Here is a 72,089-nt window from a genome sequence, read left to right on the forward strand (position 1 = left end):
GGCTGCTCAGGAGCTCATGGTTCCTACCCCAAGGACTTCACAAAGCAGGAAAACAAGGCTGGTATAATTCACAAAATGGAGGTTACAGGGGTGAGAATTTAAAAGGTGCACATGATCAAAGATAAGGATGTTTGCGGGTTAGGAAATGTAAGACCTTGAAAACACAGATCTAGCCCGACCGTCTTTAGCTTGTGATTGCTGAAAAGCGCAAGTGATACAGCTGCAGGCTAAATAAAAGTGAATAGAAAACAAGGTCAAATCTGGGCTGGGTTACCACGCTGTTGAAGCATATTTTCTAGATTCTGTGGCAATGCAGGGGTTAAATGAGTATAGTGTTCCCTTCTCCCCCCACTGTGATCAGCTGTTCTACAGCATGCAGGAGGCGCTGGAGGGGGGAGGGAGAGGAGCGATTCTGGAGGAGGTGGGGGATGGGCGGGAAGAGGCATGGTGGGGGTTGGGGGAAGGTGTGGAGAGGTGAGGGTAGGGGCAGGGGTGGGGGTGGAAAGAGATGGGGGAGGGTTGGGAAGAGGCAGGGTGGGGGTTGGGGGAAAGTGTGGAGAGGTGGGGGTAGGGGCAGGGGTGGAGGTGGAAAGAGGTGGGGGAGGGTTGGGAAGCGGCAGGGTGGGGTTAGGGAGAAGGTGTGGAGATGTGGGGGCAGGGGCAGGGGTGGAACGAGGTGGAAAGGGGCAGGAAGAGGCAGGGTAGGAGCTTGGGGGAAGGGGTGGAGTGGGGGCTGGGCCTGGGGCATAGTGTGGGTCGAGTACTCCCTGTGAACTGATGAAGTCGGCGCCTATGATTCCAACTGACTGGGGCCTCTAGGTGCCATCACAATAAATACCAACAAGAATAATAATGATCTCAGATCCTCTTCCATCGCTGTCCTTTTAGGTATCACCCCTAAGCATTTTGCTGGGTAGCACTTTCCATTTAGCAGAGGATGATGTTGTTTTCAAAGTTGGTTTCATTCCTGCACAGACTGGAAATCAAAAGCTTCAAAGTTCTGTGCAAGAAGAAATGGAGCTTCAACTCTGGGGCAGTCTGACTGGTGGGCCTGGGAGCCTGTATGGAGCCTGGAAGCCCACACTCCCATGAGTTCCCAGCTCTCTGTAGCTATCAAAGATCCAGAAAGTCCCAGCTCCCCGAGAGACCACCAGACAGACTGATGAGGATTAGCTGACAGGAAGCCAGGCAGGTTTTGAAAGCTGCCTGGGTTCCATCAGAACTTTACCAATCACGAGACATCTCTGCAGAACATTTGACCTTTGATGAATTGACAAATTCTGGCAAAATAGTTTCATGGACATTTTTCCCACTAGGTCCACTGTACACATTTTTGGACAGGGAACTTGTATTCGCATGTGTCTGGTACAACAATAATAATGAAAAAGAGCAAAGAGAGCTGACGGGAAAATATTGAGACGTTTCAATTAAATTCAGTTGAATTAACAATCTGATGCCTGTGTTCGCTCCAACTAAAACCTTAACCCTGGAGTGGTCTAACAAACCTCCCCATCTTCCACACCAAGTGCCAGGCACACTTTTTCAGCCTGCATGCATTGCACACACACAAGTTCTTCCCCCAGCGAGTCTGAGAGAAAGAACAAATCTCACTGGATGCGGGGTCAAGCTGCCCTTTCTGTGGCACCCAAAACCCCCTCCCCTCCTGCCTTGGTCAAGCTGAGGCTGCGACATGGCCAATTTACAGCCTGCTGACTTGGCTGCTTTTAGCAATATGCAATAGTGGTTTCAGGCACTTTACTGGTTTGCTGACATCTCCCCATACACATAAATTGTAAGGGGTGGGACCGTGGGCATGCATTTCAGATATAATTATGCCTGCTGAGGAATGGGGAACATCGGAAAACAAGGCTCTGTGATGTCAGAGTTATGGGAAATGTGTTGGATGGGAACTAAGCCCAATAAACTTCACATTGTCTGCACTTCAAACTTCTGATCTTCTGTTCTCTGTCTGTGTGACAAGAACTGGGGGAGAGGGTGTAGTGAAAGCCCTCTAACGATCATGTGAAGGATAATGTAAGCAAGTTATAACAAATTATTCTCTAAATGAAATGTGTGTGTTATGGAATTGTCTTTTGAGAGTAGTTGTTGACACACTCCATCATTAGGTGGGTTTGTTTCCTTAATAATAGCCGACTAAAGAACTAATGCTTAACATGATAAATGCGTCTTCATTTCAGCCACTATTTTAAGATTAAAGTCATTTTCTATTAATCCCAAAACAAATAAAGAAATTAAGTAGATATTCTTCAAAAGGAAAGAACTAGGAACAAAAGAACATTCCAACTGCTCTACTGCCTCAGACCTGAGGTCCATCTAGCCAATAGCCTGTCTTTGACAGCCACCAGCACTACAGGCTTCAGAGGGAGGTGTAAAAAACCCAGAAGAGTGAGCAATGAGCTAATCTGACAGTAGATCTCATCCTGATCTCTAGTAGTTCAAGACTGGCTTAAACCCTGATGCACAAGGTTTAATATCATTTCCAAAAACAAAAAAAAAATGTTTTCACTAATAATAATACCTCTGGACAGTCTTGGTATCAATATCCAATCCCTTTTTTGAATCTTGATAAGTTCTTGGCCTCATAAACCTCATGAAGCAATGAATTTCACAGTACAATCATACACTGTGCAAAAAAGTATTTATTTTTGTCAATTCTGAATTTTCCACCTTTTAATTTCATGGACTCTCCCCTTGCATATTGAATGGTGCCTATCTTACTTCAGATTTCTTTTTTCATTCCTGTGTCTGTGATGTCTCTAAAATCTCTTTAAGGCAAAATGGAGACTCCAGAGCCCCTTGTCAGCTACCAGTATCATAGATTCCCCTGCAGGCCCCAGCTGAGTCACTGAGGCAGTACCTGATATTCTCCTATATGGCCTCCTCCGGTCCATGCAGAAGAGAAGTCCATCCATGCTCAGTCCAATGGACTTCTTCATGGTGTTTGATGCCTCTAATCACTAAATATGCCTGTTCTGTCTCAAGAGACTTCAAGGTGACTGGAAAGCCTGTGAAAGGGCTCAGGTCCATCACTCAGACCAAACTCAGAGGGTCATCATGGGCAACTGTTTCTCTACCTCCAGCATAAATTGCAGAATATTGGAGTTCAAGCTGAACTCCTGGTGAGGCAAAATGAAGTCATTCATCCCTACTAAAACAGCTCTTATTCTCAAGGTGCCTACTGCCATTGCTAAATTAGCCACATTCTGCTTTCAGCCACCCAAGATATACCAACTGTTTAATACTTGGCTGCAGATTCTCTAGTGCTGCACATTAAACACATAAAGCAAATCGGGTGTGTGGGGAGAAAACAAGGTTCTGCTCAGTAATGTGGTACAGACAGCTTATAACTGGTTTAGCAGCCAGCAAATTGATATGTGAGCTATGCAAATTTATATGCACCGACAGCTGCTCTCACACTTGCAATCTCTTATTTCTCTTGCTGTTGTTGACTTGTACTCAATTTATACCTCATTGCAATTATCTATATCCCTCTTTGCCTGGATCTCATCTCATCAACCTGTAATGAACAAGAAGAGTGAAGCAGTGCTTTATGTAAGGGGGGCATAATTCCTACCATATTTTTGAATAATTTCCTTCAAGGGAAAGCCTTTTGATTTTGGGTGTGTCTATATAAACTGAAAATATTGAGGGGTAGACTACAGAAGAAAGAAATTTTGCACAGCCCCACTACCTATTATTGATCTACCTAAGACCTAGCATCCTTAATTTGGCTGAGGATAGGGACCCTGTAATCAACTGAAGAATAAATTACCTGTCATAATTGTTATTGATCTTTTTTTAAATGAGAGAGAAAGAACACAGAGAATACAATATCGGACAAACTTTGTTGCAGAGTTACTATCTTCAAGATGTAATGAGACTTACTGAGGAAAAGGAATAGTGACATTCATTCTATGTTCAAGATCAACCAAATTCTCCTTTCGTTTACACTCATGTAAATAGGGGGTAACTGCATTGATCTCACTGGAGTGATTCTGGCCTTACTGCAGTGTAAGTGGAACCAACATTTGACTCACTGTGCACATGCATCTGACGAAGTGGGTATTCACCCATGAAAGCTTATGCTCCGATCTTATGTATAAGATGCCACAGGACTCTTTGTTGCTTTTTACAGATCCAGACTAACACGGCTACCCCTCTGATACTGTGCACATAGGGTGACCAGAGTCCCGATTTTATAGGGACAGTCCTGATTTTTGGGTCTTTTTCTTATATAGGCTCCTATTACCCCCCATCCCCATCCCGATTTTTCACACTTGCTGTCTGGTCAATCTATGTGCACATGACAGCCCTGAATAGCTAAAAAATAGAGTACTAAAGTACTGCAAAAGAAAGGAAAGAAATGGGATAGCAGAATAAAAACTAGAGCTGAGATTTTCAAAGGAGGTTAGAGGCGTTTCGCACTGAACTCCTATTGAATTTCAACAGTATTTGGGTACATAATTCTTTTAAACCTCTTTCAAAATCCCATATACTTTAGTATATGGGCCACATTGGCTTTCATTTACTCTGCTGTAAATCCAGAATAATATGAGTGTTTTCAGTGAAGTAACCCGAGATTTACACTGAGCAACTGAGAGCAGAATCCTATGAAATACAGAAGGGTGCACACTAAAGGTATATAAAGTACTCTAACTGGGCAGTAGAGAGTAAATATTGCAGAATGGGTCAAACCCTGCCATCAGTTGCCCTTGTGTAAATCCAGAATCAATGGATTGAAGTCAGCAGAGATCTTCTGCACTTGCATTGGCATAATGGAGCTCAGAATGTTATGCAATAGAGGAGAGAGCATGTAAAAGGGAGAACTGGTTACTAGAGAATCTTAAGAAAACTATGCAAAAACTTTTAGATTGGAGCTAAATTGCATTCCATGTGTAAAACTTCTTTGGCCTAAAACATTTGGGCATTATGTAGCTCCCAGCCATGTCCACAGCTGCTAATTGCTAATGCCATGTAGAACATTCATTGTGATACACCTGATTTTGTGTTTCAGGGGAAATGTGCAATGCTCAGCTCAAGTGTGTCAAAAGGTTTGCTAAGGTGAGAGAGTCTTTCATGGGAACTAAGCTGATCAGAGAGCCCGCGGATAGAGTCCTTGTTACCTCCAAAGGCCATAGACTTGTCTGAGGGATCAGTCCTGTAGTGGAAAACTGGATGATGCATGACTCTCACTTCTGGTCAACAACGCCAAGCTAGTAAGTAGCTCTAGGGGACACAGTGTATCAGTGACACCACTGTGAGTCACAACTCCAGCTCTAATGTGTTCAAAATGTTCTTTTTCCACATTGCATGCAGTCCACAGAACCAGCTGCTGTTTCTCCTCCTAGTGCACAGCAGTTTTCTTCTGAATCAGTATGTTCAAGTTTAAACTGTGCAGAGCAGGAGAAGGGGATTTGGAATTAGATCTTCCAGGGTCCAATTCATCCCTGTTAAGAAGGGTCCAATTTCAGTGGAATTGCATCAATTTGCCCTAGGGATTATGTTGATTCCTAGGTTCTAATCCTTGTTCTGCCTCCGTCTTGATTAGAGAAAGCGGTTGAGTTTAGCTCAAGTTTAGCTAATATGAGCTAGCCAAACCCAGGGCCGGCTTCAGGCACCAGCATTCCAAGCAGGTGCTTGGGGCGGCAATCTACAAGGGGCGGCAGTCCATGTGTTTTTGTGGCCCCAAGCAGGGGCAGTGCAACCCATTAGGCGACCTAGGCAGTCGCCTAGGGCGCTAGCATTTGGGGAAGTGGCATTTCGGGTCCTTCGGTGGCGACTGCAGTGGCCAGCTCTTCAGCCGCCCCGGTCGTCGTCGGCATTTAGGCGGAGGGACCTGGGGCAGGGGGGCGCGGGGAGGGCCGCCTGCAGCAAGTAAGGGGGGGCGCGGCACGCAGGGGAATTCCCCGCCCCAGCTCACCTCTGCTCCACATGCTCCCCTAAGCACGCTGCCCCACTCTGCTTCTCTTCCTCCCAGGCTTGTGGCGCCAAACAGCTGATTGGTGCCGCAAGCCTGGGAGGTGGGAGAAGTGGAGCGGCGAGGAGCTGCTGCATGGCTCCCTGGGCCAGGGGAGCTGCCGCGGGGGGTGCCTCAGGGAGGAGGAGGGGACCTGCTGCAGCAGGGGGCTGCCTCAGGGCTTGATGCAGGAGTCACTGGGTGGGGTCCTATGACCCGTAATATTCATAGATTCTAAGGCCAAAAGGGACCATTGTGAACATCTAATTGACCTCCTGCATATTATAGGCCATGGAACTTCCATGAAATAAAATTCTGTTTGATCTAGAGCATATCATTTAGGTGAGGAGGAAAAGTCACATCTTGATTTAAAAGTTACCAGTGATGGAGAATCCACCTCAACCCTTGGTGAGTTGTTCCAATGGTTGATTATCCTCACTAATAAAAAATTCCATCTTATTTCCACTGTGAACATGACTAGCTTCAGCATGCAGGATTTCTGCTGGGCAAAGTTCACTAGACTATATCAAGTTTCAGAGTAGCAGCCGTGTTAGTCTGTATCAGCAAAAAGAACAGGAGTACTTTGTAGCACCTTAGAGACTAACAAATTTATTTGAGCATAAGCTTTCATGGGCTACAGTCCACTTCATCGGATGCATGGTTTCCATGAATAGTTCTTTAAGCATCCCAAGGTATTTAAGTAAAATCTCCATTCTCCTTAGAAAAAAAAGATATTTGGATTCTCAATAAATTCTCTTTGCCATGCTGCTGCCTTGACCAGCCATTGCTACAGAGGTCCAATGCACTGAGCCCCATGCCTCTCAACAATACAGTCATTGTTCAGACCCCCGTTACTCGAAAGCTTCTGCGTTATGCAACAACATGAATCTGAAGTAATTTGCTGAATGGCTATTGCAGTGGAGCAAGGAGAAAGACTGAGGGTAATTAACTATTGGAACAAAGTACCAAGATTTATGATGGATTCTCCATTAATGGCAATTTTTAAATCAAGATAGCATGGTTTTCTAGAAGATAGGCTCTAGTTCAAACAGAAATTAATTCAGGGAAATCTGCTGGACAGGGCTATGCAGAAGGACAGCCTAGATGATCACAGTGGTCTCTTCTGGTGTTGGAATTTATGAACAGAGTATCCCACAAATATTACTAAGGGGGGGGGAGGTGCTGGGAGGAAGAGGGAGGAGCTGATTGTCAGGGCTGCTGGCAGGCGGAAGGTACTGGGGAAGAGGGGAGATGCATTGATTCACGGGGCTGCTGGTGAGTGCTGAGCACCCACTATTTTTTTTTCTGTGGAGCAACCATGGAGTCGGTGTCAATTTTTGGGATCCTATTGTGCCAGGTGCTATGTATACGCGTCACATCCTATTGCCCCAAAGAGCTTACACTCTATGAAAAAGAGACAACAGCCTGACAGGGAAAGCACAAGGCTGTAGTGAGATTATGAGGATTAGTAAAATAAGCAGCAGTCACTTCACACCAGTTGTCTAGCCACTGTTGAGTTTTTTTGTAGGCATCACAACAGAGGTGAGTTTTAAGGAGGAATTTGAAGGAGAATAATGAGGTGGCTTTTCTTGTACATAAGGGGCAGGAAGGGAGAAAGCACTGGGGAAAATGTGATCAATGATGAATTGAAGGCTGGTATCATTGGTGGAGTAGCAATGGGAGTCGATGGCTCCCTAGTATTTGAGATGTCAGGCAAGGTCAGGCTAAGGCACAAATAACCTTATAAGTGAAGACAAGTAGTTTGTGTTTGATGCAGTAGAAAGGAGAGGCAGTGGAGGTTAATATGGTTGGAGCAACAAGCAACAGTGTTTTAGATGGATTTAAGAGGGGCATTACTCAAGACCAGAAGGAAGGATGTTGAAAAAGACATGATCTGATGAGGGCCTGGTGTTGAGTTTTAACTGTGTGGAAGGAGGGGAAAGACTAGCTCTTAGTGGCTTCAGGTAAACATAAGGAAGTACAAGTGGTAGCGTAGACACAGCCATGCAATCTGTGTCCAGACAGTGAACATACATTAATAAGAGCAGGAATAGGAGTGCCAACAACAGAGAGCTTTCAATACATGGAAAATCTATGCCTATGAAGAAGTCTGCATGATCGTCACCCTGGACCTCACAGTCCAGATGTATCGAGTCAGTGTCTGAGACCACATCCTGCTATTTCTCAGCGGATGTATTATCCCACTGCTGCAGCTCTAATAAGACAATCAGATTGATACTGTTATTTCCAGCTGCCTTATTAGAAGTGTTTTATTTCTGCCAAATAGGTCAAGCTTTAATGTCCTTCACTTTTTTTTTGTCAAGGCTCATCCGCTCCTACTAATCATTCATCTATTGTCACATGTCTTCTGTTTACTGAAGAAATGCCAAAGGCTCATAAGGTGACTGTACATTATGCTTTGCAGTGAACACTTCAGAGCTCTGAAGTTGCCACGAGCATTAGATGTAACTTCTGTTATTATCCCCAGTGGCTATTAGAATAGCTGTTGAGATGACATGGAAGACTGATGCTTATTTCTAGCACAAAATCCATCAAATCCTACAAGGTTGTCCACAGAGAAAGTCACTGCACTTGAACAGTTGCAGTTCTCATACTTCCCGGGAGTCTGATCTATCCAATTCTTCTGAGCAATGAAATCCCACAGGCTTCGTGGGGGTTCTGTGCATGTGGACAGCTTGCAAGATCCTGCCCTGGGTTATTTAAGACTCAGTCCTACAGACCGAGCATTTGGTCCCAATCTATCAAAGTTCTTAACCACCTGAATGTTCCCCTTGACATCAGTGTGGCTATTCGTTTTCTAAACGTTAAGCATAATGTTTGAGAGCTTTGGTGGATTAGGGTTTATTTCAGTAATAGTAATCATTGTGCCAGGTTCTGTCCTCACTTGTGTGCGGGCAGCTCTCACTGATCTTAGTGTAAGGCATAATTCCCATTTTAGTTACTACCAGGGCAGCCAATGGGAGAAGTTAAGCATGTGCTTAAGTGCCTTCCTGAATCAGGACCTAACACTAGTATTACAGGGATGAGAACAAGGTTCACGATAGAGACTAAATATTTTCCACTGTGAAGCATAAATATTTTGCTGTAGCGCACATTCTAAAGACCAGATATCAATACTGAAACGCAACACCTGGGCTTGATTCTGCCAGCCATTGAGAGGTATCTCACTGTAAAGTAGTCTAATTGAAATCATTGGTACCACTTGTGTAGCAGAGGACCACATACTGGGTGGCAGAATTTGACCCTGTGTTTTCCTTTTAGGGGCCAGATTTCAGTGCCCTTTCACCAGTTTAATAGTATTTTATTCCATGAGACATCCCCATGAGCACTTGTGGAGTAAGGTACAGTTCAAAGTGACTAAAGGCATCAGAATCTAGCCCTACCTGTGAGCATCTGACCTGGACTTTGCTAATTAAATATAAGCATCTGTCTATAATTTCTTACATCTACAGCTTCAGTACCAGAGTGAGCATAATACATTTTGGTCAGAAAAAAAAAAGGGAATCTACATATCAAACAGTTTGTTTAAGCATCTGATGAGCAGAAACAATGTAGGGAGAAATGTGTGAAAAGGTTTGTGGCTGATGAATGAAGAGAATAGAGGATGCATAAATAATTGTTTCTAGCAAACTGTAGGACAAGTACAGTACAGGAAATCAAAAGAAAAATTAACACACTGTGTACGATGGAAACAATTGTTCTCTGATAGAATCTTGTTGCTAGATGTACTGCAAGTCTGTTCACAAGCTGTCTGAGCTAGGCAGACACAATATTCTATACAGCTGTGAAGAATAAATGTTCTGTTGTGTTTCCAAATGAGAAACAGAGGAGTGAAGGATTATTACAAAGGGTGATATTGTGTATATTACAACTGAGTCTGGAGTCCATAGGACACTTTCAAGATCAGGGTCCCATTGTACAAACTCATAGTAAAAGACATCCCTTCACCCCCCACCCCCAAACTTATACACTAAATAGAACAGACAGAGAAAGGGTTGAAAAGAAGTCAAGTGGGTTACGTGAGGTCACACAGGTCAGTGGCACAAGGTCTTACAGGTCTTACACCCACTGGACCATGCTGCCTTTCACAAGTTAGCCAAATCCTACACACAAGGAAGACAAAAAATGGAGTTTAACCATTGATATAGATAGGAGTGGGACTGGGGCTTTTGGTTGTGTCTTTTACACCCTTTTAATTGTCACCACTTAATTTGCAACTTTTCATGTAGGTTTTGTTGAAAAACTGATGGTAATTATACACAACATTGCAATCTCAATGTAATCTTGCCACAGTGTACATGTTGTTATCTGAACAACACAGCCCAGGATTCAGTCATTTATCTCATAACCATCTGATCCATTAGCTTCAATATTTGAGTCCATATGAGGACATTTAGTACAATTTTTAACGTACCAACTAAAATGTAAAAAAAATTAAATACATAACACAAAATCTAAGAAATAATTTCAGTAATAAACATTTAATATGTATATAAGTCCCTTCCAAAGTTTAAAAAAAACCCAACAGCAGTAAAAATATTCTTTTAAAAGTATTTCTGTTGAAGTCTGGGTACAGAAAAATGTAAAACAATATAAATATTTAGGGAATGAGACAGGGAAGATTTAATCAGCATTACTCTTTGTACTGAGTGTAAGTAACTTGAATTCACATATACAATCATCTCTTTTTATTTATATATTACTTTTATTTTATTTTTTTTTGGTGGATTTAATCTAGGGTAACATGGTGTAACTCTTTGTCTCCTTCCAGCAGTGAGACCATGAAGAGCAGTTTGGACCTTTAGCTCAAGCAGTAAAGGCTTCTGTTTTAGGACCCAGAAGTATCAGGTTCAGCCTCCGCATATGCTCTGACCAATGGCATAATTTCATGTACACAGGGACATACAAATTACCTCTCTTGGTCAGATCACTGGTCCATCTAGTCCAGCATTTATCTCTGACACTCTTGAGGACCACTGTCTTCAGAGGAAGATGCAAGGCATCCAATTGTAGGCAATTGCAGAATAACCTGATTGATGGGGAAGCTTCTTCCAAACCCCAGGTAGTTAGTGGCTGGCTAAAAGGCTGGCTAGAAGGCCTAGTGAATAGAGCCCCAGATACAAGAGCATTTATATCCTCTCTAAATAATATATATATGTAATGCAATGTATTTCTTCGTATAATGGTCTAATGCTTATTCTAAATCCTCTCATTCTCTTGTCTCTCCATGATTATGGAGTATATATTTTATAAAACAGTATTTGCTCTTTATTTTTTTTTTTGAATTTATTTCCTTGTTGTTTTTTAAAATAAAATTAATAGTCAAGGTCAAAAAAAAAAAAAAAGAAAAATTATTTTTTTAAAAGAAAGAAAAAAAAGTTTTTTTTCCATTTCACAAACTTGAAAGATTTTTATTTTTTTTTATTTATTTGTTTTTTATTTTTTTTTGTTATTATTTTTATTTTTTTTATTTTTTTTTTTAATTTTATATTTTATTTTTTTTTTTTTTTTTATTTTTTTTTAATAAAAAAATTAAAAAAAAAAAAAAAATAAAAAAAAAATAAAAAAAGAAAAAAAAAATAAAAAAAAAAAAAAAAAAAAAAAAAACATATAATATAAAATTTTCAAAATGTTTGTTTTTTTTTACATTTTTTTGTTTGAAGATTTTTTTAATAATTTGTTTTGTAGATAATTTTTAGGAATGATGACAAATTAGGAAGTTTGATACTAGCTTTTTTATATTTTTAAAAACCTACAAAAATGGATAAAAACTTACACAACTGGTTGTATCCCCTTCCTCTCCCATCACCATTCATATGTTGCCCATCTTTTTAGGACCTGCTCCAAAGCCACTGAGGTTATTGGAAAGATCATAGGGCTTTAGAACCAGCCTTTAGACTGTAAGCTCTCTGGGGCAGGAACTCTCTACATGTTCATACAGTTCTTAACACAATGGGGTCCTGGCTGATGAAATATGGCCTAAGGCATTGGTAATTCAGTTGGGCTGAGAGCCACGCTTTTTTCCCCCCAACAGTGAATTCTGGACCTTCCCAGCACTGGTGATCAGCATATCTTCAATTCTTCCTCCTGGCTCTTCTGAAATTTGCCTTGATTTTGGCCCTTGGTGGATCTTGGTGGATCTCTACACCCCTTTGACAGGATTGGGTGATACACATGTGTACAGGAGAGAGAGATGGGGGGAGACAACACAATTGCACAGGACAGAGCACTGGAACTGTGCACTGGTGCATGATGTGCATTGAATGCACTTGGGGCAGTTGTGCGGTGGGAAATTTTGAGCGTGTGTGCAAGCATTAGTTTAGCATGATTATTAGTCAGTGATATCAATTCAGTTAGTGCATCAGGTTTTTCATGTAGTGCCTGAGTTAGGTGCAGAGCCAGTTGGGGAGGTTCTGTTAGAGGTCAAATATTGGTCATTAATGATCTGAATGATCTCTGCAGATGGTCAAAAGCTGTGGAGCAGATGACATGCAGATTTGACTAATGGAGGAGAACTGGGGGAGAGTGGTAGATACGCTGGTAGAGGACAGGGACAGACACAAATTAGACAATTGGGCCAACAAAATCAAAACAAGAATCATGAGAGTCAAGAGGAGCAAGGTGCACTGCCATGCTAAAGGATGGCAGACTCCCATGCACTACTACAGACTAGGGGCAGCAGTTCTCCAGGCAGTACAGTGAGGAAGGACAGTGGTTAGACAGTGAGAAGCTGGTCATGAGTGTGTCCAGTGTGCCATTTGGGCATTTTGAAGGCTGGCTGGGGGGGGGGCATTGCCAGCAGATTGAGGGACATGATCATTCCCTTTATTTGGCATTGTTTTATTTGGCATTGTACTGTGACCAGTTGTGGTTGGCCCAGCGCTATAAGAAGGGGGAGAAAAAGGAAAGGGGAAAGAAAAGAGGGCAAAAAAAATGATTAGGGGACAAAAGCACAACACATATGAGGAGAGGAGGAGATGAGAAGCTGAGGAGAGGCTGAGAGAGAGAAAGAAGAGAAAGGAAGAGAGGCTGGGACTGCTGCCACTGAAGAGGGGGGGAAAAAAAGAGGATTCATCTACTGTTCTTGACAACCCAGAGAGACAGACAAGAGTAATGGACAGAAGTTGCAGTGGGGAGGTTTAGGTTAGTTTTTAGGAAAAACTTTTTCACTAGGGTGTGGTGAAGGTGAAGATGTGTTACCTAAGGAGGTAATGGATCTCCATCCCATCATTCTTTAAAGTCAGGCTTGACAGGCTGGCTGCTGGGATGATGGGATTGGGGATTGGTCCTGCTTTTTGGGCTTTGGTGGGGGTGGGACCAGATGGACCTCCAACCCTTCCATCCCCTGATATTTTATGATTCTATGTCTGTTGATCTAACTCTGTGTAGAAAAAAAGGAAAAAAAGGTCTAATAAACACAAAACACAAAAAAAATTAACTCTAATTTTCAGCATACTATTAAGGAATTAGATGTAGAAGTTTTGTAGAGGAATCTCTTGTACTAAGAACAGAACAGAATATAGCTACACTATAAAAAAACCTGGAAGTTCATGGATTGTTTTGCTGAGGAGAAGAAGAGAATGAAAGGAGGGTCGCAGAATTTCTGACTGAGCAGTAAGATACTCAGTGGTTAGACCTCCCTTGTAGGTTTCTGTGTTCTCCACTGTACTATATTAATATATTATTATTTATTAGCATTATATTTAGAGCACAGAGGCAGAGCAGAAAAGTAAAGTAAGTAAATCAATCAATATAAAAAAAAAAATATAAAAGCTTCCAGGCAATGAATGGAATTAAAGGTGGTTCTAGTTCTTGACTGAACAGGAAACACACAAACTACAAAGAACACAATCCAACAATCCAGAAGAGAGAGCTGGAAGAGATTTTTATAAATTAAAGCCATTTTTTATATATTATGAATATTCTCCATTGCAAATTCCCCCTCTCCCCTTGGTTGGTTAGCAAATGTTCACAATCAATTTTAATTTTCTACCCATACAGTATATTCTTTATTCCTAGGTATTTGCCAAAAAAGCTGGATGAATAATTTCTAGACTATGGGTTGTTTACGAGCTGTTGGCTTAGACTACTATGGACGCAGTGCAGCATCCATTGAAGTCAATGGGAATCTTTTTTCCCAATGGGCAAAGGATCAAGCCCTATTTGCTATTCTTTCTTCATTGTGTGTGATTGGTCACCTACACTGCATAGCGCTGTTACTGTGGCTTGACTGGATGACGGAAATGTTTAACGCCGGTAACTAATGAATAGCAAACAGCAAACAATGAACAAGACATAAAAGCACTTTCTTTTAGAAAAAAATGAAGGCACTTTCATGCTGAAATAGGTGAAATTCTGTGGATTCATTAATATTTTTACACCTATCAAGCAGCTGTCTGGGTACTCAGAAATAATGAGTTGTATGACCGAATAAATCATGGTAAGCTACTCTTCTGTAACTGTTCCATCTCTACTTTCTTTCAGTAGAAAAATACTAGAAAAGAAGTTATGGATGTGGAGAAGCCAAGGAAAGCACACTGCTATTTGGGGCTATATGAGATGCTGGCAAATATGTAAAGATATGGAAAGAAACGTACAAAAGACGGCAGACTATGCTGTCTCTTTCATTAATTTAGTATGAATGTTGTGCTCACGCAAGGTATCAGACTGAATAAATTCCTTTTTTGACCCACTGAACAGGGTCATCCTATGCAGCTGCAGTTCAGCCTTCCTGCACTGTCCCATCAGCCTCAATCCTACTGTTACTCAGGGTTTTTAGAATCCACACATGGGCAATGTAACTGTTTCACTCCAGGCGGTGTTAGGTATAAATCAGTGGGAACGTAGCAATTCCGTCTGATAAAAGATTCATGCAAATCAGTGTGCACTTGTCTAACACTGCAGTTTATTAGTTTTAAGTACACACAGGCATAAGCAATAGGTTTAGAACATCCCAGATATTTACCTAACATCTGGAATGGCAATGAGTAATTAACAGCAGATTTACAGGAGCCAGTTGCTCACCCACTGGGGAGAAAAAGTGTCAGGAAAAATGACTCTTAAGACAGCTTCAGAGGACTGCTCCAAAGTACACTCTATTAGCTAATCTTTTATAACTAACCTCTATAAAACACATAGGTCATAGTGACCCTTACTAAATCATGACTTTTCCTAACTTTCAATACACTTCTAATATCAGAGGCATCTAGACTCAAGAGTTTCCAACCTCCAAGACTTTCAGTCTCACTCGTTTACTTGTCTGTCCTCTCCTCCCATTCTGATTAGCAGAAAGTGCCAGCTAGACTTTGACCTTGTATCTAAAAGCCTGTTTTCCAATTAATGCTTAACTATTTGGTGCTCTATTTTATTATGGTTATTCATGGTAGCTGAATACACATAATATGGTTGATCACATTCTTCATGTCCCAGGGCAACTTACCACACTAGCACCTCCTGCTGGGTGTTTCGGGAATTATCTCAGCCCCAGCAGGTGCACCCTTGGGTGGTGGTGGCTCTCCCATCCTCGCCTCCACCCGCAGATCTGTTATGGCTCCTTCCTTTTGGCGTCTGTTTTGTGGCACAACCCTACGGCTGTGTCACCATCTGGCTTCCCCCACTTCCGGGGGACTCCTCCAACTAGAGTTTAGCCATTCCTCACAGCAGCTGGCCAGTCCACAGCTGGGCTGCTCCTTCAGCAGCTAGTGTGGGGTGGGGGGAAGGGAGGGTGGCCCACCCACTACTCTGAGCCACAGCCCAGGGCCCCTGCAAACAGCAGCTTCTTGCTGCCTCTTCCTCCCAGCTCACTGTCCCTGGGCCACTTTCCCACAGCCTCAGTCCATCTGCTCCTGCCTCTGGTTCCAGCTCCTTTGCCCTCTTCCCAGGGCCTTGAGCCTGCAAGTCCTGTCAGCCTGTCAGGAGCTCTCCCTAGCCCCCCTGGTCCCTTCTAGCACCTGTCCGTCCCAGGTGCTGGCCTATCTGTTCCCCTCTAGGAAGCCAGTCTTCTCCCTAAGGCACCCTGCAGCAGACTAACTGCCTCTGGTCTGCAGCTTCCTTTTATATGGGCTGGCTGGGTCCTGATTGGCTGGTCCATCCACCGCCCTATTTGTCTGCAGCTGCCACTCTAATTGGCTGTTTCCCCTGCAGCCACTCCTTTGGCTGTGTGTTGTTAAGTCTCCCTAGGTTGGTTTTAACCCTCTCGGGGCCAGTGAAGGGCTGGCACCCCATCACACTGGGGTACACACACCCCTCAAATCCAGAGTAACACTATCCCAGAAACCCTTTCTGTTGGCAAAAAATGGGTGAACTCTCCATGCACATTCATTCCCTGACCTTTCTACAGCCAACAAAGACACCATGTAGCTCTGGCTATGTGTGATATGGCATATACATGGTAGCCTTTGTGATCTAGAACAGTTGTTCACTGAAAACTGGGATGATCCCACCAAAATAACTTCTTATAGGACACTAATTAATGGTCTTATAATAACTGTCTCTTTGTACTAGAGCATGTTTTCCTCTCTCTAATATTAGTCATGCATAACTGTATTTAGCTTAATGTTACTTTGTATTCGGCTGGCCTATTGACATGCCACCCCTTTACTATCTCCTCCTACATCTTTCTCTTTCATGTAACTTTTTCCTAACTCATCTACAAAGCATCTTTCAGAAATCTCAGTAGAGCAACCTCAACAAATCCATCTGCTAGGGGAGTATCTCTCCCAACCCAGCAGGCAGCTTAACTAACCACAAAGAGGTGGAGTTTAACTGACTCTAAACCATTTAAAATTTTAATAATCAAGAAACTAGAAAACTGAAAATGCAAATCAACTCAGGATCTGACCTGAAAATTCCTTTATTCAGATGGCGAGGACAGGGGGAATAAAACAACTGATGAAAATTCAGCTGATCATTATTTCTCAGATCAACTTGGCCCTTTTTGCTTGGCACACCCTAGAGCAGTGGTCTCCAAAGTGGGATCCTTCGGGGTACATGGCAGGAGGAGCGCCGCCAGAGCAGCGCCGCTTCAGTGACTTTTTTTTTTCCTTTGGCAGTGGGGGCAGGAGTTTTTTGCTTGGGGCGGAAAAAATGGTAGAGCCAGCCCTGCGGTGCGGCAGGGGGTGCATGCTCAAAATTTTTTTACTGATAGGGGTGCGTGATCAAAAACGTTTGGAGACCACTGCCCTAGAGCCATGTGCTTTTACACACACATGATAAGACATGTGCGGTTCACATGGCTTTACATGCCCTTCCAACACCAAAGCAGGAAACTAGAAAACGTTCATGAATCATATATAATGAAACAGAGAAGTCATGTTGCGGCAAACAATGTTTGGGTCTCTTTAAAAACACTAACGTTGAATACAGCAATGTGCCTGTTCATATTTTTAGCTCAATACATTCATAATCAAATCTTCCTTGTGTTTGCTTTGCATCAAATCAAGTTGCTTTGTTTTCTGGGCAGCTAATGGAACATCAAAGAATCCACAAAAGTAAAAGGATTAGCAGGGAAGGAAAATATAGTGAATTAGAAAAGCAATACTTTGACCTGGGTAATTTGAATTTTCTTTTGGAGCAAAGTTTTAAAGCTGTAAACTGCTACCACTAACATTTGGAGATATGATGCCAGGTAGTAATTCATTCTTCTATTGACGCCAAAAAAAACACAGATGCAGCATATGTCTGCTCACAGCAACTTCAAATGCTAAATTTGATCTGCTTTTTTAGAAAATTGTGCAGAAAATAATTGCATTTCCCTTTACATAGCATTTGATATTTTGTGATATATATAATACATATAATATACAGAACTGTATTCAATTGAAAGGTTCTTTGTTAGCATTCCACCTTGAAAGGCACTGTGCCCACTGTCGAATCCACTGAGTACCAATTTGCATACTTCTTTCAGAAGATATAATTCTCTCTAATAATCAAGTGTCTTTGATGTAAGGAAAACATTTTATGGAAGACGCAGTGTTTTTCTTATCCAAGCATAGTTATTCTCAGGAGTTTTCTTTTAAGTATTTACCTTAGGTTGAAAGAAGGCAATGTTTTGTAGCTGCTTTGATTCTTATCCTCTGAATTCAAGGGGAATGAAACTATTGGGACATCTGGTCTCAGCTGAAGAACGAGTCTCCAAAAAACAAAATTTGAAGGAAGGAAAGCCTGCTGGAAATGGAATCATGATCTTACAGTTCAGGCCCGGGCCTTGGTTTCAGAAGATCTGTGTTCATGTCCCACCATTTCTACAGACTTCTGGTGTCAGTTTTGGCAAGTCACTAAACCTTTCTGTGCCCTAGTTCTCTTTGTGTAAAGTAACACCTCCTTTCTCTCACCTTCTCTCCATACATGTTGTAGGCTCTTTGAGGCAAGGACTGTCTTTTGCTAAGTTTGTACAACACCCAAGACAATGGAACTTGTATCTCATTAGGATCCTACAGGAGCTATTGCAAAATAAATAATAAGAATAATTAAACATTAACAGAGGCTGGATGCATGCACCTTTTCATATTTAGTAATCTCAGGGCACAGATACCTTTCCACTATGTTCACAGGCAGTTTCTAAGTGATATAAAAAAGAAGAAACATATAAATATGCAACTGTGGGAGAAAAAAATTACACAACAGTATTCCAATTTAAAATGCTGACGTTTGCATTTTAAAATGCACTAAGCAAACCGATTGCTTGGTAAAATAATATCAGTAGCACAGAACAGTCCAACCATGCCTCAGATTCTGTGATAAAGAAGGGGGCTTTAAAAATACCACAGTAATTACCAGCCAAGAAGTTGGTGATCATTAACTGTTAATCTGAAACATCAGGAAGATTTTTTTTTTTTTTACGCACAAGTGCTCTTTAACTTTCAGAGTGAGTTACAGCCCGCTTCATGCAACATTCCCTTTGACTTGGAGTTCTGGGCAGAAACCAGGACTTCTTTTCTTATTGGACAGTGCCTTGCACACTATGGTCACAAGAGGAAATGATTAGTAAATAATCCTAAAAGAACAATGATAGGGGCCCACATGAGCTTTGTTTATTAAATGGGAGCTTGGTAGAGCAGGATGCATCCTGAAAATATGACTCTAAATGCAAGTCAAAAAAATAAAGATCTGCTCTCCGAAAACTAGATTATTCAGCTGCCCACCCAGTCCACTTCCAATACATCACATTGGGACCTGAAGATCAACAAACTTGTGTTCTGTTGGGCTAGCAAAAAAAGAAAATTCCAGAGTCTGGACTTACCATGAAGAATTCCCAGCCACAGCCTCCAGCCATCTAAATTGGGAGACGGTAAACTTGAGTTGTCAGATCACCCTTCAGTGCCATATTTGTTGGTATTCAAGGGGAGAGGCAGTATCTCAGGTAGCCAGGAACCAAACAACAAGGGGCTTTTAGGCCAAAGTCAACACCTTGAATTACATCAGGAAGCAGCTAGGAAGCTAGTGTAATTCATGGAGAAATGACATAACATGTGTCTTGTGACTAATGTCACCACGAAGGCATTCTGCACCAACAGGCGCTTCTGAATGGTTGGAGTTGTAGGGCCATGCAGTAGAAATTCAATTGAGAAGTCACAAAGGCATGGACTATGGTGGTGAGGTCTGGAGCTGAAAGGAAGAGTCTTGTAAATACCTTTATCATGAAAAAAGGTAGCTTTTTTCTGAGGTGACTATGGACCCACAAGCATCCTTGAACTGCAAACTTAATGAACAAAGAGTGGATAATAATAGGAGGGCAGGAACTACCGCTGGCCTAACTGCCACCAACAGTGGCCTCTTACAAGGACTGAGTTTTAACCAGCTAATTGTCATCCAATATTCTATATCCATCAAACAGTGGGAGACGACACTGTAGGCCAAATTCTCTGTCCATGCAAATGGGCAAAACTCCATTAAAATCAAGGGAGCTGGGCCCATTTCTACCAACAGAGAGCTTGGCCCACAATCCCCCAGGTCTGGCAAACTTCTACCTCTCTTATGCTATATCATCTTCATCAATTTATTTTCTCCTTGTCTCATCACATGACTTCTAGGCCCAAATCCTGACCTGATGTACATCCTGTGAAATCCCATTGACATCAATGGGACTGATTCACCACACCATGAGTATTATATCAGTAGTATGAAATTATATCAGTGTCAAATCGCAATAATGTTGTGGTAAATTATGGTCAGTGAGGTTGCCAGGGTTGTCTTTCTGTATATCTCTGTTATATCATTTTGCTTCAGTTCTGATGGGCTTTGTAATGCTCATTCACTTTTCACTGGCCCTTGTCTGGCCCCGCCTTCCTGTTTCATAAGCAGTAGCCTGATTATTTCCCTTCTTTTTAGTGGAGCTTTAACACTTCCGCGTTCTATCTCATTCTCTGCCTGTCATGCTGTATTACATTTTTAGAATCATACGGTCTTCTCAAGAATCTACTGTGAGATCATAATTGAAACCAACATTGTGTGGTCCTGTCTTTCTTGTGAAAAGCAATATTTAATATTTCAAGTGTGTAAGAGACGATAACTAACAATATATTACACAAAATACTCATAAAAATAGCAGATAATTTATGATAGCAGCTTGCAAATGGTACCTTTTTCATGATTTAGTGCTAAATATGGTACTTCAAAAAGTACTGTATCAATCATTAAATCATGAAAAAGGTACCATTTGCACTAATAAATGACAAAGGAATAATTACATAGCCACATTGAAATAGTAAAAATATATTTGACTGCGGTTCTTCCATGTTAAATTTGGGAAAAACACAAAATGATGTACATGATTGAGAGGACAACTCCAGACAGGCATTTTGTACCACCTGAGGCTATGAACTCATAGGATCTCACAGACAGAGCTAGTCAAAAAATAAAAAATAAAAATAAAAATAAAATAAAATAAAGGGGGGGGGAGGCAGGGGAAAGTGGAAATTGAGCATTTTTTCCCTTTTTTCCCCAAAATGTAAATTTTTGTATTTGGAAATTTCATTAAAATTTGAAAAAAAACCCAAAAACAACCACCTCTATTCACAAATTAATTAAAACTGGGCCTGGCCAATACCTTGATAGGAGACCTGTGGGTAAATACAAGCCCAAAAATCCTTCATGAAGTTGTTGACCCCAGTGTGCTAGGCACTGTAGAAATACAGAACAAAAAGACAGTCCCTGCACCAAAGAACTTACAATCTAGTTTTAAGTCAATAGATGGATACAGACCAATCTGAGAGAAGTTCAAGGACAAACAATGACAAACCATGGAAACAAGTTCTTTAAAAGGTGGCTTTCCTCTCCCTGAGCCAGTCCTTACTCAATATTCTGGTAAGAGGTTACAGTGCTCTACACTGAAGGTTAATTTAGAACCATGTTCATGGGTCCTTGCAACCAATACTATGCCATGGTACCCCTCATAAGTGGGGGAGTGTTAACCTCAGGTTCATGGTCAAATTCCAGTTTGGGAAGTCATACTCTGCCTATCTGAATTTCCCCAATTGCTTTAATTGTAGATTGTATTCTCTTCGCCTCCTTACGTAATTCATTCTGTACTGTTTGTGTGTGATATTAAACAGATGCCATATTTCATTTTGAAGCTAGAAATTCAGCACTTTGCTGGTGAAGAAAGTCCTCTATTTATGTCTAGCCCTAGATCTTTCCATTCAAAGGCTCTATATAAATGTAAGCTATTACTTATCATTTGTCGAAATTATGTCCAGTTTATGGCTCAGACTAGTTATTTTAGTGGTTGTGAAGTAGCCACTTTAAACCAGATTCTCCTCTCATTTGCTGAGTTGTAATTCAGGACCAGTCACAATTGAAATCAATGTAGCTGCACTGGAACACAACAGTTATGAAAATGGAATCAGGAAAGTGTTGAGAAAGACTGATCTGGTCACACACACATGCAGACATCAGAGTCAGCACACAACTTTATTCCAGAAAGTAATAGGCAGGATTTTGCTGCTTTTCCCAGAGAAGCAATAAAGTTATAATGGATAAGGAAAACACAATTTGAATAATTTAGCTGTCCCTTTGAGACACAGCCTGCTGAAAAAAAACCACGAGTGCTCCCATTATATATTGATGTGTGTATGCATGAGTCTCAGAGGTAGCAAATGGTATATTGTTTGTAGTTGTAAAGAAAAGTACTTTCTTGAAGAAAGAAAGAGTTTTTTTGAACCAGCAGGATGTGTTTTATAAGTAAGCCCATTAGATCCACAAAGGATAAGGGGCAAGGAACAGACAGTGAAATGCAGTGCGTTGAAAAGGAGGTGGACTACAGTATATTTTAAACAATATGTGAAATTGACATCTGTATGTTTGCTATGAGGAAATCAAAGTGTTGCTACCTTAATTTCAGTGGAGTGATACAAGAGTTACTATTTATAACTGTAAAAAATAAAAAATGGGGATTCTATAGCACTGCAATTTATAACTACTTTAGATTATAAAAGGGAAACAGGACAGCAATACTACAGTACTTGCAACTACAGCTAATTGAATTTTTCCAAAAATTATTTTTTTTCAATTTTGAATTTTAACCAAAACATGAAATGAAATAGTCTATTAATTATTTCACAAAAATTAAGTACCATCCATCACCAGCTATACCTACAAAGATAAACTTGAAAATTAATTTAAAGTGGGCAGCAAGAGGAACTGAAGGACTGTTTAAGGTGGCACAAGCTGTGGAAAACTAAGAGTAATGGGATGAAATGGAAAAAAGGAAAATTTCAGCTCAACACCAGACAACATTATATAATGGCGAGGATCTATTGTCCCAAGAGAATCATCTCCCAAGAGAATTGGCGGTAATCTTAATGCCTGAGGTTTTTTAAAATTAGATGGGGTGAATATCTTGAGAATAACCCTTAAAGGACAAATCTCCACAGACAAGGGTTGAACTAGCGATGATCATAGATATCTTTTCCATCCTATTTCTGTGATCTACCCATTAAACACTTGTAGAGGAGGGATGAAGAGCAAAGGCAAGAATAAAAAAAGGATGTGCGGGGTGTAGATAAAGTTCCATCTAATTTGCCAAGATCCTTTTTTCATAATAAGACTCCAAATGGATGCCATAGTACCTTGACCATTGGATCCTAGATAGTGACAAAGTAATGACAGCTGTGAAGTCCTACGTGGTTGCAGATATGTGACAGAATCCTTGCAGTTTGTTGTGTATGGGGAAATTGAAACATATCCACAATAAATCACCATGTGGCATTTCCTCCAGAAACAAACACTGTGTTTCATAGTCAGTATGGCCTCAGAAGTCATAGCTCATCAGGGTTTCTCCTAGAGAAAATTCTGGATCTTATCTGTGGAGTGCTCCCTATGTAGCACTGCCACCACATTGAGTGGTGTCCCCTATTAAACTTCAGTGTTGTTGTGATTGCAGCAAACTTCTGTGTATTCTCCTTGGTAATTGCTTCCTTGCACCCATCAATATATGAAATTATAAAAAACCCGGAATTAGTGAAAGCTGGGACTTTATGCAAGATTTTGTTCATTAAGAGGTGAATGCAACACTTAAGTTGTTCACTTAGAAAAGTGTACTGGCTTATATACTGCAGATGATGGTTCGAATGGGAAAGATATTACCAAGGAATAGACCATCATTTTTTCATCCTTAACCAAAAGGTCACTTAGTCTTCATTTGAGATTGCTAAATGCTTCCCAGATTATTCGATTTCCTGTGAACTGGAAGAACTACAAAATCTGAGTTAAAATAATACCAACAGGGAAATGGGATCTTAAGTAGAGGGAAAAAAGGCTAATAAAGAAACCAAGGAGCTAAGTTTGTACCATATTTGAGCTGTGTTCAATGAAACTCAAGGTTATGGGTTGAACGGTGAAGTGACGTTATGTTGGGGTTGTTATCTTGGGACAGTCAAAGGACTGGGCAAGCTCATTCCCAGTGAGGCTTCTTTAATTTATACCCAGCTACCCACAGTCCCAAGTGTCCATTCTAATAACTGGTTATAGTGACACTTTGACCTTGTTCCCATGCCATGGTTATGCCCCCTGTGCTGAAGACTGGGAGGAGATACAGAAGTTGAAACCCCCGCCCCTAGATTTCCCCTTGGTGGGAGAATTCTCTAACAGCTGGATAAGTTACTACTATGGCTAAATTGTGCCACTGGAATCATGCAAAGCAGCCACAGAGGAGAGGAGGACCTGGACCAGAGAGAGGAAAGCAAAGAGCTAAAGCTCATAAAGGATAGGAGCAAGGTCTGGTGTTATTTTCTAATGGCCAGATTCTGCTATCCTTACTCATATTGAGTAGTATCTTCCTCCATGACTAGTCCTATAGAAATAAGTAGAATTTCTTGTAAAATAAGGTATGAGAATGTGAATAAATATGGCTGAATCTATCCCTCTGTCGCTTGCTGTGGTCTCTGTGTTTGGGACCTGTGGCCTCGTCACCATTGTAATGTCCTTCTTGGTAAAGAAGATTCAGGACTCACCTGAGTGAACGCATAGGAAGTCTGTGCTGAAGAAAGTCACAACATAGCTTCTCTCTAGTGCAATGTGAAGCACATCTCCAGGGTTTCTTCCTCCCTTTTCTGGTTGTAACACAAGACAGCTTGTTTACAGGATAGCCAATTAAAACTAATGCTACAAAAAGGCTTATTAATCACTGTAGACCAGGGGTCGGCAACCTTTCAGAAGTGGTGTGCCGAGTCTTCATTTATTCACTCTAATTTAAGGTTTCGCGTGCCAGTAATATATTTTAATGTTTTTAGAAGGTCTCTTTCTATAAGTCTATAATATATAACTAAACTACACCTCTACCCCGATATAACGCTGTCCTCAGGAGCCAAAAAAATCTTACCGCATTATAGGTGAAACCGCATTATATTGAACTTGCTTTGATCTGCCAGAGCACGGAGCCCCGCCCCCCCATAGTGCTGCTTTACCGCGTTATATCCAAATTTGCGTTATATCCAAATTTGTGTTATATTGGGTCATGTTATATCGAGGTAGAGGTGTATTGTAGTATGTAAAGTATATAAGGTTTTAAAAATGCTTAAGAAGCTTCATTTAAAATTAATTAAAATGCAAAGGCCCCCAGACTGGTGGCCAGGACCCAGGAAGTGTGAGTGTCACTGAAAATCAGCTCGCGTGCCACCTTTGGCAGGCGTGCCATAGGTTGCCTACCCCTGGTGTAGACCATTGTTTGACAGTGATGCAAGATCACACCAAAAGGTCACTGTGGAAAAATATTTTATCGTCCAAGTTCATTTCTTGGCCCCATTCCACATTATGGTTCTCACAAGATAAACTTCTTCTAGAGAACGATTTCAGAATAGCAGCCATGTATCCATGTATAGTTAGTCTGTATCCGCAAAAAGAACAGGAGTACTTGTGGCACCTTAGAGACTAACAAATTTATTTGAGCATAAGCTTTCCTGGGCTTGAATAAAGACTGGGAGTGGATGGGCCATTACACAAAGTAAAACTTCCCCATGCTTATTCCCCCCACAAGTTCCTTACATCTCCTTGTCAATTGCTGGAAATGGGCCATTTTCATTAACACTACAAACAGTTATTTTTCTCTCCCGCTGATAATAGCTCACCTTAACTGATCACTCTCGTTAGAGTCTGTATGGTAACACCCATTGTTTCTCTGTGTATATATATATCGTCCTACTGTATTTTCCACTGCATGAACCCGATGAAGTGGGCGATAGCCCACAAAAGCTTATGCTCAAATAAATTTGTTAGTCTCTAAGGTGCCACAAGTACTTCTGTTCTTTCTCCTGGAGAAGAGCCACGACTATGTGACATTCAAACTGAAGTGAAAAGAGACTGATCTATATGATAATTATACTTTATAGAACTATATATAATCCTAGTAACAGCAAAGGAATTTCATGAACCAGTGAGTGACCTCTGAGTAGTGAAAGAGCCATATTTTCTGGAAATAGAGTCCTCTTAAATGTAGAACTTTGTCAAAAGTTGTGGTGCTGATAATTGATTTGAGAAGCTGAGAGTGCAGATATCTAAGTTGTTTTATTCACAGGGGTAAAAGAAAAGTGAGTTTATGCCTTTAAAATTTTTTAATTATATTGTCAAGTGTGTTTTGCCCATTACTTGAAATTGCCGATGTAAAACCCTGTGATTATCTAAGGCCAGTCTGACTATGGCAGACGATAACAAGCAGATAGTAACTCATTTTAGCCATTCCACTGGAATCAATAGTATTTTAGTGGAAGCTCAGTAAAAAAACAACTTGAAGTGCCAACAACTGAAGCAACATATGTGAATGAAATAAAACTCTTTTTTTTTTTTTTGCATGTGTTAGTCTAACTGAGCGGAATGACAAGGGGGTTTGCTGTAAGTGTCAAGCCACTGGTGATCAGGAAAACTGACACCTTCTGTTATCCTTACTTGGGCAAAACTGCTCTTGCACTCAGAGGGAATTTGACTGAGTAAAGACCGTAGGACTGGACCTTAAATGAGCAGTGGGGATAAGTTCTCTCCTTGGCTAGGGCTCCACTTGGCACAGGAGTGGATGGGAGGCATTAGGAAAGTAGTTACTGAGGACTGAGCATGACAGAGTAGTTGGTAGACTGCTCTAAATTGCACCGATAGTCCTCACTAGACCCTATACCAGTGAGGGATTATGTCAAAGTGTGTGTGTGTGTGTGTGTGTGTGTGTGTGTGTGTGTGTGTGTGTGTGTGTGTTAGAGTTGGGAGAAATTTTTCAGCCAAAACATTTTTTTAGCACAAAATGAAGATTTAGAGACACCGAAACATTTCACAAATTTACGTCAATTTTGCAGAAATCTTTCAGGTGGGGGGGGGGAACTTTACAAATTATGAAAAAAAGCCTAAATGTTTTGACTTTTTAAAAATGAAATATTGAAATCTTTTGATTCAAAAGGAATTTCTAATTTGAAATTTCCTTTATTTTTTAATTTAAAATATTTTAAAAATGCTTGAAATCAAAATGAAACATTTTGTTGACCTGAAATACATTTTTTGACTCTTCAAATTGCCCCTCAAAATTGTTTTCGGTCTCATCTGAAACACATTTCTTTCATTGTGTTTGTGTGTGTGTGTGTGTGTGTTTAACTACCAGCAAATGGAAAAACCCATTATTGACCCAGGTCTATGCAGGACTCAGCAGCGGCACACTCGTAAGAGCAGGGAACTCCCTTCCAAAAAGGATATTCCCAGTTGGGCATTTGCAAACAGATTGTTCCCTTTGCACCATCTGTGTACCATAAAGGGCTCATAGCTGTGTAGAGAATCAAGCCTGATTATTTTTTTCCAGCCCACAACAACTTTTTCTTAGCCTCTTACCAATAATAAAGGAGATGTAATTGTCACAGCTGCTGGTGCCTTGACACACCAAAGCTCTAGGATGCTAGTAGCATGCCAGGTTTACCTGGCACAATGGAAAGTGCTGAAGGTGCTTCAGCAGCTAGGCCTTGTAGGTGATAGCCCTGGGGGGTCCCAGTAACAACTTGGGCCCATTTCTAAATGAGGGGGTATTTTTCTAGAGCTAGCAGAAAGGAGAAGGTTGCAAATATCCTCAGTACAGTGCCTTAAACAGTTTCAATTGAATGTAAAACCAACAGTGGTCCCTCCTTGGGCCCTTGAGGAGGGCAGTCCATTGGCGGGTTATGGGTATTGCAGCCTAGTGCATGGGTGTTCTCTCCAATCCAGTCTCTGCTAGAGACAAATGGGAGCTTGTAGCTTTCCAGGCCAGGCTTAGTGGTGAGTCTCAAGGGGCCCTGGCTCTCTGCCCCGTCTCTGCTGCTTCCCCACCAGTCCTGCATGGACCTGAACCTACCGGTAACTGCAATGTCTGACAGTCACACACTGTTCCATAGTGATGAAGAAAACTGTGTTAATATGAATGTGGGAAATAAACAAGTGTCCAGGAAGGAGCCTAGAGAGAAGAGTATGTTGATGTGGAGGCGCAGAGATTACGTAGAAGGAAATTACTGCCTCGGTGGCATTCAGGCAAAAGTTTTGGTGGGTCTGGGCACTATTTGGCTTTAATTCTTTGGGCTGAATATGGCATAAACAGGTTTTACTTCACTGAAGTCCATGTAGTTTCACTTGTCAGTGGTGAATTCAGCCTTCCATTTTAATCCAGTACTTGTTTTCTGTTCATTTGAAAAGGTATTCAAAACATCCCAATCTAGCCCTCATGATTGAGCATCAATTTTCCAGGATTCAGTTAGGGCTTGTCTACACAGGGACACTCAGAAAAGTTAATCAGCATTAACTAAAAGGTGTGAATTTGAAGTGGATTAGTTTAACTATTAAATCCCTGTGTGGACACTTATTCAGAATTAAAGTGGCCTTAATTCAGTTTAGTTGAATTCCAGTGTGAATTACACAAAACCAATTTGAGACCACTTTAATTCTGAATGAGAGTGTTCACAGGGGAGTTTAATGCAGTTTACCTAATTCATTTCAAATGAACACCTTTAGTTAATTTGGATTAATTTTCCTGGATATCCCCATGTAGACCAGCCCTTAGTCTATCTATGGTTTTGTATTCTGCAGTTTCCATAAATGACAGCCAATCCGAGGTGAATAAATGTGAGTCCATAATAATTAACAATATGTGCAATAATGTCCAATGTTTTGACACTTCAGAAAATGTCATATACACTGAGAATAACATTACCACACTTGGCTGTTGTCCAGAATGGCTTTTTTGATTGACCCGCATGAAATGATTTAAAATCTAATTTGCAAAACTAATGTTCATGTTCCATTTTTGGTTATGAAATGCTACTATATACAAAGAATCCAATAAAATTATATTTTTGCTATATAAGATTTTATTATGCAGCCTTTTATTTTACTTTTGCACATGGCAGAAGGTGATAAATCAGTTTGTTCCAATAACAACAGCTATTCAATCTCACACGTTATAGCCTCACGCTTCAGAATACTAATTCTAACCACGAGTTTCAAAGTGTCAAATCTCAGGTGATTACTTTTCCAATATTTATTTTCATAGGACCTTTTTTAAAGACTGCTGCACATAAATATATATGTGTCAACAGCTCAACGTAAACTATGGCTCAAAACCATTTATCTCTGCTTGTTGAGATATTTTTTGTTGATAGTGTTTCATGTTCAATTTTTCACACAGGCTCCTTATAATGCAGCCCCTTCAACAGCAGACAATAAAGTTATGTTCTTTATGGAATAATTTTGCATACTTTCTAAACCAGCAGTCTCTTTAAGATGGATTTTGTCAAAAACAGTTGCCACCAAATATTTCTTCCTGAGCAGGGAGAAGAGGGAAACAGTATGAATAGGAGAAAACTAAAGTTTATTTGCATTGCTCAGTGAGCAACTGTGTACAAATGAAATTGTTTTCTGTCAGCACAATTATCCACCTACAAGTCTCTCTGAGTGGCTTTGCATGCCAGCAGACTATGTCTGCGCTATATTGAACATCATAAAACCCTGGGCTAGAATTTAGGAGAACTGGATTTCAGGGCCGGCTTTAGGCTGATTTGACCGATTCCCTGGAATCGGTCACCGCGCCTTAGGCGCCTTTTTAATTTATTTTTTTTACTCACCCAGGGGTGGTGCTCTCCGGGGGTCTTGGGCGGTATTTTGGCAGAAGACCCAGAGCGGACCCCCTGTCGCCGAAGTGCCACCGTAGTCCCAGATTGCTGCTGGGTATATGAATCGGGCCCCGCAGTTAATAAAGCCAGCCCTGCTGGATTTAGTTCCGGACTCTATCACAGATTCCCTGTGTGAACCTGGGTGCCTCAGTTCTCCTTCTGTAAAATGGGGAAAAAATAATTCCTTTCCCCTACTTCTCTCTTTCTCTCTAAACTGTAAGCTGTGCAGAGTGGGCACTGTTAATAGATTCATAGATTCCAAGGCCAGGAAGGATAACTGTGATCTAACCTGACCTCTAACCTGTATAACAAAGACCACAGAACTTCAACCAAAATAATTCTTGTCTCTTACGCTAAACTTGTACAGCACCTAGCACAATCTGGATGTTACAGGGGAAGTTGTAAAGCTTCATAACCCCTGGACATATCTGATGTTATTACACAGGAGACATTTCCTCTTGATTTTCTCTGTAATCTGTTTATGCTCTGAAGCATAACATTAAGAGCCCTCATATTTTTGCTAGCTCATGTAATTTCATAAGCTATTCTCATTCACATATCTGTGTTGTGCTTTTTAAAATCTTACTATTTCCCTTGTCAATATCCTGCAACAGTGAGTTCCAGGAGTTAACCATACATGGTTTGTATCAGTTCTGTATGAAAGTTGTAAGAAAAAAATGATATCTTTTAAATAACAGCATTAGCTCTTCCCATAAAACGGAGAAAGCTAAACAGAGCATGTGGCTCACATGGGCTTAAAAATGAAACACATCGCATAGCAACACTATAGGTGAAATTATCCTGTGATGCAGCTGTCCAGTACTATGACTTCAGCACAATTTAAGACTTGCAGTCAGGGTCCCATCAGTAGTGGTTATGCAGCATAGTGGCCTCCACACACTCCTACAGACTGCGGAGCCACTGTGCTGACGTTGTGTAGGGTCAGTATGGAAGTCTGCAATGAGACTAGATAGGGAGCAAGGCATGGTAGGATCCATAATTGGAGGTCCAGCCACACTGACTCAGTGTATGATCATGAACCAGTGAAACTTTGCCGTTGATGTCAGTGGGTACAAGATCAGGCCCCTACCTTGGAAGAGGGTCTGCAGACTTTAGGTTAGAGTATTGGCTATTAGAGGTTTTTATACTACCAGCTTGCATACTGACTTTATATTGGGGTCTGTATTTAGCCTCTGAAGTGAGCTCCCTGTTCCCTGTGCATTAATCTCGCATAAAGTCTCAGTGAATGTGATTCTATAGGAATTGTTTGCAACTAGCAGCCTCAACAGAGTGGAAGTGTGAAAGCCACCTGGGGATTTTGAACACCGAATTCCTGTTATATCCATGGCATAGAAACAGAGAAGTGAGATTAAAAACATTAAATACTTTTACTGGAAGGTTGCAATTTAACACTACTTTGTTTCTTAGAATTTGGAATGATAACAAACAAGAACCCCAAAACACAGGCAGAGAATGCAGGCTGATCCCGAAAACAGAGAGGTTCAACTCAACCCACCTGCCTTATGCCTGGCTGGCTCTCTGCAAAACTGACTCTGATTACATGCTTCCCTACAAATCCCTCTAGCCTGCAACGAGGACCAGGAAACCGCTTACAAATTAAAATGATAGATTGTAATTTGAACCCAGTTTCAATACATCACAATTTCCATTAATTTTAAGGGTAATTAGGTGTCTCATTCCCTTAGACAGCTTTGAAAAATCCACTGTCAGACACTGTAATTCAGCGAAGAGCTGTTCGTCACTGTTTTGGCTAAATGAAATCTCATCATAATGTGAAGTTTCGTCAAAAACAAAACTTTTCCCAGCGATGTATCAGTTTTGATGAAATTTTCATCTGAAAGCTTTTTAAGGTCTAGGGCACTTGGGTAAGAGAGAGGAAGAGAGAGAGAGAGAAAAAAAAAAGAGAGAGAGATCAAAAGCCTGCCCGTTTTGACAACAGGATGGATGTTTCAACACAATTCAGTTTCACAAAAACATAAGAATGGTTTTGTGTTTGTTTCAATGCAGAATAAAAACAGATTTTGAAACTTGAAAGGTGCCAGGGAACAGAAGTGTCATCCTCCAGAGATCTCAAATTCTGGTCGCCCATGTTTAAGAAAGGTTCGTTCAAACTGGAACAGGTGCAGAGAAAGACTACTAGGATGGTCTGAAGAATGGAAAACCTACTTTATGAGAGGAGAGTCAAAGAGCTTGGCTTGTATAGTCTAACCAAAAGAATGCTGAGGGGAGATATGATTGCTCTCTCTAAATACATCAGATGGATAAATACCAGGGAAGGAGATGAGTTATTTAATTTAAACACCAATGTGGACACAAGACCAAGTGGATATAAAGTGGCCATCAACACGTTTTCCAATCATCAGAGGAGTGAAGTTTTGGAACAGCCTTCCAATGGGAAAAGTGGGGGCAAGAAACCTAACTTGTTTCAAGATTGAGCTGGATACATTTATGGAGGGGAGGGGATGATGAGACAGCCTGCAATGGCATGTAGCTGATGTATGACTGCTAGCAGCAAATATCTCCAATGGTTGGTGGTGGGACACTATATGGGGAGGGCTCTGAGTTACTACAGAGAATTATTTCCCAGGTGTCTGGCTGGTGGATCTTGCCCACATGCTCAGAGTCTAACTGATCATCAAATTTGGGGTTGGAACTTTCCCCTGGGTCAGATTGGTGAGACCTTGGGTTTTTTCCATCTTCCTCTGCAGTATGGGGCATGGGTCATTTGCAGGTTTAGGCTGGTGTACATAGTGAGGTATCTGTAACTTGAAGTCTTTATATCATGATTTGAGGATGTTAATAACTCAGCCAGAGGTTGTGGTCCTATTACAGGAGTGGGTGGGTGAGGTTCTGTGGTCTGCAATGTGCAGGAGGTCAGACTAGATGATCATGGTGGTCCCTTCTGAACTTCTATGAGCTTCCAGACTCCTCACCCAGTCAGAATGCCTCACCAACAGAAGTTGGTCCAATAAAAGATATAACCTCACCTACCTTGTCTCTCTAATATCCTAGGACCAACACATCTATAATTACACTGCTTACCAACCCCCGTGTTGTTCTGAGAGACAGAAAGAAGAAGACCCAATGGCAATGCGTTCATTGTCATTCACATACACTGATATCTCTGGCAAAAGGTGGACAACCTTCCTCTTCTGCAGAAACATGCTGGGCTTGGAAAACCCTATTAATAAAAAATAAACTAAAGAGAGAATTTTTGTCACTGGGATGGATTCAGGGTTTTGACTAAATGAATTTCCATTCCAAAAGAAGCCTCAAACAGAACATCATCAAAACCATTTCCTTGTCAGATTAAGTTATTATATGTGACCAAACACAGTTCCTCAGAATGGATTTAGCTATTTCCTCAAAATCCATTCCCTTTGTAGACACATTTTTTTTTGCATGACAGCTGAAGTTCCCAACGTAAGACCATTGTAAAGAATTGTGCTTATACCATACGCTGTGGCTGTTTACATAGAGAGAGATAACATGCTGTTTTCTGTACATTTGTGAGGGAAATGATCAGGAGAACTTCTGCGCATACTCTCGTCATTGCAATCAAAGATGCTTGTAACGGTCATGACACTGGTGCTCTTGTAACCTCTTTAAATTGTAGTGTTCATGCAAAGTGTCAGATTGACAACAGTGGAGGCTAAAGTCCACTACTTATGCACAAAATAGGTATTGGACAGCACTGACAGCATCAGGGAAAGCTTCTGCGCTGTGCTTCGCCCATGACCTGGAGGGTAAAATTAGAGAGGTTAGAGGGCAGTTTAGTCTCTATGCTCACTGAACTCTCTGCCCCTCTAATAGAACTATCCAACAAGGTATCAATTGTTGGCAGTTATGACGATGTGCTGTACAAAAATAAGAAACTGGACTAAAATCACTAGCTCATTTCATATAGGCTACTGTACCCCTGTCAGTCAATAACTTGTAGGATGGATTTGTTAAGAATTGTCTGAAATGTGTCTAGATATCCTTGTCTGAAAGACACTGGATCATAACCTCAGCTGGAAGTCAGTGGTATTATACTGATGGACAGTATCCCAGCTTGGTATCTGGCTCCCAGAATTAGAAGAAGAAAGTAGCATTATTAAAAGGCAGAGGCAGAAAGAACTTCTCTCTTTATTTTCAGAGGGGTAGCCATGTTAGTCTGGATCTGTAAAAGCAGCAAAGAGTCCTGTGGCACCGTATAGACTAACAGACATATTGGAGCATGAGGTTTCGTGGGTGAATACCCACTTCGTCGGATGTATCATCCATGAAAGCTCATGCTCCAATACGTCTGTTAGTCTATAAGGTGCCACAGGACTCTCTGATCTCTTTATTTTAACTTTCTCAGCATTCCAGCAATAGACTGTAGCACACGGTTCCTATTAGATACATAAATACCGTGCAAAGAAGAGTTCAACGAAGGACAATAACATGTAGTAATAATAATATCTAATCCAGTTCATTATCCACTAAGCCACACGGCTGTCCAGTTTCAATATAAATAAAATACTACAGTGTTGAGTACACTAGATGCAGAGTAATGAGACTTGAGTTCTATTTCTGGTTCTGCAGCTGGGTGACCTTGGGCAAGTCACAGCACCTGTCCGTGTCTCAGTTTCCCCATCTGTTTCTCCTTTTTACAGTGCTTTGAGAGCTACTTATTAGAAGAGTTATGTATTATTATATATTATTATTTATTATGTATTTATTAATTATGAAGTGTATGCACTTAAATCAGAATAGAATCCCTGAGGTATCCTTTCCTACTTTATTTCTTCCTGTTTTTTCTCAGTGCACAACTGCCTATTGACAGATTCATAAGTGTGTCGGGGAGGTGAGTGGAGGATCAGTAATCTCAGTCTTCTGTCTCCTTGGAAAAAACAGAAATGGATAATGTTGGTGAACCCCCATTCACCTTCTTGCTTGGCAGCTATAAGCTTTCCTCAGACAATAAATTCAATAATAACACTCAACAGCCCATTCAAATGGAAATTACTAAATGCATAAAACGTTAGTCTTATCCATAATTATTGACTTGTGTACTGTACACCTAATTCAAAAAGAGATATGTTGAAGAATAACTGTGCGTATGTCATGTCTTTATTCTTTGCACAGTTTTCCGTAAGAATCAAATACAGACCACTCACAATTCCTCACAGATGCTCTTATTACTCTTTATTTCAGTAGTGCTGGACCAGGATCGGGGCCTCATCATTGCGCTAGGTGCTGTGCAAACACATGGTAAGAAACAGTCCCTGCCCTGGAGAGTTTAAAATCTAAATAGATAAGGAAGAAAGAGTGTAAGTGATTTGCCCAAGGTCAGACAACAAGTCAATAGCAACAGCTTATTTTCAGGTCCCACTCCAGTGCCTTATTCACAAGACTGCCTTACAGTATACTACTATTGCATTTAGTGGCGATAGATACACACATAACGATGAGATCTACAAACATGAGAGCACCGCCTACCCTTCTGAACCAGCTTAGCAGATCCAGCTACACCTATCAATCATGAATAGCAGCCCATATACACAGCAGGTAGTTCTTTACAATAGATTACAGCAAACTCATCAGTAGGTTGTTTTAGGAATGAAGCCAGAATTATATGAAAACATAGAAGCAGGACTTTGTACATTCCTTGTAAATAAACAAGACTGAATAAAAAAAAATACCGGCCTCCATTGCAGGGAGTAACAATCGACATCAAAGGGGTAACTCTAAAATAAGGAATGCACCATGCTGTGCACTGGCCTTTGCTGAGAGCTATCCTTCCTCCCTCTACCCATTCCTATTACTTTGTCACCTCCTCATTGTATCATGTTTGGCATCACGTTCCAAACACTTTGGGGCAGGAACAAGGCCTTATTTTGATACACTTTAAGGCATTTGCAGAAGCTGTAAACTAAAAAAAATAACAACTGATTAATCATTGAGCTATTCAACCAAGGATCCGGGCATAAGAGCCATGGAAAAATAATCAAGTTCTAATAATTCAGACTCTCTTTGTAAGTTATTAAATTCTAGCAATAATTAACAAATGGCACATTTGTTTGCTTATATATTACTAGTATGGAGATCATTAATACCATGTGAAATTAAGGTTATAAGTCAAATGTGACAATGCATTGCAAATCTGCACCACTGAGTTTTGTAAAAGCATTTAGTCTTTGGAAAGCCAAAGCCCAGAGCCAAAGGGATAACAGTGATTTTCTTCATTAAAATCATTCCATCTTTCTGCTCGCCGGTTGTACGACGCAGCACAGAACAACCCAAAAAAAGGGGACTAAGGCTCCGTTTGTAAAACTAAATTGGAGGCAGGTCCCTAGGACGTGGGAGATAGATTCAAATTCCTGCCCTAGAACAAGGACTCAAAGCCACTTGTCCCACGACTGCCCTAACCACTCGTTTGTAGGGTGTTCTGGAGTGCGTCTCTCTCATCTTTCTGACCAAAGCTGTTCCACTTTGCGTATAGTGTATGTTAAATAATTGACCCAGGGAGACTCTCACCATTTACTCTAGCATGCATTATACACACACACACAGTGGAAACAGTGTTCATGGACTGAAAAATCATGTGGCTACAAACAAGAATCACTGCCTAGAAATGAGGCAATCACTTTCGTAGCTCAAAACTTACAAGTATTCATGAGTTTTATGCATGATGGAAAGACTCAACTTAAATGCTTAGTGCCAGCAGAAACAAACAAAACAAAACAAAACAAAAAGCCAGAAAAAACACTGGTAAAACACAAATAAGCATGTAAACAATTTCACTGCATAAAAGAGTTGGCTTCCCTGGGACGCTAGCAATTTGCATAATGAACTGCAGCAGTAATGCCTGCAACATTATATGTTAATTGACTTTGCACAGGACTGTGAACTGCTGTAGCCCTAGATAGCAATAACTTGCAAGTTTCTTCCCCATTTGTTTTCAGGATCCAGACAGCCCACTCTTTTTCATAAATGCTGGTAAACAACACAGTCTCTTCTTAATGAAAATGTCTGGCTCCATTGCCAGGAGCCTGGCTTTGTGAGCAAAGCCAATGCTGCTGCTGTCAAATCGCCATCTCTCTTTCTGGGCTGAAGTAAGGGGTTTTGATCTCAAGCATCGATGTCTAGGCACATGAAGCCTTTCTGCCACCTTTGTTAAAGGAGACTGACATTTAAACTAGTGTGTCCATTTAATTCTCTCTATTAAAGTTGCAGCAAAGCCACGGTCTCTTAGGTATCAGAGGGGTAGCCGTGTTAGTCTGGTTCTGTAGAAGCAGCAAAGAATCCTGTGGCACCTTATAGACTAACAGATGTTTTGCAGCATGAGCTTTCGTGGGTGAATACCCACTTCTTCGGAACTTCACAGTGCTTACGATGCAGCGCACCAGAGCCCGTGTCTACCACTCTGTGCCTCAGTTTCCCAATTTGTAAAATGTGGGCAATGACTCTTTACCTTTTGTGTCAAGTCCATTGAGAGCTGCCGATGAAGATGGCTATAAGCACCAAGTATCAGTAATTATCCTTATTAATAATATTCAGGTACAGGGTACCTCCCTTTCAGCAATACAAGGCCTGTAGCCCAGATCTGACCAGTCTGATTCTACCCATTATCAGGCAGTAGAGCACATATAGAGAGGTCCCTTTGTTCCAATATTAGCCGAGGTATTCCATTTGGAATATAACCAGAGAGCAGCTTACTTACCACATCTTATAATGACTTGATTAGAGGGAGGCTGATTGAGCTGCTGCCTATGGATGCAAAGGACCCCAATTCCAGTATTAGGTGGTGTACGGCACAGGGGGTATGCACAGTAAGTCAGGCTATTATTGGGGAGGGTCATTTCTAATTGGTAAAATCACTGTAGTGTCTGTCAAATGCAATAACTTTGACTCTTTTTCAATCATTCTGACTCCCTCCTCATAGACAGTTCTGTGAAGCTTTCCATCCTTCTCTGTCTCGGTTGTGCCTCTAAAACTTTGTCATGTAAACAGTATTTCCTTCTAATGCATGGTCCCTGGTTAAGACAAGGTCCTTAGTGATTAGTAAGAGGTCATAGAACCATGGAAAGGACCTCAGGAGGTCTTTTAATCCATCCCTTCCCCCACACACACACACACACCGAGGCAGGATTAAGTTAATAGATAACACAGTCTCCTTCCTCTCTCTTCTTCTCCACCTATAATCTGTGATGGGAGTAAACAAAATAGGCCTATTCTGAGCATGCTGAATAGTTTTTATTTTAATATCTATTGTCCTCTTGAGGCATTTCCAGTGTGCTCACCACTGTGGTATTTACATGTCTGAGACTTAACTCCTGTCTTATCCAAGAGTGAGCACCTCTCTGCACAGCTCTTCCAAACAGGGCCATTGGCTCTTGACTGAATAGAGCTAACTGAAAATGGTGACTATTTTTCCTAATGTTTCTGTTAAAAGTTCTGCTTGAAATTTCAAATTTTCCAACCTAATCTCATCCTACAGCTCTAATATCCATGCATAAAGGAGATGCAGGCTGCAGCAATGCTGCTGTAGCACTTGTAGTGTAGACACTTGCTAAAGCGATTGAAAAGGTTTTTTCATCCCTCTAATAAATCCACGCCCTCGCAGGCAGTAGCTAAGTCAATTCAAGAATTCTTCTGTCTACTTAGTGGTGTCTATACTGGGGCTTAGGTTGGCTTAACATTTTCACACCCCTGAGTGATGTAGCTGTCATGTTCTTCTGTACCAGATATGGACTGGTTTCAGAGCTTGCTTATACACACCAGATGTGTTCATCATAAGTTCCTTTAATGCTCTTCAAGGTGGGGTGAATGATAGTTTAAATAAAGCATTTAACATACAGTGTCAACTGGGGCTGAACAGTATAATGCAGTTTAGAATTCCATAACATCTTTCCCTTTAATTTCTACACTCCTACCATTTATAATACTTAAACTGTCATGCTGTCTTTGAAGTTCAGTACATATTAGTCTGTAAAGTGTCTCTGAATCATACTCATTTTCTAATTACATAACCTAAGCATGTAACAACTTGGTCATCTGACTCTCCATTAATTGAGATGACTGGTTGAGTCATCTTCTTGTTTTGCACCTCTCATCTGTAAAATTTGCTCTGTTGATGGTTCTTTCTGTTCCTCACATGGTTTCTGTTGAACTCTTCATGGTTGGTCTCTTTAACATATGCTCTGGGCACTGAATTCTTTTTCTTTATGACAGCTGGAGTCATCTATCCCTCCTCTCCATCCAAGTTGATACTTACACAGTCACCAGGTTCTAGACTGGAAGTTCTGTAACTGAGCAATGTCTGTTGCAAAAGTGTTCATAAGCTCTTTTATCTTTTTTATCTGATTTGGCTTCTCTCTTTATGCTTCGCCACATTGGAGATGGATTCTTTTCCAAAGTTGGAACAGTGGTTCTGAGTTGTTTTTCCATCCAGAATTGTGCTGGACTATATCCAGTAGCCACTACTAGTACCAATCTTTAACCTAGAAGAGTAAGCAAGAAATGGATCTTCCTGATGTAGGGTTTTCTTGGCTGTATGTACAGCTCTCTCAAATCTCCATTCACTTGTGGGTAATGTGGGCTTCTAACAATATGATCAAAATCGTATTCCATTCAGAGTTACTGAAATTCTGCTGCAGTGAATTGTGGTCGGATTTCTGTCACAAGTTGTTCTGGAATACCAAAGTAAGCAAAAGTGTACTTCAATTTCACAATAAAACTGCAATATCTTATGTCTTCAAGTACATTATTTCTATATACCTCGAAAAATAGCTCATGACAACCAGGTAATAATGACCTCTAAATGTTCATGAATCTGCAGCTAGTCTCTTCCAAGCTCTCTCTAGTAGGTGTGTTTGTATACTGTATGGTTCAGCGTTGTCTCTTAAGTTGATTTGTACTGGATTTCCTTTCAAAAGTCCAACATATCAAATCCTCCATCAAGTTCTTTCCCCTTTCTCACTGGGCCCCTTCTGGCTGCCATGTTGCAGCTGAGAATGCTATTGGGCTTTGATCTTTTGATCATATGCACTCTGAATGCATAGCTTGTCTATGGAAGCTGTTTATGTGATGAACTAGCTCATGCAGTTCAGAAAATCTCCAGGGCTAGTCAGAGCTGAGTACGGTGACTTCAGGTGTGCGAGGGTTTGAAGGTGATTGTAAGTATCTTCTCAGGTGACTGTGACATCAGCTCCCGAGTCAATTTTAAAGTCAATGGTCTTGCCATGAATACTCAATTTCACTTTCCAGGCAGACTTTATGTCGTTACAAGTGATAGATCCCAGAAACAATGGTTCTTGGTTGTCTGTCAGAGGAGTCAACTTCCTGACTGCTTTGGTGTGGCAAACAGCTGCAAAGCGTCCATATTTCATGCATTTCTGACACTGTGTGCCTCTAGCTGAACATGCATCATCCCTTGGGATATGACTTTGTACACATCTTGTGGATGTAGGCTGAAGTAGGTCCCTGTTAGCCTAGGCGTTCTCTCTCTTTGCCTCCAGGGTTTTATGATAATGATTTTGTACAGGGAGATCTTGGGGGACCAGCAAAAAACCTTGACCACTACCAATAATTGGAATATCGATTATCATGCTTATTGCCAAAAACAACTGAGTCAGTACGTCTTAACAGGCCTCCGCAACAGCCTTAGCATATCTAAGCAAGAAGCCAGAGGGCAGTGGTCAAGGGGGGAGACTGGCCATCTGTCCTTCCTGATAAGATCTTTGTTGAAATTGCTGAGGTTTGTGTTTTGGAAAAACAGGAAACTTATCTATATCTGTCCTTTGGGATGTGTCTGTCAAGGTCCTCAAAGCACGCAGACTCTGCAAATACACATCTGTCTAATTAATGATTTGGGGAAACCTCTTGCTTAAACTTTGAAGTTGTTACTTAACGATTTTTTTAAATTATTGATATGTTATTGTTACATTAACAATAAATAAGGAGAGAAGGTATGGGGTAGATAGACTCTTCAGAAACACTTCATGGATACAGTTGAAAGATGGGCCAATCGGACGGCTGTTGTTGTACCACTTGAAGACTGCTCCAGACTTCGGTAATTATTGATTTTGGGGGGTGTTTTACTAACCTGTTGTGGATGTGTGTAAGTGCTTGAGACTAGAATAAAGTGCAGCTTTAAGTGAAAGCACTCTCGTGTTGTACTGTTTGTGCCAGCCACCCAGGGCCGGCTCCAGGTTTTCTGCCGCCCCAAGTAGCAAGAAAAAAAAAACCAAAAACCTGCAACACTGCGATCACGTTGCTCCACTCTTCAGCGGCAATTCAGCGGCAGGTCCTTCGCTTTGAGAGGGACTGAGGGACCCGCCGCCGAATTGCTGCCGAAGACCCAGATGTGCCGCCGCAATAGCGGATAGAGTGCGGCCCCTTGGTACAGGCCGCCCCAAGCACTTGCTTCTTTAGTTGGTGCCTGGAGCTGGCCCTGCAGCCACCTATCAGTTGTACGGCTCTGTCTCCATTCATTTATTTCCTGCTACCAACTCACCAACAGTAATAGTTACCAAGAGCTTTTGCTTTTAAGAACCACAGTAACAATTTTTAGCATTCAAGTGTCTGTTTACAGTTTATAAGCTAGTTTCAGGTTTTTCAGGTTTGTTAAAGTACTTTAGGTTTTGCTATTTCACCAGCTCAAATTGCTTTGCTATTTGAATAGCTGTGGCAAGGTTTAAATCTCTCTTCAGTTGTAACTGTTGTGAACGTTTTTTATCTGACAGTCCAATAACCGGCCTGTGACTATTTTCCTGTTTTGCATTCCCCAAATCACAGTTTTCAGCTAATATGTGTAGAGTTCTTGTAAAACATTCTACCTTTTACCCTGGGTTCTTGAATTTTTCAGTGAAAATATGCTCTTTCATAAGACACATTTCTCTGAGGTATATGCATAAACATTGTCAGAACCCTTTCATAGCCATCTTTATGACTGTCTTCACTAAAGTCAGAAGATTTAAAGATATCCTCTCCTTGCTTTCACATAGCCTAAATTAAAGACAAGAGCTGTATATCTCCAGTTTCTTTGTGGAGTTTGTTTTCAATTAGAAATCATGCAAAACACTGCTTCTAGTCTGTCCATTGTGAAGGCTTGTCAAAGCCGAAGTTGTCTGGGGCATTGAAGAATGGCATGTTGACGAGATTCTGCAATGTTTCTTCTTTTGTTCCTTCTGTTTGTAATCTTTGTGGCTGTTTTCAGAGAAATGCAGAACTGGAATGTTTTCCTTCTGTTTCTGTTCTTAGTTTACTCCTGACATCATGTCATGTTCTTCTGTACCACATACACGTCTACAGAGCTTGCTTATACACACCAGATGTATTCATCATAAAATCTTCTAATGCTGTGCCACATATGGCTGAGGTTCATTTAAATATGGTATTTTACAGACAGTGCCACCTAGTGGCTGAAGGTATAATACAGTTTAGAATTTCATTACGGTAGCTATATTGTTACCAATACCACTTCTTGTAATACACTTCAGTAAAAGACTTACAACCATGGCTGGCTCAGGTCAGCTGAGTCAGGCTTGCAAGACTCAGGCTATAAAAGTGTAATGTAGGGGGAGGGTCGCAGATCCCTGGTTCCAGCCTAAGCCCAAATAGGTACACTGGTAGTTTTAGCCTCACGGCCCGAGTCTCCTGACCCAGACCCTGAGACTCAGAGCCCCTGGTGTTTTACTGCATTGTAGACAAACCCACAGAGATTTTCCTTGATGGCTTCCTATTCAAATAATAATGCTGCCTGACCCTCATGAATGAATAATGAGCTAAGAAAGTGCCCATTACTTGGTAATTGATTGTTGTTTTTTTACTATAATTACTTAGTAAGGCTGGCTGGAAAGCAACACTTCTGTTTCATGAAAATGTCTGAGGTTTTGGACATTCGGGTTAGTTTCTCGCTGGAATAAAAATGAGACTGGTCAAAATTTGTCATGAAGAAGCATGAGAGAGAGAGAGAGACCCATTCAAGAATAACCCATAGCTTGGGGCTAGAGCACTCATGTGGGGTACGAGAGACCTAGGTTAAAGTACCTGCTCTGAATCAGACAGAAAAGGGATTTGAACCTCGGTCTCTCACACCTTATCTGAATACCCCGGCTATAGATTATATCTCTTGTGGCCTTGTTTTCACCAAAAAATTCTATCCTGGACATGAGAATTTTTTATCAAAACCAATTTAGACAAAATGACATTTTTTGAATGGGAGAAAGTTTCAGTAACAATTTTCAACCAGCTCCATTACTAAGTGTGACGGGTCGCCTGCTCCACGCTGGCCCTGAGAGGGTAACACCAACCGAGGGAGGCTGGTTGGCAGGCAGTCAAAGGAGTGGCTGCAGGGGAAACAGCCAATTAGGGTGACAGCCGAAGACAATTAAGAAGGCAGCTGGACCAGCCAATCAGGACCCAGACGGCCCATATAAAGGGAAGCTGCAGACCAGAGAAAGGGAGTCTGCTGCAGGGTGCCTTAGGGAGAAGACTGGATTTCTAGAGGCCTACAGAGAGACCAGCATCTGGAGAACAGCAGGTGCTAGCTGGGGTCAGGGGGGCTAGGGAGAGCTCCTGACGGGCTGCCAGGACTTACAGGCTTGAGGACCTGGGAAGAGGGCAAAGGAGCTGGAGCCAAAGGCAGGAGCAGAAGGAAGTGGGGCTGCGGGGAAGTGTCCCAGGGAATAGAGATAGCGAGCTGGAAGGAAGAAGCAGGGAGCTGCAGTTTGCAGGGTCCCTGGGCTGGGACTGAAGAAGCGGCCTGGCTGTGGACTGCCAAGCATCGCATGGAAGGGGGGGAAAACAGATGGTGACATGGCTAGTGGGCTGTGCCATGAACCAGATGCCAAGAGAAAGGAGCCACAATGGGCCTGCAGGAGGAGGCAAGGACCATCACCACCTGAGACCGCACCTGCTGGGACTGAGCTAATTCCCAGACTGTCCAGCAGGAGGCTCCAGTGTGGTGAGTGACCCCATGACACTAAGCCAGTGGTTCTCAAACGTTTTTTTCCCGTGGACCACTTGAAAATAGCTGAGGGTCTTGGCGGACCACTTAATGATCTTTCCAAATGTTGTTTGTACTCTTAGCTAACTATTGTAAAGCACTTTGGATAAAAGGGCTATATAAAAAAAAAACCTTAATAATAATTAACATTTCTTTGTTCTACAAATAAAAGCACACAACTCATATTTTAATATCAGCAGCCTTACCTTTCTAATTCGATGGATGTGCCCTCTCTCCCTCACTGCAGCAGCTCCCGAGATGGGGCTGGGACGGAGGGCCATCTCTCCCCAGCAGCTGCAGCCCTGGACATCCCAAATTCACCTCACCTCTTCTTCTCACCGCATTGCCCCCTCTCACCTGCCCCCTATTTCCCCAAGGCTTATTAGGCGAATGGCCCTTCATTATCTCACGTGCAGCTGCTCAGACACTCACCTTAGAGAGAACTATCCACAAACTACCTGAATGGAGCTCGCGGACCACAGTCTGAGAACCTCTGCACTAAGCAATAGTAACATTACTGTTACGAAATACATTATGTATTTGTACGGTGTTTATAATGTAATTATATGGTAGGTACAGTATCCTTTTAAAGAAAGCAATATAGTAATTGGGCAGATAAAAGATTTTAATTGGTAGCAATATAAACATATCATTCTGAATTAGTACTGCTTGTATGATCCCCGTGGGAAAGAATTCCCGGACAAAACAAGAGAGCTGTATAATTTCTTCTGGTATCATGGTCACCCTTGAATATTCCTAATTTATGGAATGATAGAAATCTCCATAGTTAAGGTTGTAACTGTGTTTCCATGATAACCTAGAAACCCAAATTCAACCCCTCTCTGAAATGCACATGAAAGGACATACAGGCTTCAATAATGATAGATTAAGGCATTGTCTATATGGAAAAGTTTTGTCAGTTATACCAATATAGTTACACTGATATACCCCTCTTCATAAGTGACAAAGCAGAAACAAAAACACCACCACCACTCTCTTATCAGAATAAAAGTGTCTATACAGGGGGGTTATGATCATATAATTATATTTGTTTAAATTTACACCTTAGATTATACAAAAAACTCATGTAGCCAATGCCTAAAATTAGGGACATAAAATATCTCTACACAATTTGAAGTGAAATGGTCAAAAGGGTGCTGAATTATAACACCTTAAAAATAAAGGAGTTCACCAGAATTAAAAAAAATCTTATTTTTTTGTTTTGTTTTTGCCAGTTAATAAATCAAAAGCAGAATCAAAATGTACCTCAATTGATTGGAGTCCTGTAGATGAGATCCATTGAACAGCACCAAAATATAGGAAATAAAATTCTAATTTCAAATGTTAGATTCTTATTATGGAACAATGGACCATATGGTTTCAGTATTCCTAGTATAGCGCATCAGCTGACTGCTGGAGACATAAGATTTCATTGAAACAAGATAAGCAAATCTTCTCATTTTAAGAGAGATCTCAAAATGTACCCCTATCATCTGGGAAGACTCATCCTTGGAAAGAAGGGGTCTTCCACCAAAGGGTTGAGAGACATGCCATTGAGGTTTCTAAGGTTTGCAGCTTTCTGTATGGGGATAATGGGTGTGTAACCCCAGTACTTGAAAGTACTGCAGTCAGCCATCTTGTGTGTCCAGCTACTGCTAGCTGAAAACCAAACAACACAGAGTTAGGATAATAATTTTAGGCACTAAAAGGGAAGGCCATGCAGCTGCATGTTTGCAATTAGCTAATCAGAATGGGAGGAAGTTAATGTACCATGAGAATGGATGGAATGTTTGGACAGTCAACCTTGGTTAAATGCCTCTGACCTACACATTTTATTGTTGTTAAGACTAGAAATGCTTTGATCAAAGCAGATGAGTAGTTTGCTGAAATTAGGAGAATTGGTTGCCCACGAGGGGTTACTATGGTGACCCAGTAGGAGTCACTATGAGCTAAGTGCTTTGTTTAAGTTAGCTATAAAAGATTAGGCAAAGGAATATACTTTGGAGCAGTCGGAGGACGTTTTTCTTTGGGTAAGGAGCTGGCTCCTAAACTCCCCATCAGCTGGATGGAAGGAGGGTCCCCAGAAGGCCAACTCATAATCATTTGAAACCCTTTCAGACTTTGGGTAAGTATAAATGTTTGGAATGCTCTAACCCTACTGCTACTATCTCTCTCTCTCTCTCTCTCTGCTTAAGACCAAATAAAAATAAGTTTTAGGTAAAGTCATCCTGGTTTGTATCAATCATTTATCAGATGGAGGAGCTGTGTCCCCACTGATTTATTCCTGACACCACCTGGAGAGAAACAGTTAAGTTACCATTGCTTTGGGTTCTGGTAATACTGCTCTAGGTAACAAGTGGACCAACTGGCTTCTTTATGCCCCTGAAGAAAGCTAATAAGCCACCTAAAGCTTGCTGGAGTTTCTTCTCTACTGCATAGCCTAGGAGATCCACAGGAAGTGGAGGAATTCCCCTGTGATCTCCTCCCTGCCAAGCCCAGTTTTCACCCAGTCCTCCATCCTCTCAGATTCTAAGATCAGAAGGGCCCATTGTGATCATCTTGTCTAACTTCCTGCATAACACCGGCCATAGAACTTCCTTGTGGACCTTATGATGTCCTCTGTGGTTTGCAGCAGCAGTGCTACTCTCTGACCAACCACAGAATGTTCACTGAGAAGGCAGAGAAATGTTCTTGCCTTCTCCCACTACACTCATGAGTTTCTCTTCTGTGTCTCCTTCCCACCTGGCCCACTCTGTTCCAGAAACCTTAACTTCCCCTTAATTAAGTTTTTATTTGTGAATAGGTATAAATAGATATGGTTGCCTTAATATATTCAGTATTATTTATACTCTCCTTTGCTGACTAGGGGGGATAACCAAGGAATATGGTATATCTGGAGCTAAAGTTATTTAGCTAAATCCTGAATATTGCATACACTTGCACATAAGCATAAGCTTTAAGCAGATGAAGAGTCCTATTGACATGTGGTAGAGTTTGCAGGATCAGGCCCTTAAGCGGTTGGTACGTTTTTAAGGGTGATGATTATATTAACATGGAACACTTGGAATTCTCTTGTGTCATGATTCATTCTATTTGATTTCTGTCAACGAAAAAAAAAATCATTGACTGAATTTCTTCCAGGAGAAACCTGTGTTTGCCTCACGACAAAAAGTATATTAGCTAAATTCATTTTGAACAATTCCCTTCTGCCTACCTTCTCTACCAGACTGTGTTATTTGGCCAGACACCCTGGAAGATTGTTCCTTGGACAGAAAAAGAATGGAAAAATGCTATTCTCACTAGAATTATGTTGTGTATTATATTTCTGAAGGACCATAAAAGCTTCCTTACAATAACTACTGGCAGCTCCCGCTATTTTCATTACCCTTCCACTGGAAGAAGAATCAATAATTGTATTTCTATGTGTTTCTGTGTAGGTCTTGAAAGTTGTAATCTCAGTTCCTCATAAATCGGAAATATCTAGTTACATGCAAGTGCTCAGTTTATGCAAAAGTATGGGCAAGAACACTGAATACAACATTAAAGCTGGGTTCAGCTTGATACACTGTATCTCAAAATGACACCCTGTAACCCTCATATACGGTTGTGATATTTCTTACAAAGCATGTCATGTAAGATATCACATGAAAGGTCATAGATTCATAGACTCTAGGACTGGAAGGGACCTCGAGAGGTCATCGAGTCCAGTCCCCTGCCCTCATGGCAGGACCAAATACTGTCTAGACCATCCCTGATAGACGTTTATCTAACCTACTCTTAAATATCTCTAGAGATGGAGATTCCACAACCTCCCTAGGCAATTTATTCCAGTGTTTAACCACCCTGACAGTTAGGAACTTTTTCCTAATGTCATGATCTGCTAAAACCTCTTGTTCTTTCAAAATATGTATCTCACAATACATATTTTGTATGTGTGTATGAAATTATGAGATTTTGCTGTATGATTGTTACTGAAATATGCTGTAAATTTTCTGATGACATACAAAGGACCCCCACCCAGGAGGGTGTTCAATGACCATTAATCAGCAGAAAAGTTATAATCAAATGAATTACAATTCAGTGGGGGCTGCCTAAACACCACATAATGGAGACTCCTCAACTCTATGACTCAGGCCTTGTCTACACTACAGGACTATGCTGAAAAAAAAATTGACAGTGGGTGGTGGTTTTGGGTATGTGAATTGTCAATCACGCCCTCCTCCCTCTCTCTTCGCCCGGGCGCGCCGAAATCTGTTCGCTTTGTTTCCAGTCACGCGCCGCGCGCGGCTGCCAGCAGGCATGGAGCCGCGGCCGATTCATCGCTGGCTGCACTTATGGTTGTCAACTCCTCTCGATCTTTATCCTCACCCTCTTCCAGCAGTCAGCTGCCGGTGGTGAGGAGGAGGGCTCCGGCGGCGGAGTGTGGCGACCTCCCAGAAAAGGAGAAGCAAGGCGCGCAGTGAGTGGAGATGGTGGCAATGGGTCACGTTCATGCTGGCTGTGAAAGGGGCGATTCTGGGAACAAGCACAGACTGGGTGGGACCGATAGGTGCTGGCAGCTGGGATGACACAGAGTGAGGCTGAAAAACTTCAGGATGCGTAGGGCACTTTCTTGAACTGTGTGACTTGCTGTCCCCCCTGAAGTGTGCCAGGGACACAGGATGCGAGCAGCCCTGAGTGTGTCGTTGACTAGGGTCTGAGGAAACTCTGACTCATCAGGTGTCAGGTCATCATAGATGCGCGATGGGATGATGATTCCCAAACCATAGATGGGACTCACATCCCCTATCCCTGGCACCCCACCCCACCACCCCACCAGCAGTACATTAACCGAACCTTTTTCTTTGGTGCTTTCACTGGTGCCACTGGAGGGTGGGGACCATTACCCGTTTCAGCGTCGGGGCGGCGGGGGGGGCGGGGCAGGTGTCATGCGTGTGTTCTCTGTTCTGGTTCTCTGTGACGCAGGCAGGTTCTTGTACTTCTTCCCCGGACCACAAAACGGTTGATGATGATGTGCAGACAGTGACAGTGATCCCCGGGGACTACGCTAATGCCTAATGCCTGGCTCATGAAGCCAGGCAGGCGCGACAGTGAAAAGGAACTCTTCAACTACCGGCTGAGCAAGTGCAGAATGGTGGTGGAGTGTGCTTTGAGCAAATCGCCTGGCTGCTGTTTACGATCAGCCAGACACCCGTGCTGAGAGAATATCGATCAAACAAACAAGTTTCCCCACTTTCAAGGACGTTTTAAAACTAAGGACATGTTCAGTAAATAATAATAAATCTTTCGTTGACTTTTGCATTCTGTTTTCTTGGTTGAAACATGGAAGCATTGATGAGGTCTCTTTTTTGGGGCTCAGGGGGAGGGGGGGGGACGGGCACGGTCCAGAAGTGCATGTGAAGGCCTGCCTTTACATTTACTGCCGGGGGGCACCAGGCACCAGGACAGGACACACACAACAAAGAGAAGGAGGGCAGCATACACACACCACACAGACTGTCCTGGTGCCTAGTGACTGCAGTCTGTGTGTGCCCTGCAGTTGACCCCCCACCAAGTCTGTACCATGGCACTGTGGGCTATGCACTGAAATTACAATTCAACCCTTTAAAGGGACTGGATGCTGCTGTATGGAAAGAGCTGTACAAATTTACAGCGCCCAGAGTTGTCTCGAACATTATCGGTCTGCTGCGGTGCAGGGACAGTTCTCTTGCAGACTGCAGGGGCTCTCTCTCTCCCTGCCTGCGGTCTACAGAAACATCTACACAGCAGGCGAGCCATGTCGTTTGCTCTCTCTAGACCCAGCGTTTGAGTCGCCTGCCTGCTGGTCTTCCGCCACCCATCCCTATCCTCCGTGTGTGTGTGTGGTGCTGCTGACACACAGTCTCCTCTCCACTGTCTCTGCTCTGCCGCCTCCGCTCTGGAGCAGGCCATCAGTTCCTGGAACATGTCGTCCCTAGCCTTTTTCAGGAGAGAGAACAGAACTAGTCAGAGATTTACGCTCTCTCATCGCTCATTGGCCATTGCAGGCGATAGCGCGAGAGAGAGAGGAGCCTCCTCTCCTGCAAAGTCAAAGCAAATTAAGCATTACACAGTACATACTGCTTATCAGTTACTGGTTGCTCTGCTCTCCTGCTAAAGGCAAGCAGAAAAAAAGATGACCCTTTGCAGCCCCAGCCCCAGTGCACGGAAAGATCACTGTATGCTTTTTTTCCTCTGTGGCATCAACACGTGGCGCAAAAAGTCTACCATTCACAATAGTAAACAGTACACTAATCCCTAATTAGATGCAGCACAAACCCTGCTGAGGCTTTTCTTTTCTGCTCTGAGAGCTTTTTGAACTGTCCCCAGAGGATTATTGCTATCTATATGTGTATGTAGAGACCTTGTATTTGTTGATATTGATAATTTTTTTTTTATATTATTTATTTATATTTATATATTATATTTTCTAAAAAAAAAAATTGTTTTTGTTTGTTGCACTTACTGCCTTCCTTCCTTTTCTTGATTCCCGGTCCGGGCGGGCGGGCGGGGGGGGGGGGGATCTCTGTGAGGGTGATGAAGAGATCCTGGCTGTCAGCCTCCCCTGTCAGTCCATGCTCTGGGGGGACCTCTTTCTATTCTGGGATTGCTTCCTCTCTCTCTGCTAGCTCTGCTGACAGCTCTGTGCTCGAGCTCGCGCCCGATGTGTGCAACCAGTCAGACAACCAGCCATGAACAGAAAGGAAAATGAATTTTTTTTTGTCATTTCCTGTTGTGTGGCTGGAGAATCCAAGCTCGGGGACTGTCCTCAGGCGTCAACAGAGTGGTGCACTGTGATAGGGATCGGAGCTACTAAGTTCGATTAGCATCCCCAAGCCAAGCCAAAAGCGAGCAAGCAAGTGATTTGTAGCGTTACTCACTGCCGGGGGGTGGAACCAAAACTCGAAACTAAAGAGCCCTCTAGTTAAAATTAAATGGCTTCTGTGTGTGGTTGAGCGGTTAGTTCGAATTAACGCTGATAAATTCGAATTAAAGTCCTAGTGTAGACCAGGCCTCAGTTGCACAAGGCCACACCAAGGGGATTGATCAACCCAGTGACTCAGAAAAGCCCACCAAGACATGTCTGGGCAGTGGCCTTCCAGGCACATGGGCTAAGAATATAAAATAAGGAACAGTGGCAGCATGCCCTGGTCTTTCTCCTCCCCCACTTACGCTGGAAGCAACAAGAACACTGAAAAGATGGTAACTTTACCAGAGGAGACTGGTTCAGGTTTGAGAGAGATACCTGTGTGTTATGAACTGTAAAACATCCAGTGGAGAGAGAAAATTGCTTGATATAAATACTGCCTAGTGTAAAAAGCTTTAAGATTTAGATTGTGTGTTTATCTTTTATTTCATTGGTAACTATCTCCGGCCTTTTATGCCTATCACTTATAATCATTTAAAATCTATCTTTATGTAGTTACTCTGTTTTGTGCTTTACTTAAAACAGTGCATTTTGCTTGAAGTGCTTGGGAAACCTCAGCTCAGTTTGCAAAAGCTAATGTGTGTCCTCTCCACATTGAGGGAGGGGTGGACTGGGTAATAAACTAACACTGGTCAGGCTTTTGACTAAGGTAGGATGATACAGCTCTGGGGTATAAGACTGGGGAGCTGGGAGAATTAGCTGGTGACTTTCTTTGTGTGATTCGTGAGTGGCTCTGGGAGCATTCATGCAATCTAGCTGGGTGTGGGTCTCCACATGCTGTTGTGCGGAGTGATAGCAGCCCCTGGAGGGGGTTGCTGCTTATCACCTGCAAAGCATTGTGAGAGACAGCCCAGGCTGGGGAGTTAAGGTGCCACAGTGGTACTCCAGTTCCAGGTTGTACCCCGGGGATCCCGCCACATCAGCACCATAAGATATTTTCCTTAATACCAGTCTATCCAACACTTGATTTTTTGGTTGATTTTTTTTTGGCTCTTTCTTCTTGCTTCAAGTTGTGAAGAAAATGAAATGAAAGCGATTTATTAGGTCATGTATTCCATCCGTCTGCCTACAGTATGATATTAGCTTCTTTGCCAAGTCTAGTTTGCCATAAGGGCTTATCACCTCCATTTATATTACAAAATTTAGGTGTCTGTGAAAATTTTCGGCATCAAATTTTCAAATCAGTTTCTGTAACAAAATGCAGAAAGGTTGTATATGCACCCACTTGTGTGAATACATAGTTCTCTCTCCCTTTTTCTGGGTTTTCTGCCACCATCTATCAGTGTAATATCTGAGCGTATTCCATTTAAAATAAATTGGTATCAGCAAAGTCTTCAATTGATATAATGAAGTGTATCTGACTCTTCTACCTTTTTTATACAGTTACAAACACACCGACATGGGTGTGCAATGTCAGAAGCTAAATATGTGGACCTCAACTTGAAGTGGTTTCCTTGGTAACTTACTCCATGCATGCTACATTTCCTCCCGGTTTCCTTAACTTTCTGATTATGTCTCATTTGTATTGTAACCTTTATCAGGGTAAACTATTTGCGTAAACTTCCATTTTCCTAAAACTTCTATGAGGCCATCTCAGCATCTCCTCTACTGTGAGATAAAGTTCAACTTCCTTAACCTTTCCTCATAACTTTGATTGTACACATGGGCCTCATCCTAGTTTTTACCACAGAGATATTGTATTACTAGTCTTGTTATTGTATATTTGTGTCCGAGTAGTGCTCATCAGGATAAGCACTGCATTTGCCAGGTGTGTAGAATCATATCTACAGACATACAAAATAAGGTGACTGGTTCTGCACTCAAGATTCCAGACAGAAACCAAAATACCTTCTATAATAATAGTACCAGTCCTTCTGTTTGGTATTCCATCCCTCTGCTACTGTAATCTACTGTCACATATCCTTTTTTACTCCACTGTGCCCTGGGACTGATGGTTTTAATTATTTCCCCACAATAACTACCAAATCCTTGTCCTGATCAGTATGCTGTGTGACTATCCCATTCAACACATATTCCCAAGCACGTTTCTTTTTTCCCAAACTAATTATTTGCCTACATTGAATTGAATCTCCCATCTACTGGCTGAGCCACCTGCATGATTGAATCTAGATGTCATGTTCCTTACTCTTTAATCTCCCACCATTTTTCTGCTGGCCTATCGACCATATTTCTAATTTATGTGGACGGGTGTCTACATATCATTACATCAGTTTATTTAGTGTACAACAAAAATATAAGAGATCTTATTTCTAACTTCAGCATTCACTTTTAATTCAAAATAAACTGCTGAATACATGTATTGTTGGGTTATTGTGTGAGTGGTGGGTAGTGGTGGTGTCCTGTGCTATACAGAAGGTCAGACTAGATGATCTGGTCATCCCTTCTGGCCTTAAACTCAGGTCCAGCCCAAGACCAAATGGAGCCCCAGGCAAGGATCATCTTCAGTGTCCCCTTCCCTCCATTTGCTAAACTTTTGAATGTCTTATTTTTATTTCATTTGTAGCCCATTTCACAATTTTGATGCCTAATTGGTATGCATGATTTATCACTGTCATATAACATGATAAATTTGCAGGCTAGGACCTATAAATCTGTATTTATTCATGCCATATATAAATACTGACCAACGATGCCCTGCCCCTTATATACCTTCAAGTCATTCTAGGAAGTTCAAGGAAAATGTCATTCTCAGAAAGTCTGGAAGGTTCCATGAGTTTCTACAAAGGTCCAGAACATTCCAGAAGGTTAGTGAAAAATGAGTCCACATATGGAATACCTGAACCATTTCACTTCAAACCTGCTATTTTCCCTTTTGTCATTACAACAAAAACAGCAACCCGAGCCTGGTGCCCTCCAACCCCGGCATTGCAGGTGGTCGCCTGCTCCTAAATCCATCCCTGCTTAAACGCTATGACATCTATTGTACTTTTATATATACTCCATATTTGGTGCAGTGTTTTGATGGTGTGCAATAAAAAAGGCATAGGGACCTATGCTGAGTGACGAGAATAAAAAGAAATATTGACTACGAAATATCATATATATATATATATATATATATATATATATATATATATATATATATAACTATTCATTTTATATTGAAAGATCTTCTCTCTGATTTATGTGTGTGTTGTGTACTAAGTAAATTGAAGTGTGTGGCATGTACATATGTTTATATGACATCCCCAGAATAAAAGCATGCACAGTCAGATCTTCAAAAAATAGAAAATGCTAGAATTAAAGTTCCTTGTGCAACCTTAATTCAACCATAATTTGCATTATGATAATTTCATAATCACATACTTTTTCCCCCAGGGGACCTCTGCCACATTTTGTGCATTGAATGATGCAATTATTCAATATTTCATATTTTCCCCACCACTATGGGCAGTGGGTATAAGAGGCTAGGGGAGGCTAAGCCTCCCCAAACTGGATGCACCGCATCTCCCTTTGGAGGCATGCCAGCCCACCGTCTTTCGAAAGCCACTGCTGAAAGGGCACCTGAGTCATGGCCCTACCCACGTTCTGCCCCAAGACCCCGCTCCCTCTTGTCCTCTTCCCCCATGGCGCTGCCTGCGCTGCTCCTCTTTCCACCCTTGCTCTGTGTCTTCCCATCCCCATTACACCTCTTCCCTAGGGGACATCTGCCCACCACTCGCACCGCTCCATCCCCTCCACTGAGCTACTATGTGCTGGGGGAAGAGGGGGCGAGTGGTGAGCAGGAGGGCCTCAGGGGAGAGGGCTGAGCAGGGCATCAGGTGGAGCAGGGGTGGAGCATGGGCAGGGCCTTGGGGGAGGAGGCTGAGCAGGGGCAGGCCTCAGATAGGCACAGGGGGCCGGGGCCATGGTGTGGGCACCAGTGCCCCTCCCAACACACACCTCTAGGGAGTTTCTGGCACTCATGCCCAGCTTCCCTAAATGCAAGAGTCATGCACCACCCATAGTCATCATTCAGTGTGTGGCCCCATCACCCAAACACTGATCTCACTGCAGTTTTATGTTTTACTTACTTTTCACCATGGTACCCAAGCACCTTACAGACATTCATGAATTTATCTTCATAGAGCCCCTGTGAGATAAGGAAGGAAGCATTATTATCCCCATCTGAAAGGTGGAGAATACAGGCAGAGAGAGACTAAAACTCAAACACCCAGTAATTTGGGTGTCTCAGGGACTGGGTACCCAAAGTTAGACACCTGGGGACTGATTTTCCTGGGACACAGTTTTTGCAGCTAATCCTGCCTTCCGTGGCAGTTATGAACATTCACCACTTGAGAAATTCAGGCGCCATTTATCTCAAATTGAGCACCCAGGAAATTAGAAGCATACAGTTAGTGGCTGAGGTAAAAGTGCTGTTTTAATGACTTGCCTAGGAGATCTAGGGGTGCCAAGAACAGAAACTACTTTTCCTGAATCAGAATCAAACATCTTAACCACAGGGGCATCCTCCTTCCTGCTGCTGCACACCAGTCCTCATTTGCTCCTCAAGATGGGCTTTTTTTTTTCAGAAAAAAAGTATTTATGCTGAAAAATGGAGATTCAGCGCAACTGAAATAACATCTGCGGAGTTGTTTGGGCAACCAAAAAATCTTAAAAAGTCAATGTTTCTCTGACATTTTGGAAATTAAATGGTTTGATTTTTTTAATTTGAAATGCTTTGGAATTTTACCTTAATTTTTTTTTAAATTAAACATAACAATTAAGAGAAATGCTTCATTTGATTTTTTTTACCTTTTTTGCTTCACAGAAATATTTTAAAAATAATTAATTTCAGGTTGACATGAAATCTTTTTTCTTCTTCAGTTTGGTGGCCAAACTGGAAAAAAAAAAGTTCTTCCCACAACTCCATTCACTACACAACTTCCAATTTTTACAGAAGAATGAAGTGGGGCCCCTATTGAAAACTTGACTGCTCAGGGGTATAAAGTTGAGCATGTGCTTTTCAAGATTGGTGCCTTCATAGAATACCTGGGTTGGAAGGGACCTCAGGAGATCATCTAGTCTAACCCCATGGGCAAAGGGGGACTAATTCCCAGACAGATTTTTGCCTCAGATCCCAAAATGGCCACCTCAAGGATTGAATTTACAACCCTGGGTTTAGCAGGCCAATGCTTAAACCACTGAGCTATCCATCCCCCATTAATTTTCACCATGTGCTTAAAGTTAAGCAAATGAGTAGTCCCATTAAATCTACTTGAACCTATGCCCAAGTATTTTAATATTCAGCATCTTACATGATCAAGCCCGTTCAGTGAGCTGTGCAAGGCTCCATCACAGCAGCAGATGCCCAATGAACACAGGGTTCTGGCTATGCCATGAAACTCAAAGGATTGTGTGCTAACAATCTGTGTCAGAATACCATGCAACATTGAAAATGATATACATTGACACCCAACTAGAAACGCTGAAGACCCTGCTACATTATATCAATAATTAAAGGGCACCATATTCTTATATTTTAATTTCTTTTGCAATCGACTATTATATAGTGGTATATATCTGTGTGTCCTATTGTTATCTCTGAACAATGTGTGTCAGGCATATCCAAATGTCTTTTTCCCCCTGAGATGAAGATATATAGATTCTGTTCTTAAACAGATTTAGCGTTATGAATAATGAGAGCTGTAGCTAAACAGTTTTCTTTCCCCCTCATTTAACAATTGCTACAAAGAGGTAGTTACTCTGACACTTCTTGAACTAGGCCATGCAGAAGAGCAATAATTCACAATTTAATAAAAATGTCTTCACTGTTTTTCCAAGTTTGCAAAGTCTGTTTATTCACAATGTTCTCTCTCATCAATTGTATTATATTATATAGAAAAATAATATGATTTACCATTTGGACAAGCCTTATCCATAGTGTAAGGCAATGGAGTTACACCAGAGATGAATCTGACTAATAATGGTCAAGAGTAGAGAAGGCAGAACTGTGCACAGAGCATAGACCATTTGCAGAGGGTAAGCGTGTGACCTATGCAACATATGAATCCTGCTCAGCTTACACTTATACCTTATTCTGAGGGACTTTAGTGATGCATAAGCCTTGTGAAAGCCCTTTGCACACAGATGAATGGCACCCATAGTGAACAGTGTATTCAGTGAATGTATCTCTGCTTTCCGGTTGGGTGAAATATTCTTCTTTATTACAAACCTAAGCATCACTTAAATTCCACTTAAATTCAGCATCATGTGCCATCTCTCTCGATGCCTGGAGCACATAAACAGCTGAATGAAAAGCAGCAGGCTAAAGCTAAGTTTGGGCAAGTTGTGTGAGATGTCTGTGGAACACACTCCTGGCCGATATTAGAACCACCAGGAATTTCGTCACCTTTTTGACTGGCCACTTCCCCTTGAATAGTCCCTTGAAATACATGTTAACTACTTATGCTAAACAGTCTGTTCAAACCCTGTATTTAACTGTGACACTTAGTTTCCCAGACCTGAAGGAGAGCTCTGTGTAAGCTTGAAAGCTTGTCTCTCTCACCAACAGAGGTTGTTCCAATAAAAGATATTGCATCATCCACCTTGTCTCTCTAACACCCTTTAGACTGAAATTTAAGGCCTATTGCATTGACCTGGCCTTACTACAATAACTAAAACAACCACCAAAAAAACAAGAAAAACCCAACCCACACCAAATGGAGGGGAAATTGAGGGCAGGAGAAAAGATACAGATTATACTGCTACCACTCTGAAAGTAGTAAGAATTTTTTTCTAAATTTATGTGGGACTAGGCAGAACTGGTGTCATATATGACTTTTGCTCATGCAGCTCCATATAAGCTCATGTATTCATTAACTCCTAATTAAAGCTCTATCTGAGTCAGAACATTGAGTTTGAACCCCTCTGACCTGTGTGGTAGTTCAAACTTGGAGCTGGATCCAAATGCCATGCCTTATGAGGTGGTTCCCAACATTGGCTAAAGAGGAACAATGCATCTGAACACCTCCAGACCTTGGTGGATTTCAGATTTGGATTTAAATTCCACAAGTAAATCCCTTCTGTATAGTTAAGTCAGTTGTTATTGTACTTGAGTTGTTAAAATTTGAACTAAAATATTGCTGTGAATATTGATGCAGATGGACTTTCCAGTGTGTTTGAGTTGCCTGTATTTGCCCAAATTGAGAGTGTAAGCAGAGCCATTTCTTAATCTTTGGGATGCTGAGTAAAACTGTAGAGATTTTATTTGTGGTAATACTTTTTATTGCATTAGAACCAAGAGACACTAATGTCCTTGTCTTCATATACAGTCTGCAGTGGTACAGCTGCACCACTCTATCACTTTAGTGAAGATGCTACTACGCTGACAGAAGAGCTTCTCTGTCAGTGTAGGCACACCACCTTCATGAGAAGTGGTAGCTAGGAGCTGGGCTACATCACAGAGTTAGGTTGACATAAGCGTATGTTGACCTAATTATGTCAGGTTCTACACTATAGCCTTCCTCCCACCGATATGAGCGCCCTGCTACACCAAAATCATAACTCCACCTCCACGAGAGGCATGAGGCTTATATCGGTGAGGTTAGGGCAACACAGTGTCTGTGTAGCCACCGCGTCCCTTACATCGGCTGTTGGTGGCCTTCTCAGTTCCACAAGTGGGAGACATTAAATTGACTAGAAAGCTCCTGTTCCCCTGGAGAGCTGGGCAGATGGACTCTGATCCCAGCTGGGAGCTGGGACGGCTTTGGGCTCTGATTCTAGATGGGAGCCGGGGCGAGAAGCTGGTGTGGCTTCAAACACTGATCGTACCTGGGAGTCGGGGCAAGAAGCCAGGGTGGCTTCACACCTCAGTTCCAGCTGGGAGCTGTGGTAGAAGCTGGGGTGGCTTCAGACCCCGATCCCAGCTGGGAGCTGGGGTGAGAAGCTTGAGGGGGCCCCTGGCTGTTCCCTGCTGGGAGCCAGGTGTGGTGGCCAAAACGTCCCAGGCAGCTCCCCCGTGCCCACAACAGGGAGCGTGGAGTCAGAAGCCCTGGGAGGCCTCCCTCCACTCCCAGCAGGCAATGGGTAGGTCAAGCTAGGTTTGTAGTGGAGACATATTCTATGTCTATGGGAGCAGCCCTCCCATTGACATAGCACGATCTACACTGGGAGCCTTTCAGCACTTAAAGCTGGTTCCTTTTATACAGGAATCACCCAATTCCTCTCAGTTGGGGCTTATCTGTAATCATGGTTAGATTACTCCAAGATCTCCAGCCCAGTGAGCAAGCCACCCTGTCACAACAAGGAAAACAAAAGGAGGGAAATATATCCAGGTGTATTTTTTTTCCAATCCTCTCCTTTTTTTTGTCTTTTAAATTCTATATTTTCTGATTATAAAAAAGTTTGATATTCACAAATAACTCCCCCCCACAGATATTTCATTTTAGTATCTACACCAGGCATGGGTACTTAACAATGTGTACATATGTCTATTTTTCACCTTAATGCTGCTCATTCCACATTCAGAGGTACGTTGAAGGTGAGCTCTTAAGCACCATATTTCTTAAGTTACAAAATAGGGTTAAACTTGCTTGTGAAGAGAGGCAAATGTTTGAAAGTCTTTGTTCCAGCCAACTTGGTTTTCCTCCGAAGGGAATTATTTTTAACATAGAAAGAGCAGCACAGTGAACGTAATAACACTTGAGCAAAACACCACATTTTTATCTCCAAGTTCAAATGGATCCAACTTTATTTTTTATAGCAAGACAAAGACAAAAATATATATTGAACAGCTTTACTGTACACCAGAGTAAATGTATTTAATCAGTCAGGGATCTTTCCAGTGTATATTTTAAGTCTAATATATTTTAAGTCTAATTTTGTTGTACATTAGCACATCCTTTGAATACATTTGTCTTGTTAGTGCTGAATAAAGCTTGTAGTCATGCCATCCTTATGTACATTGTTTGCTAAACAGCAAATATATTATGCCGTGCCAGTTTTCATTGATTTGTGATTAATATGATTTAACTGAACCCCATGGAATGTCACTGTTTGACACAGCAGTTGTGTATGGTTAAGATTAAAAGCACAGAGAGTTGCATATAAATAACTGCATTTTGAAAACAGAATATATTTAAGTACTAATTCTGCTCTTTAACAGTGGAGAGAGGAGGAAGTGCAATTGGTGTTCCAGGCCCTCAAAAGGGGCCCATACCATCAGGTACACACACCAGTCCCCAGCCTCTCTCCCAAAGTACTAATGTAATAGTTAAATATATCTGATGCAGAACAGGCTCTTGTTCCCACACGCAGGCATATGTGTGTGTACATGAAGCTCTCTCTCTCTCTCTCTCACACACACACACACACACACACACACACACACACACACACACACACACACACACACACACACGTCACTCTTAAAAACTTGCCTGTCCTATTAGATGATAAATAGCCTTTCCTCACTATGTGCGCTTCATTCCCACTAGGTCTGATATATTTTGCCACTTGTTTGTAACTTTTGGGGGGTGCCACTCAGTAGCTCAATATCATCAGTAAAGTCTAGGTTTTCTAGGCATTCGCCATCTTCCCATGTTCTACCAGTGTTTGGGTTGCTAACACACGTCTTCATCTTCCAATCTATGGCAATGCCAAACAGTGGAGATAAAATGCAGCCCCGTTTCCTGCCAGTGTCCACAATGAGCCACTCTGTTGTCTGGTTATCTGTTCATACAGAGCACTTCACATCCCTGTACGTGGCCTTGATGACGCTGATGACTTTATCTGGGATTTCATAGGACTGAAGAATATTCCACCATATATGTCCGTGCAGGCTATCAAATAGCTTTTAGAAATCAGTGAAACTGATGAAGACAAGGAGTTGCCCGTAGCCTGGGATCTCTTGAGTCTGAATCCAGCCAGTTCTTTTCTAACTTTTCATTCACTGCCTCTTGTATCCTGTGTGGTATCAGGCTGCAGACGGCTTTCCCTGCAACAGAGAGTAGTGTAACCCCTCTCCACTTCTTACAGTCAATATGTAGAGTCCTGAATACAAATAATAAATAATAATAATTATGATCAAGCTAGCTCAGTGCAATGCACGCTCACTCAGTGTGGCTCTCTGTCCCCCTCTAGTGGCTGAACCACATAGAGGCTTACAAGCCCCTACAGACTTTGTGCTAACAGAACTGCTCAGAATGTAGTGGTTCATGGTGTTAGATCCAAAGGTCCCAGTTTCAGTCCCTGACCTTAATGATCCAGGCGGGAGCCACAGTGTGTGTGTCTGTGTGTGTGTTATATAATATAACAGGCCTGCCAAGGACCTGTAGCTTTGATTTTCTCCCCCTGGAGGTCTGAGTGCTCAGCATCTCTGAAAATGAGACCTTCTCTATCTAGCATTATGGACAAGAAATTGTACTACTTTAAACAGGTCCCATAACGAATACTGAAAAATTATCCCATATCCTTCCCCTCAGTGTCCTGTAACCAACAAATGACTGTATCACAAACATGTGACTCAATTTTCAATGCAGAATGGATGCAAAATTTTTGGATGCAGGTGGATTGCTTTATGCATCCATGAAAGAAGGGGGAACCCAATGTATTTAGCAGTATATTACAGACAGGTTAGGGAATTAGTCTCCCTCAATGAGTTTCTGATATGAAACCTACTTTTCAACTTCTTCTCCTGAGTTATGCCATCATTTGTATTCTCATTTAAAATGGGCTGAAGAATGACTTAATTCAGCAATGGCCAGCATTACCCAAACAAGTTGGTGGTTGTTTCCATAGAAACCTTAGCATAAATATAATGCTAAACACATACAAAATAACAAGGTATTATTATTCCATTGGGAAGAGAAATGAATTCTACATAGCAAAAGTAAACTGGATTACTGTAACCCATGAGTAATAAAGTTAAAATTACCAATCATATTTATCTATCCATTTTCTTCCACTATGCTAAGTTCTATTATCCCACAGGACTGGTCCCTAGGTCAAAACAATAGTTTCTCATATGACACCACTGCAGATTTCAATAAAGCGTGATGGTGAAATGTGTTTTGAAGTGGCATGGGAGTTTGTAAAAGATTTATAATAAATTCAAATGGATTGAAAAAACTCAGGTTATTTCATTGTTCCAGCTATGATGTCCCTAACCAGATAAAATGTAAAACTGTAGGTCTTTAACAAAAAATCTATTTCTCTGAGAAAAGATATTTAGAAACGAACTAAACTTCCTTTATTTACAGCACATGAACTAATTTTCCTCTGACTCTATTCTAGGCTGCAGTTTAATGTGTTTTTCTGCCCTAAACCCATGCACTGTATTTTGGACGAATGAGACCCAAAGGATCAATGAATAACTTTGACTGTTCTCTAAAAGCCAAATTCTGGAACCATTAAAGTGAGGGGGCGTTTTGCTACCAACTTCACAGTTATAGGATGTGGATTTAAGGGCTTTGGGCTGATTTAGGAAAGCACTTAAGAATATGCTTAAACCCATCCCTATTAAGGACAGAACTTAAGCTCATGCTTAAGTCGTAAGTCAGTACATCCATTTATTCATGTCTCCATATTGGTGACCTACTAGCAGAATGTTCGGAAGCCTTCACACTTCAGTGCTAACTTAGAGCACTCAGCAACTGATCTTTCAGTCCTAGGTACTTAATGATGTTTTCCTGAATCTATGTGTGCAACTCCTATTGAAGTCAACAGGAGTTTTGCAGACCAAGCTGCTTCAAGAATCAGGTAAAATGTTATTTCAGGAAGAAAAAGGAGAAGGTTAATTGGGCTCTTGGTTTTTGTTGGACTATTTTATGTCCCCCACAAGGGAACGACTTTGGTTGGGTTGACGAGATGGCTCAAAGAAATTAACTACCCAACAGTTGAAATGGGGGTAGCGACTAACCTGATGTAGATGCTGTTTCAGGTTGACGCTAGAATTGTGACAAGAGATGTTCCTTCCACCATGAAGGGTGTTTGGAAGCTCAGCAAGAGCAGTAGGAATCCTGTTTCTGATTTCTAAATGAGCAGCAAACTCAGCAGCAACACTTCTAAAAACAGATGCACTGGGAGCCTGGGGGTATCGTCCAGATTGCCTGGGCATTCCAGCCCAGCACTGAGTGATCAGCAGAAGCAGATGAGAAACTATCTGGAGATGAGGAACAATAGCCATGCACTTTCAGACAGATATCTAGATATTGGAATAAAATATCCACACAAACATCTGTTCTGAAGCTGTGCTATTGCAAAGTGCTTGTGATAAACTGGTCAGAAACAAATCACTGTTTTTTTTTTAACAAACAGAACTTTTCAATATTTTTTCAAATTTCAAAATTGAAAACTAACAAAAACAAAATTAGGAATATAATCCATGCTCTTTTCCCCTTTTTTTAAACAGCTCTAATATGAAAATTTTGCAAAAAATATAAATGAGAACATTTTCATAAAAAAATATGCTGTCACTCCCAAGCAAAAGAGTATTCCTCCAATATAAAGTCAATCATTTAGACTTTCTTCCAAGTTTCCCTTGTTAGCCACTGATTTCTGTCTTCCAGAAACATGCTGAGAAATCTTTTCTTAACTCAAATCCTACTGATTTCAATAGACCCACTCATGCTTAAAATTAATCACATGCTTAAGTGCTTTACTACATTGGGGCTTGAGATCAGAAGAATTCTCCAGTCAGAACACTGAAATCAGGGGCCTCACAAATTCTAAGGCCAGAATGGACCATTGTGATCATCCAGTCTGAACTTCTGTATAACACAGACCATAGGAGTTCCCTGCATTAAGCTGAACTAGAGTGACAAAGGAGGAAAGAAAGGGCACAACAGTCCAGCCAATAACTATGTCTCCTCCAAGATTACACCTGACACTTCTGTGGGAAAATCTGTTGGGCACGATTTGGGCTACTCAGCCACTCTAAAACCCACCAATGAACCCCCTTGGCAGACATCACCTTCGCACTGAGGTATAGCCAAAGATCTCCTAGAAAACGATCCATTCTTGATTTAAAAAATTGCCAGTGATGCAGAATTCACCATGACCCTTGGTAAATTATTCCAATGGTTAATTGGAACACTCACTGTTTAAAAATATGCAGATTTTTAATCTGAATTTGTCTAGCTTTGTCTGCCTGCCATTGGGTCTTGTTATACCTTTGTCTGCAAGATTGAAGAGCCCTCTGTTATCAAATTTCTATTCCCATTGTAGGTACTTATAGTCTGTGATCAAGTCACCCCTTAACCTTCTCTTTGTTAAGCTAAATGAAAGTCCTGTGAACATTGTGCTTTCCCTTTTTTCTACCCACTGTGTCAAAATGAAGCATTGTAACTGAATGGCTCTGGGTTGGGCTTAGCTAGACACTGATGTTATCCGTTGCCTGCTAGCTGTGGAGCAATTCCACAATTTGATGAGATGAAGTCTCGCAGCTTTACCATTTAAGTAAGCCAGAAATGTCCTGTGCCTCATGCTATGACATGACACGGTTCGGCTATTCTATAAGCAGCCCTGCCCAAGGTTTCCTGAGAATGCAACTCCAGTGAGACTATGCTGCCAAGGAGTTGCCAGCTCCCCTTCCCTTGGGTAGGTTCCCAAGGCCCTCCAGCCCTCACCCCACACACAAATCTCTGACCTCATAGTTGAAAAAACATCAACATTTTGCAATGCAACACGGGGACAATTTTCTTCTATGAATTTTTGCAAAATTCCCATTTTCCAGTCAGTTGTATTCATGGGTTATGTCTGCACAGCTTGTGGCAGTGAGCCTCCAAGTCCAGGTCGACAAACTCTGGCTCGTCTACACTAAAAATAGCTGTCTAGATGTTGTAGCTTGGGCTCTGAGGCCCAGAGAGGGGAGCGGGATTCAGAACCCAAGTTCTAACCTGAGCTGTAACTTAAAAGTGCTGCCTGCACAGCTATTTTTAACACAGGAGCACAAGCCCGAGTCTGTTCACCTGAACTTGGAAGCTCACTGCCATGGTCCACCACGGGCTGTGTAGATCTCTGCGGGATCGTGGGGAAATGCAGGAAGGTGTTTGAAGGCCTCTGCCACTGAAACTTCTGCTTTGGCAAAAGTCCACTCCATAAGTGCCTGGTTAGGTTGGGTTTGTTAATTATTATACGTATTGTGGGGGAATTATTATTCATATTCTGCCCCTCAGTTAGGACATGAACACTGAGGGGGAGAAGAAAGGGATAACTGCATGACAAGAGGGGCCGTTGTGCTTGCCTTCAGAATCTTATCTACTTAGTGAAAAGAACAGCCTCAGTCAGAAGACTGTCTTTTAAATTTCATTTTTATGAAATAAGAAAAAAAATAAGATGCCTATTTATATGATTGTTCATTATAACATTGAAGGATTAAAAAATGTGAAGATTAAGAAATATAAAACTAGATACCTTAACATGAAAGTGCTGTGCAATGTAAGGACTGTTCATAAAACAAAAGTTGAAGTCGTCTTGGATAATGGCATGTGAATTCTTCTGCAAAGACCTACAGATTCAGTTTCGAAGTTAAATCACTTTCATATTACAGGAGAATTAGGTTTCTCTTTCTTCCATGGGACATGCTCATCCTTCGGTGTATAAAATTATTTTCAAACAAGAGAAAGAGTTTTCCCAAACTGCATTTGATGTGTCAATCAACAAGACCACTAGAGATATATCAAAAATACATGGGAAAGCCACCTTTAATTCCCTGGCAGCACTCAGAACTTCTTCAGATTCTTTGCAATTTCTCTTATCTATCAGTAGTTTAAATTCAGCCATTTCAACTTCTACTTTCTCAGTATCTAGCCCAAGCAAATCAATCAAAGCCTGAAGTCAGTCCAACATCAAGGAGTCCGGAAAGGCAGTGGAATAGATTGCTGACAAGCTTTTGTATAGCCTGGAATTCTCAGAAATCTCCTTTGCAATTCACCACTTGTTTCATCGAAGAATTCACGATGAATCTGGGACCACTGATGTCCATTTACCCTTTAGAGTCCTGGTAAGTGATCAATGACTGTGGGATATGGAAATCTGGGGGGCAATACCCTGGCTCGTTTGGTGGCACATCTTAATGCTGATGCATCATCACATGCATCTTTCAAAACGGGGTGCTTGGATGAAATCTCTGAGGAAAAAAAAATTCAAACGTGTCTTTTGCTGAAGTTCTTCACAGGAAACAGTAATCAATTGAACTCTTTTAGCAAGGAGACATCATTTATTTTGAAGATAATTGTTCACAGGAGCAAAAACTTCAAAATGATTCTCATAACCTCAGCTCAGAACAAGAATTTGGATCATTCTGTAACTTTACACAGCCCTCTTGCTCCAATGGATGGATTACCATTTCCATTCACATTGACAGACTACTCTGAATCTCTCCCAAATTATTGAGGACTATTTCCAAGGTTTTCAGGTGACCAGTCCATCCTATTTTGATGAGTCTTTGCAGGTGCTGGCCTTTGTACATCACACTCACTTCATGCCTGAGGGAAAAAATCACAATTTGAGAACATATCCTGCCACTGCTGACTTCTTAGCACACATGAATAACCACCTGATCTAATTGGGTGATTCAAGCACTGTGTGTAAGGTATTTGCTTGTTTAGCTTCTGTTGCCAAAGCATTTATACACCTCCTTTGCATCCTGACATCATTTTGGCACCATTAAATCAAGATCATAGATTATTTGGAGGGTCAAGACCCAGTTCAAGGAGGTCTTTCAAAATGTGTTGTGTAATATCATAATCAGTCAGGCCAGGCAATTGGACTAATCCAATAAGTCTCTCTTTGGCTTTGTCATCTCAAGAGAGTAGTGTGAATTTTCTACATTCACAACAACGCCTGTAGTTTCATATTTCAGTCAGAAGAAATTGACATCACCACTTTTCTGAATATCTTCAATAATATCTTCAAAACCATCTTCTACGTAATAGAAATTATTTCATTCTGACTTTCAGGAGAATTGTACTTTTCATTTTTTGGAATAGTTTTCAGAGCATCCTTAAAATTTGGATCTTGGCCTGCTGTAAACTGAAGTAGGTTGATGAAAATTCCTGATGAATTGCTCAGAGTAAGATCTAATCCTTGACATTTCTGATATCTTGATCTCCTCTCAGAGGCAACTCATTTATCACAGCAAACTGGATAATTTTTGCCAAGGTTTTTAAATAGTACCTGTTAGTTTAAATTTGTGAGGATCATGCCAAAGCAACAATTGTGGCACCTGAAAAAGGAAGTTATGATTAAATATAATAATCAGATTCATAATTCAGTACAGTTATTGAGCAAATTAATAAAAATAAATAATAAAGTAAGTAATTTTTTTGTATGCTGGATCCACCACATTAAGTTTGGGAGCTTTCCTCAAGAAAAGGGATTTAAAGTTTATAGCTGCTGAAGAGCCTGTTTTTATTTTGTTTGCCTCTTGGCATGGTGACTCACGGGTTATTCAGGGTGGAGAAAATTCTCTCCTTTCTTAGTTTTCCAGGACTAGGGTTTCTTTTCAGTTTCAATTGTTTCAATGTTTTCCCATTAGCTTTAATGCTTCACTATTGTCTTTTCCTGGGTTGTACAACACAAGGTACTTGTAGCTAGTCTTATTCTGGGGTGGGGAAGGGGAACAAACTTTCCGGGTGGGGAACAGTGACCCCTTCCTCCCTCGTTATCTATGGTGCTTGACACCTAAAAGTAGGGTGACCAGATGTCTCAATTTAATAGGGACAGTTCCGATATTTGGGGCTTTTTCTTATATAGGCGCCTATTACCCCCCAGCCCCCGTCCCGATTTTTCACACTTGCTGTCTGGTCACCCTACCTAAAAGCCTTATCCCCATTGTCCAAGGTGCTGTACAAATATATCACAAAAATGTGTTGCTGCCTGAAAAAGATGACAATCAGAATAGTTTACAGCTGTGGAGTAGTGCAAATGAGCAAGAGCTCACCAGTGATTCTGGCCCACCATGCTTTGGTTTCCAACCATATCAAAAGTTGGGTTCAGCAATATACTGGCTCATGCTCTTGTTCACTTTGGCCTGGTCTACAATGTAGCTGAAGTCGACATACTTAGATTGACTTACCGTGGTGTCTTCACCACAGTGAGTCGACTGCTGCTTCTCCCCCATTGACTCCGCCTGCGCCTCTTGTGGCGGTGGAGTACAGGAGTCGATGGGAGAGCGCTCGGGGATTGATTTATCGCATCTAGACTAGACGCGATAAATCCACCCCCGCTGGATCGATCGCTGCCCACTGACCCGGGGGGTAGTGTAGACATACCCTTTGAGAAATAGTAGCAGTTTCATGAAGTTGGAGATGGTGCCTGCAGTACTAAGCTCCATTTCCAAAAGTATTCAGGGAGCCTAATTCCCATGGGAATATGTCACCTAGGCCAATGGGAGTTAGGTGCCTAAATACCTTTAAGGATCTGGATCTTAGGCACTCTTGAAAATCTTATCCTTGAGGGCTATGCTAACAGTACAAAGGTCAGGAGAGCTCATTTCCCCCTGCACACTCACCCGAGCCATTAAACTCTATGTAGGAGACAATAGATCTTTTATTTATTTATCCATTAATTTATCATTCCACTGTTCCTTTTATGTAGAAACATTGAACTTCGCTCAGTGATGGTGCAATTCTTGGCTTACAATAAAGCAGAACTGAAAAAACATTAATATTTATAGGAGTAATTCTTCAAATTACAATTGCCTTTTCATCAGAGATTTGTTCTTTGTGTGTGTGTGAAGCTATCAAATATTTAATAGCAGACCTTTATATAAAAGCAATTTTTTAAACAATGCTTAATTTCTTGGCACCAATGAAGATGCTTAATTTGTTGGCATCAATCCTTGAAAGTTTGCTGGTGACACAATTGCTACTTATTCCTGGGAGAAAGAATAGCATCACTTTACTGAAATATAATGTTTATTTATTTTCTTTTCAATATCAGATAAACCTAAACAAAATCTGATCTGAAAACTACAGTGTATTTTAGAACAGAATGGTAGGTTTTCAATTTCAATATTCACTGGGACAGAGAAAGAGTGAGACTGATTCCATAGCCTTGTGAGTAGGGCAGCCACCTGGAAGTGACTATTTAACTTATTTATACAGAGTGAAACAGCTTCAACAGTAGAACCTGCCCCAGAATATCCCATAGCCGAGTGGTTAGGCAACTCTTATAGGACATGGAAGATGCAAATTAAAATCCCTGCTCCTTATCAGGCAGGTGGGGTTTTGAACCTGGGTCTTCCACAAGCTGGGTGAGTGCTCTAATCACTGGCCTAAAGGTTATACATGGGGAGGGGATTCCCTCATTTTTTCTTGATCAACAGCTAATATTAATGCTTAATTCCAGGAAAGGGTTCACAGCTGTGAATTCCAAGTGGCAGAAGACACCTCCCTGCAGCCCAGAGTTAAACTATGCCCTTCCAAGGGTCTTAGGCACCTAAGCCCAGACCCGCTCCTGGGCATTTCCTATAGGCTGTTTTAGAAAGCTCCCTGCTAAACCTGCTGGCTTTTGCCAATCCCATTCTGATGTGCCTAAATCTTTCCCTCAGCCTGTATTAGGGAGCCTGGATGCCTAACTTGGGGTTGTGGAGTCTACTCAGCAGCAGGGTGCCTAAAAGTTAGGTGCTGCAATGCTGACCATGGTAAATCTCACTGCTGGTGCTCCCAGGGGATTTTCAAAGTAAATGTTTGATTGCAGCCATCTTCCTTGACCCCAGCGGGGCTGGTTCTCGGGCATGGCGCTGGCCACATGCTTGGGAACTTCAGATATGGTCATTGCCCTGGCTGATTCAGTCAGGTCTTCAGTCAGGTCACCATACCCACCACCACATTCCTTCTCCTTATCCCTTCAAACTAGGCCCCAACTCTAAGCTCCTCTCCTACATTAACATCCCATTCATGGCCCCCTACCAAGTATCCGAGGAAATGGTGATCCCCAGCCTAACCTCAAAAGGACTCTACAATCCTCCCTGTCACCAGCTAGTCCAATGAGTTACAAGCAGAATTGTTCAGTTACGCGAAGATTTGAGGCCTAATTCTGATCTCATGTACACCAGTGCAAATCCAGAAAAAATCCATATAAGTTGATGGAGAGATGTGATGTAAATCCTAGGAGACTCAGGATGGTGATGTCTATTAAACTAACCATTAATTAGTAAGGGCTTGTCTTCACTACTGGGGAGATCAATGATTGCAGCGGGTATTGATTTAGTGTGTCTAGTGAAGACCCACTAAATCGACGTCCGAGCACTCTCCAGTCGACTCCAGTACTCCAGCGCCCCAAGAAGAGTAAGGTAAGTCAACCAGAGAGCATCTCCCATCGAAGCAGCACAGTGAAGACACCAGGGTAAGTCGACCTAAGCTACGTCAACTCCAGATACACTATTCATGTAGCTGGAGTAGCGTAACTGAGGTCGTCTTACCCCGATAGTGAAGACAAGCTCTTAGAGCAAAACATTTCACGTTGTGTCTTAATAACATTTCATAATGTGAGGCAGTATTGCACTAGGTTAGGGAAAGATACATGCATTTAACTTCCTCAAGCAGAGAGTACATGGCAAGGTGAGGAAAGCTTGCTAACAGCTGCAAGCACAGAAGTTCCTTGTCAATATAGATTCAATAAACTGTATTTACTCAGAATAATGGGAGATTGGCTATGGTGTTTTCCACACACTATATGTAAATGAGGGCAGACAAAAAAGATATAAACTTTTGGGAAGGAAATTTGGGGGGCTTTTGTTGCACTGGTGAATTTCACTACCATTAATACTCCCAAAGAGAGCTAGTTGGGAATTTTATGATGAAAGTCTTTTACTGGGAAAAAATGTATGATTGGTTGAAACCAAAACCTTTTGCAGGAATGTGTAGCCCAGTGGTTAGGGCACGTGGGATGTGGGAGACTCAGATTCGAGTCCCTGCTCTGCCTGATTCAAAAGATCTTGGTTTCACCACAATGTGGAATGTGAATTTTTTTTGAAATCTCAAAAATGGGACAGGAAAACAGCTTCCCATCCAGCACTATTCTCAAACCCTTCCAAATAATTATTTTCTATTAAGAACATTTATTTTTCTTTTTTTGTAGAGATCAGGCCTTGCACCAACAAAACAGAATGGGACAACAATAATTAGATTCATCTTTCTATTGTCCAAAGAGATCACATCTGGCACCAGAAAACTGAGATAATAATAACTGAGGTGGTTCTAAGCCATTCAGTTCAGAAGTGTTCCAGGACTTTCAAATCTACATGTTCCACCTAGTCTAAATAATTATATTTAATATATCAATGTATAACTTCAAAAATGAGAATACTTGTATATAGAAATAAGCTGCTGATAAATCTGACATTAGGGGCTTATCTATATGTTGGAGTAATGTAAACTAAGGGGATGTGATTTCTAAAGCTCATTTTTGTTCTGCACATTAATTGGTCTGTGTAGACCTGCTGGTGCGCTCTAACATCACAATGTTGAAATACACTAGGAAACCTCTAGTGTGCACTAGTAGGGTCTACATGGACCAATTAATGCATAACATGTTTCCGCACTTTAGAAATCATATCCCAGTGGTGTGCATTACTGCTCCATGTAGACAAACACCCAGTTAGCCGCAGAACTAGGATTAGACCTTGTGTACTTGACTCTTGGTCTTCTGTTCAGTTTATATATTGACTTCTGTAGGGATTGTCTCTCAGGCAGTTAGGAGATTTTTGTCTTTTCTTTCAAACTGAATAGAGGGTATCCAATTCCTCATTCGGAATGTCTGTCAACAGCGGATAAAATGGAACATGAGAATGGCTGCACTGAACGGTCATTCAGTATGTGCAGTCTCACAAATATTCACTCAGGGCTTGTCTACACTTACAGTGCTGGAGCGGCATAGCTGCACCAGTGCCGCTGTGCTGCTGCAGTGCTTAGTGAAGACGCTACCTACACCAACGGGAGAGCTTCTCCCGTCGGCACAGGTACTCCACCTCCCCAAGAAGTGGTAGCTATGTCAATGGGAGAAGCCCTGGGAGGTCATTGGCAGGGAAAGCAAGAAAGACAATTGAAGGGTTGTGTGAGATGTCCAATGATATATGGGATGAAATGTAAATGGTTTTATGCTTTGAGAGGCTGTGTAGTTTATTAGGTAGGTCCATCAGAAGACCTGCATTCTGCTGACTTGTGGTGTGACCTTGAGCAAGCGATTTTGTTTCTCCTTTCCCCCCTCGGCACATTATATGTCTTGTTCATATAGACTTGAGCTCTTTAGGGCTGGGCCTATTGCTTACTGTGGCCTGGTCTACACTAAGGGCGGGGGTCGAACTAGGGTACGCAAGTTCAGCTACACGAATAGCGTAGCTGAACTCGAAGTACCCTAGTTCGACTTACTTACCCGTCCAGACACGGCGGGGTCGAACTCCGCGGCTCCAAGGTCGACTCCGCCACCGCCGTTCGCGGTGGTGGAGTTCCGGAGTCGACCGGAGCACGCGGGGAGTTTGAACTATCGCGTCTTGATTAGACGCGATAGTTCGAACTCGGAGAAGTCGAACTCACCGCGTCGACCCGCGCGGTGAGTATGGACCTGCCCTGTGTGTCTGTACAATGCCTAGCACAGCAGGTGGTC

This window comes from Mauremys reevesii, linkage group 5 (assembly GCF_016161935.1).
Source record: "Mauremys reevesii isolate NIE-2019 linkage group 5, ASM1616193v1, whole genome shotgun sequence".
Classification (NCBI taxonomy): Eukaryota; Metazoa; Chordata; order Testudines; family Geoemydidae; genus Mauremys; species Mauremys reevesii.